This window comes from Gordionus sp. m RMFG-2023, chromosome 2, assembly GCF_954871325.1.
Source record: "Gordionus sp. m RMFG-2023 chromosome 2, tfGorSpeb1-WG-v2, whole genome shotgun sequence".
Taxonomy (NCBI): Eukaryota; Metazoa; Nematomorpha; class Gordioida; order Chordodea; family Parachordodidae; genus Gordionus; species Gordionus sp. m RMFG-2023.
The window spans coordinates 355,881-407,547 of NC_088776.1; the positions used below are offsets into that span (position 1 = coordinate 355,881).

Consider the following 51,667-nt stretch of genomic DNA (forward strand, 5'->3'; position numbering starts at 1 on the left):
TTCGCGAAAGAAATTTTTTCATAAAATATAGTCCATAGGAAACTAAGATATGAAAGATTTTTGGAAATTTTTTAAATTCATATTTATATATACTTTAATTTCTATAGATATCTCTGGAATTTTGTGACATTATTTTTAAAATATAATACAAATAAAAAATTTATTCATATTCGTAATAAAAAAAATTTAATTTTATATAAATTTATTTAAAAATCCTCCCCCTCCTCCTCCGCCAAATTTTTAAGCAATATACCATTGTTCTAGAGGACCTAGCGCTTAAATCAAGCATCATATAAATACTTACTACCTTATTAGCCTAAATGTTAAATTATCTATGTCACTTTTCTTTAAGAGACCGTTCTATCTAACGTCGCAAAGTATATTTTTATATTTTCTAGGAGACATATAAATCATTCAAAACGGTGACACGCTTTTTTACAAATATATTTTTTGAGAATCATATGGGAGCCTCTCAAAGTTTGGAAATACCAGGTGGTGGTATTGAGGGATATCATGTTTTAAAAGTATTTTATACACTTATATACAAATAAACTCGTATCTTAGACTGGCTTAATTTTTGTTATTAATTTTAGTATTTAAAAAAAAACAACTTGTGCACCCTTTTGGTTTATGATTTTGAGGTGGATAATTTTAAATACACTTAAAAGTGTACTTATTTTTATATTTTAAAAATTACTATTTAGAATTTTAAAAAGAAGTAAGATACTTGAATGCAGCCACTATTTTATTTAGCATAGAAGCTAGTTCATTTAATTTAGGGTAATTTTTTATTTAATGCATTATTAAACTAAGTAATTTTATATGCTCTATTTTATAATAAGTATATTATAATGGATATTTGTATCAAATTATAGGTTCAACAAAACTCCCCAGGATATTATGCTGGTTTGGATGCCTTTTTTGATTTTATTGTTGCAGTTGAGAATACCAGACTTGTAAATTAGTAATATTATGTATCTTATAATTTGTATCAGAATAAAGATGATGACACATTCAAAGAAATATTAAAGGCAAACTTAGAAAAACCAATTGAATTAATAGTTTACAATAGCAAGATGAAAAAGGTGAGAAATATTGAGATAACTCCCAGTACAATGTGGGGTGGGCAAGGTCTTTTGGGTGTCAGCATCAGATTTTGCTCTTTTGAAGGTGCAAATGAAAATGTTTGGCATGTTATGGTAAAAACTTATTTAGTTTATCTATATTTTAAAATTTTTATTAAGGATGTAGAACCAAATTCTCCTGCTCAAAGAGCTGGATTGATTTCTGATTCAGATTATATCATAGGTGCAGATACCATGTTATACGAGGTAACCATTATTAACCTTTTAAAGCACAATAATTTATTAAATTATAGGCAGATGATTTTTATAATGTGATTGAGTCCCATGAAGGGAGACCTCTGAAACTGTTTGTCTACAATGTAAAATGTGATGAATGTAGGGAGGTCATGATAACACCCGATAAAAATTGGGGTGGCAAAGGAAGGTAACTTCGAATATTCTCTTTCTCTAAATTTTTGGAATTATTATTTTTAAAGAGAATTTTGTTAACTTTTTAAAATATGTTGTAGTGTATAGAGGTCTTTAAAATTTAATCAGTTATAGTACACACTTTATGGTTCAATCTAGTTACAATTATATTCCATCTCAATCAATTTTGGCATATAATTATTGGTTAACTTATTAGTTCACTCTTAAATCTTTCAATAACAGAACTCATCCACAAGATTATTAACAAACTGAATATCTAACTTATGTATTCTTCCAGATAAATGTCTATATTCTTCCCTTAAGCTCTGGGATGCCAGTATTGAATCACCCTCTCCCCCTCTTCATGTTTGTCAAAAGATTTGGATTTTCTGTTTAATAGATGTTGCATTGTATTTTATTATTGACAACCATAAAGATTAATTCACTTTCGTTTGCTAATTTTAAAATTGTATGAATAAATTGAAGCTATTCTCAGCAAAAATATCGGTCTTCACCTATCTTCCTACCAATTAAAAATATTAATCAATATTCATACTGGTTTCGATATCGTTATCATTACACTTGTTCTCTTTACAACATCAGAGTTGATGAAATTGGATATCATCCATTACACTGATGATTCTCTTCACCAATGGCATAACACAGTTAGCAATATAATATTCCACTCTAAGGAGAGACAGCATACCATGCTTTCGGTGGGGGAAATAAAAAAATAACGAATAAATATTCAGAGCTAAACACTATTAAATACTTTTGTTTTGTCACATCAATTCCTGGAAATTTGGTCACGAGGCACTTTCTTACCTGAGTAAGATAGGAAGAAAGATTGCCCATCTCACTTGCAATCCTAAAGAATATTCCTTTCTATATTCGCCAAAAAATTGTTAGGTACACAATTTCGACCAAAATTTGTAGGCGCGTTATATATGTTTTAGTATCACATGGGTAAAGCTTATTATCAATAATATTTCCTGGAATAATAAGGATTTTAGGTTATAAAAATCGGTTTTTTTTTAAAATCTTTTACTGAAGCTTAATTATTTCTAATATTTAATCAATCAATAATTTCGTGGCTGGATAATATAAAAATTAGAATAGCGCGAAATTGATAAAAAAAGATATAGTGGTGTTTATATATTTAAGTTAAATATTCGAATTAATTCAATTTTTTTTAAAAAAAAATCCGAATTTTTGTGCCTTTTAATTCGCATTGTCTCGGGTAATTTAATTACTAAAAAGAGCTAAAATTTCGTTTCAGATATTACTAGAACACACATATACATAACATGTAAGGTGCCTACAATTTTTTATCGAAATTGGAATATGGATCTGTTTGATTCCAAATAGAATGACTCTGGCTTAGGAATTTGCCATTCAAATCTCTTATATTTGTGGCTCCTTATAACCTATGATCCTTCGTTTATAATAGTATCGTTATTATTTAACCTTTTCAGTTTCGTTTTGCTTTAACATATATCTAACGCGTATATAACGTATTGAGCGCAAATTTAATACAAAGTTTAAAATTGTCGGAATATATAGTATATAGAGATGAACATAGCCGGAACCATTCTGTATTGTGGTGACCTGGCTCATTATAAAATTGTGTAAGGTTGCCAGACCCTTGAGTTAATAAAACATTGCACTTGGTTTGACCGAACCCTAAAAACGTTTTACGCTAGATTTTTGGGTCCTAACAGATCTATGAGTGGCAAACACCATGCTGGAATAAAAAAATTTGGTTAAAGTCAAGTCTTTTTAAAAAAATTTTTGAAATGTGTGCTATAAATGATTTTAAATATTCATCCACCTCTTGTGATGAATACTGTATTGCACTAAATATACAAAATGATAATAATGCGTTAATTAATTAATTTATTTTTTAATCCTCGAAAAAAGTTTGGGCTGTGGAATCGGTTACGGTTATTTGCATCGCATTCCGTACCAAGAAATCAAGAGGCACCCCATCGACCCCGCCTTGAGGGAGAAGGCGCAAATTAGGAATAATGAAGTCAGTTATATTTTCATTCGTGACGTTACAATTTTTAATGCAAGAATTGTCGTAAATTTATATTTTACTTCCCTTATATGATACCCAAGTTTTGACGTCCCTTCTGTGTTGGGGAGTTAATCTATTTGTTAATTGATAAGATCAAAATCATATTTTTCTTTAAAAGAGAGGCAGTCTTATCCATGTCACTTTTACCCTTAATTACGACATTACAGATGTCCTCCAAATATAAAAATCAATATTATTTATTATATATATATATATGATAACTTGCATTGTTAAAATAAAATATTATCATTATTAAATTCGAAGGTATTCGAAGGAAACCTAGACCTCTCTTTGAATGGTAATGGGTTAGTACTAATAGCGCCTGAATCCGTTACCCCGACCCCTACATTCGATCAGCAGGCCACACCGTCTCCTTCCAATCTCCTCAACAATGCCAATTCAGCAGTTACTTTTTCCAATGTTTTTGACAAAATGAATACTACTCATCTTTCTGCCAACCCGTCTCACATGCCACATTCTTCGGAGGAGATGTCAAACATGTCGCACTCGTCTAACAGTCTCCCCTCTTCGAATTCGAACGTTGGGTCCATCCATCCTCCCCACATTTATACGAAAGATGGCGTAGATAACAAAGGAACTGTCTACGTAGCATCGGGTAGTATTTATCGCAAATTTTAATTTTTTTTTTTTTGAAATCGATAGAAAATTCTCATTGTTTGGGACAGGCACCAGCCACCTCTAATAGGGAATTTATCGATGGAGTTCTGGACAGGGTTTTACAAAAATCTTCAAATAAAAATTTGAAGATTTTTTTCGCCCAAAATTTTGAGGAAAAAATCTTTGAAGATCAATTTTTTGCGAAGATTTTTTCGCTAAAAAAATTTTGAGCTTGCTCAAAGAAGATTTTTGAGCAAAATAAAAAATATTTTTTGTAAAAAAATCTTCTATAATTTGAGAAAATATTTTGAGAATTTTATAATAAATAAAATCTTTTGTAAGGAAATCTTTATTAAAATATTTTTGAAATTTTGATCTTAAAATTTTTTGGTAAATTATTTAAAAATAAAATTTTTGATATATATTTTTTTTTATTTTATTATGTTAATGAAAATATTTTTTTTGAATAGGTTGTAAATGTGAGAATTGGTCATAATACCGACTGCATTTTTTTTAATATTTGGAATAAGTAATAATGATTATTTTAAAAATGTAATGTCATAATTTTAATGTTTTATATTTAATGTAAACTATAAAAGTGACAATTGTCATAATACTCATCTCAGAACCTTTAAAAATAATTATAATTTAAAAAGGCTAGTTGAGCATGTTTTGAGATGGTTTCAGTGATTGTAAAGCATATAAAGGTGACAATTGTCATAATACTTATTTCACATATGTTTTAATTGGAAATAGAGAAAAATGATTATTTCAACATGAATTAATATAATGTGTAAACTATAAAAGTGACAATTGTCATAATATTCATAACAGAACCTATAAAAATAATTTTATTTTTAGGTATTAAATAGGCGAGAAAAAATTTTTTGAGCATGTTTCGAGATGGTTTTAATGATTGTAAAAATTTTCACAATCGTTATTTTTGAACTTTTTTAAAGCAAGTAGATAAAAATTTATTAAATATAAAATTAAATGTGGATGTACCATAGAGCAGTGACAATTGTCATAATCGTTATTTTTGAACTTTTTTGAATTTTTTTGAAGCAACAGAGTAAAATAATAAATTGTAAACATGTTAAATTGAAATTTAAATGTGGATGTACCATAGAAAAGTGACAATTGTCATAATCGTTATTTTTAATCTTTTTTGAATTTTTTTGAAGCAAAAGGGTAAAATTATATATTGTAAACATGTTAAATAAAAATTTCAGTGAAGATGTACCATAGAAATGTGACAATTATCATAATTGTTATCTTTGAACTTTTTTGAATTTTTTTAAAGCAAATAGGTAAAAATATATATTGTAAACCTGTTAAATTAAAATATCAGTGAATATGTACCATAGAAAAGTGACAATTGTCATAATCGTTATTTTTAATCTTTTTTGATTTTTTTTGAAGAAATTATATATTGTAAACTTATTAAATTAAAATTTCATTGAAGATCTACCATAGAAAAGTGAAAATTGTCTTAATTTCATTTTTAATCCCTTTTAAATTTTTTTGAACTTACAGGGTAAAATAATAAATTGTAAACTTTTTAAATTTAAATGTGGATGTACTATAGATAAGTGACAATTGTCATAATGGCCATTTTTAATCTTTTTTGAATTTTTTTGAAGCAAAAGGGTAAAATAATAAATTATAAACATCATTAATTAAAATTTAAATGAGGATGTACCATAGAAATGTGACAATTGTCATAAACGTTTATTTTAATCTTTTTTGAATTTTTTTTAAGCAAAAGGGTAAAATTATATATTGTAAACATGTTAAATTAAAATTTCAGTGGAGATCTACCATAGAAAAGTGACAATTATCATTTTTAATTTTTTTGAACTTAAAGGGTAAAATAATAAATTGTACACATGTTAAATTAAAATTTCAGTGAATATGTACCATAGATAAGTGACATATCTAATTCTCAACTCCCTTTTGAAATTATTTTAATATATATATTTTGAAATTATCACATTACTCATAGTCATATCCATTATTTTTAAATTAGGTTAATATGATCTTGTTGGGAAACACTTAAACCTCTGGGCAGATGATAATAGTATCATATATGTTAAATTTTTAGAGCCAACCAGAACGGAGTTGAACTAGAAAGATGCATCAATATAAACACGATATTTTTGGGAACAACAAATTTAAAAATATTTTTTCTTTAATCTTTTAAATCAATTTTAGATCTTAGAAACTACTATTTGGATATATCTAGTAAAATACGCCCCCCTCTGATTATACTATTCATACAAAAAATCTAAATCAGTTATATATATGAATTTTTATTTATTAAAATTTCAATGTAAACAATAACTTTATAATGAAATAGGTTATATAAATAATTATTTAAAATATCACATTATTTAACAATGTACGATTAAGCTATATAATTAAAATATCATCAAGTATATCTTTGTCTAATCTTGTCCTTAGAGAGGTTACAGTTAGTGCCAATGCACTAAATGCTCTCTCAACTGAGATTTGGGTGCAAGGAGCAGCAAGAATTATTTGAGATAATTTAAATAATTCTGCATCTTGGTGTTTTCTTGAAACCCAATATTGCAAAATATCTTGTGAGGATGGCAATCTTTTGTTGTATAATAACGATTTTATTTTTAGCTTGATATCGCTATTACATAATTCATAAAATATAGGTCCCTTCTTGCAATCACGCTCAATGTAAAGGTCAAGTTTTGTTTTTTTATAATCACTAGTGGAAGGCATAACTAGAGTTGTATTTTCTTCATGAGGGTCAATAGCTTGCAATTGTTTCCAAGTTGCAAATATATGTTCCTAAAATAAAAAGATGTATATTATAAATTTATTAATTTACCCTGGCCAATATTTTATCTTCTTCCAAAGGATATTTTCCATTTTCATAATGGAATCTATGATCCATATATATCGCACTACGAAATGCGTCATTTTGAAAAAGATAGCTTTCTCTAATGTTTAAACATTCCAACATACTTTTAGATAAATTATTATCCATTTCCTCCAGCTCCATTTTGCATTCTAGCCATGAAGCAAAAAAATCACCTATTACAATATTACTTTTTTGTAATTTCATTGTGAATTTGTATAATGGGAAAAGGACTGATGTACCTAATAGGATAAGATAGAAGAATCGATTAAAAAATGCTCCTTTAGAATATCTTTGAGATTTTTTTTATTTTGCATTATATATAAAAAAAAATTTTGTAATTTTTAATTTTAACTTTCTTGTTTTTTCCTTTTATTTTTATTTTCACTTGTTTATTATATTTTGAAATAAAAAATCAGGAATTAATGTTATATAAAATAAAAAAAATGAATAAAATAATTGTTTTATTGAGGCCAAATAAAACCCCCATTTATAAATTTGGATGGGATACATTTATTTAATGTTTTTTTTTTATATTTATAAAAAATCAAATGTTAAATGAAGATATAAAAAATGCATTTTCTTTTCGTTTTTCCCATTGTCTCTCTCTCTCCCTCCTTTATTTATTTTTATTTAATGTTTTGCCTTATGAATTAAAGAAAATAAAAATCTCAAAAAAATGAAATTCTGGTGCCAGCGAGGCGGCACCAGATTGAAAAAAAAGTATTATATAATTTTTTTTTTAATTGAATTCAAATTTTTTTTTAATTTTCATTGCTGTAATGGTACCCAAAACCGATACGTTTTCCCCCTTGAAGGAGGGAGTTTGACGGATGGCCTCTTATTCTGTTTATGGCTATTTATATTTTTTCCTGACTCCAATTGCTATATTTCTTTTGTGATTTATGATAGGTATCAGAGTTTATTGTAGAAAAATTTATTTGATTGGGTTAAGAATTATTTGTTATACCAAATAAAACTGAATTTGAAATATTTTGAGAATAAGATGGTTCTTCCTGTGAGGAAAAATCTAAAAGATTATATATAATAAACAATATAATGTTAATTGGTACCAACATGTAGATGTAGAAAGATTTAAGAGACCTGGAGATAGTGACTATTTTACTAATTTTGTAATTTTTAATATCTTAAAAAATGGGAATTTTATTTCCTGGGAATTATATTCATAGATTCTTTTTAATGTTTACCTAATAGATTTTAAATAATAAACTAAAGTTAAAATTTTTTAGCCCGCTAATTGTTAAAATTTTGTAACCGATTCGCTCGCACTTTTTAAAATTATTAAGCTAGGCCGCCCATGGATGGGCTTCAGCTAAAAACCTGCTCGTTTCACCAAATAAATTCTAAAATGATCATAATGATTATGACAATTGTCATTTTTCTATGGTACATCCTCATTTAAATTTTAATTTAACATGTTTACAATATATAATTTTATACTTTTGCTTCAAAATAATTCAAAAAAGATTAAAAATAACGATTATGACAATTGTCACTTTTCTATGGTAGATCTCCACTGAAATTTTAATTTAACATGTTTACAATATATAATTTTACCCTTTTGCTTAAAAAAAATTCAAAAAAGATTAAAATAAACGTTTATGACAATTGTCACATTTCTATGGTACATCCTCATTTAAATTTTAATTAATGATGTTTATAATTTATTATTTTACCCTTTTGCTTCAAAAAAATTCCAAAAAGATTAAAAATGGCCATTATGACAATTGTCACTTATCTATGGTACATCCACATTTAAATTTAACAAGTTTACAATTTATTATTTTACCCTGTAAGTTCAAAAAAATTTAAAAAAGATTAAAAATGACGATTAAGACAATTTTATGTTTCTATGGTAGATCTTCAGTGAAATTTTAATTTAATAAGTTTACAATATATAATTTCTTCAAAAAAAATCAAAAAAGATTAAAAATAACGATTATGACAATTGTCACTTTTCTATGGTACATATTCACTGAAATTTAAATTTAACAGGTTTACAATATATATTTTTACCTATTTGCTTATAAAAAAATTCAAAAAAGTTCAAAGATAACAATTATGATAATTGTCACATTTCTATGGTACATCTTCACTGAAATTTTTATTTAACATGTTTACAATATATAATTTTACCCTTTTGCTTCAAAAAAATTCAAAAAAGATTAAAATAAACGTTTATGACAATTGTCACATTTCTATGGTACATCCTCATTTAAATTTTAATTAATGATGTTTATAATTTATTATTTTACCCTTTTGCTTCAAAAAAATTCAAAAAAGATTAAAAATGGCCATTATGACAATTGTCACTTATCTATAGTACATCCACATTTAAATTTAAAAAGTTTACAATTTATTATTTTACCCTGTAAGTTCAAAAAAATTTAAAAGGGATTAAAAATGAAATTAAGACAATTTTCACTTTTCTATGGTAGATCTTCAATGAAATTTTAATTTAATAAGTTTACAATATATAATTTCTTCAAAAAAAATCAAAAAAGATTAAAAATAACGATTATGACAATTGTCACTTTTCTATGGTACATATTCACTGATATTTTAATTTAACAGGTTTACAATATATATTTTTACCTATTTGCTTTAAAAAAATTCAAAAAAGTTCAAAGATAACAATTATGATAATTGTCACATTTCTATGGTACATCTTCACTGAAATTTTTATTTAACATGTTTACAATATATAATTTTACCCTTTTGTTTCAAAAAAATTCAAAAAAGATTAAAAATAACGATTATGACAATTGTCACTTTTCTATGGTACATCCACATTTAAATTTCAATTTAACATGTTTACAATTTATTATTTTACTCTGTTGCTTCAAAAAAATTCAAAAAAGTTCAAAAATAACGATTATGACAATTGTCACTGCTCTATGGTACATCCACATTTAATTTTATATTTAATAAATTTTTATCTACTTGCTTTAAAAAAGTTCAAAAATAACGATTGTGACAATTTTTACAATCATTAAAACCATCTCGAAACATGCTCAAAAAATTTTTTCTCGCCTATTTAATACCTAAAAATAAAATTATTTTTATAGGTTCTGTTATGAATATTATGACAATTGTCACTTTTATAGTTTACACATTATATTAATTCATGTTGAAATAATCATTTTTCTCTATTTCCAATTAAAACATATGTTATTATGACAATTGTCACCTTTATATGCTTTACAATCACTGAAACCATCTCAAAACATGCTCAACTAGCCTTTTTTAATTATAATTATTTTTAAAGGTTCTGAGATGAGTATCATGACAATTGTCACTTTTATAGTTTACATTAAATATAAAACATTAAAATTATGACATTACATTTTTAAAATAATCACTATTACTTATTCCAAATATTAAAAAAAATGCAGTCGGTATAATGACCAATTCTCACTATTCAAAAAAAATATTTTCATTAACATAATAAAATAAAAAAAAATATATATCAAAAATTTTATTTTTAAATAATTTACCAAAAAATTTTAAGATCAAAATTTCAAAAATATTTTAATAAAGATTTCCTTACAAAAGATTTTATTTTATTATAAAATTCTCAAAATATTTTCTCAAAATTATAGAAGATTTTTTTACAAAAAATATTTTTTATTTTGCTCAAAAATCTTCTTTGAGCAAGCTCAAAATTTTTTTTAGCGAAAAAATCTTCGCATATTTTGATCTTCAAAAGAGCAACGATCTGTGAAGATTTTTGAATTTTGAGCAAATGTTAAACCCTGGTTCTGGATACCTTATTTTAAACAAGATTATAAAGAAAGACAGGTTTTGACTTGTCCTTTAATGGTAGAACACGACTTTCAATTCGCATTTATTTTTCAATTCAAAATACACATTTTTGTAAAAAAAATACAATTAATATATTTACTTTTTTATGAAAAAAATTTAACATTCAGTTGCCACTCCTTTAAATCCCTATGCTCAGAATATTTACGCTCGTTCCCTCGCTCAATCTTTCAATAAATCTGAACCCTCTGGAGCCACACCTCTGAACGTTCCGGCCGGTTTCCCTCCGTTGACCATAAACGCACCGCCAATGTTCCCCGTTTCGACCGCGCTTTATCAACAACCACAGCTTTTCCAACCCAGACCTTTTTTCGATAATAACGGTAATGTTAAATTTATTTTTTACTTGAAAGGGAATATTTAAAAATTTGAGCCCTTTTTATGTATTTTATACCTTGTCTTAACTTGAATAAATTGGTTACGAATTTCATATTAATATTATTAAGCTTAAGTGTCCAAGTTGCATGTTAGTAACTAAATTTCGGAATCATATGTTATTCTTTTAAATGAACACATTTTGAATTATATGAATTCCGGTTTAAATGGTTGGACATACGAATCAATTTATTCATTAAATTCGTAGCTAAATTAGTCAATTCATGACGAGATATTAGAAAGCACTCTATTAAAATCGAATTGCGACAAATAAGTTAATTATAACCTATCTCTTTTAAGTGTCGTGATAGTAACGCGAAGTTGTAAATTTTATTATTGCCACTTAATTTTGAACCAGGGTTCAATAATATTTACTACTCTAACACGTTATAATATTCTCCCTTTAAACGCTTGAAAAATTTATAATTCCTTGAAACAAAGTTCTTAATTAATTCATTGGTTCTTAGTAAAAAAAAATTTTTTTCCCTTTTTTTTAAAAAAATACTTCTAGCTCATTACCCACAATACCAAGTTCCTCCTACGTATTATAACGGTCCTGCCACATCGAACCCCCAGATTCCGGGAGGTTATAACCCTATTACCTCTCATGCTACTGGTCCCTCTTTCGTTCAAGGTACTAATTATCCATATGCTGGAATCAACTTCCAACCGGATCCGAATATTCCTCAGCATCGCCCTTCCATGCCTCCGCCCACATCCCAATACACCTCCTATTGAGCGTCTACGCTTATAATGTTAATCTCCGTGGTTTTATATGAAAATTTTTTTTTTTAGGTATTATGACACTGAACATGGCTGACTTTTTTTTTACGATGTATTTTTTATTATTATTATATTTATTATATAACCAAATTCCCAAAATCAAAAAATTTTTTTTTTTTTAAATTTATTTCAACCTTCATATCTTTTAGAGAAAATGTCTATCATAAAAATTTGGATTTGTCTATTTTTTTTATTATTAAGGATTGAAAATCTTTTTGTTTTTTATACCCAAAATATTTATCGTTTTATTAAATCATTTTATCTATTCATTCATATATATGGCCTAGCGTTGTCGAAAACCTCGATTTACGCAATTTTTTTTAAAAATTGGGCGGATCCAAGATTTTAGCTAAAAAGTCTTGGAGATCTGGTCGGCTGAGAAGAACGAAAACTTTTTTTTACCCACATGAAATCTCGGAGCTTAGTTAATATTTCTTTGGCTCTTGTTTTTGACGTTTTGGATCGAAGTTTTCGACTACTATTACGCAAAGTGTCATTTCAAAAGATATAATTGTAATTTGGATAAAATACGTTTACCTTAAATGTTATAAAATCGATATTATAAATTACTTGGTTATCTATATTTATTATCTATAATTAATTTCCTATTATTTTTAACGAGATATTTAAAAAAATAAAATAAATGAGTCTTATCTGAGGAGTTTTTTGTGTGCTTACCGAAATCAGTACTAATGGCTCTCTTGAGCTGCCTTTGGCAAAGGGAACGCTTTGTTTTTTTTCCCTTCAGAATTCGAAAAATATATCACTTTCAAATTTCACTAATATCAATGAAAAGACATTAGACGATTTCTACGCAAATTTGATTGGCAAGAGAACGCCTTATTGAATTGAGAGATGTCATTTAAAATTAAATTTTTTATTTATAAATAATATTTCTTTAATTATAGATAGTGATGATATCGCTGAAATAAATATCAAAATCTTGACTTGTTTCCTAATTTTTTATAGGTCTGCACGGATTTGAATCCTTCGAATAAAAATGGGATAGGGTTGGGAGATGAAGATTAAAATAAAGGGTTAAGGGTTCGGCCAGCACAAAGTGACCCAATAATTAATCAAATACAATTTTTTTTATATTCGAATCCATAGATAATTTAACTAGCAAGTTTAAAATTAATTTTATGAGTTTTAAACCACTTTTGCGCGGGAACAAACTATTAACACTTCCGGGATTTGCACAACTAAACTATTAAGAATATAATGAATTACGCATCTATTTTCTTTAATTTTTTTATTCTCAAAAATTATCCACATTAAAATCTGTTTTAAAACACAAGCCATTATTATGAACAAGAATTAAAGATGACAAATTAATTTATTAAAATAATATACTATAGTTAATCAAAATAATTTCTAAAATAACATAAATAAAACTGAATCGTAAAAATATAGAGTGAAAAAAATTATTAAACTTTACTTTATCTTGTATTATTACATTTTCGATCTGGCTATGTTATACTACTAAAAATTTACATACCATCTATAATTTCATATTAGTGTTTTACAAAGGTTTGGATGTTAAACGGCTCGTTTTGAGCCGATTTTTAAAAATGGCTAACTCACTACTTCATCCAGAAAAATATGTTTGAATATTCCGCTTATAGAAAGAACAAAGGTTTATACATATATTATCGAAATCTGGAGGCTTAACGCAATATTTTTCTGGCTAAAAGATTGAGTTAGCCGTTTTTAAAAATCGGCTCAAAACGAGCCGTTTAACAACACTACGAAACCTCAAGGCTTAGGCAACGTTTTTCCGGCTAAAATATTGAGTTAGCCGGTTTTAAAAACCGGCTCAAATCGAACCGTTAACATGATATTTTATTTCCCCTAAATCAATTATTTTTATATAATTCTAATTTAATCGAACAAACATAAACTTGTTACGATGAATACCCTCTTTAAAATTTCCGCGCATAATCTGACCACATGTATTTCGAGGAATATGATTGCTCGTAAATTTAAATTTGAATATCTAGAAAAATTGTTCTTTGACTTTATTAAATTATATGTTACTGTTTTGTTTTAGCATTTTTATTTTCTAAAATTGATATAAAAAAAAATAAACTAAGCAATAATTATCATTTTATAATAAAATTTTACATGTAAAAACGAAGGCAGAAAAAAAAACTAAAATCAATGAAAAATCATTTCCACGGAAAAAATCTTTATATTTATTTTTCACGAATTTATTTATAAAATTTGTTATTTAAATTTGATATCTTGAATCCCTCAACTTTTATAAATGGTTGGGTTTCAGCAAAAACAAGAGAGTTTGTGTTGACATCCGAGGTCCCGGTTTTTGAAAAATCGATAAACAATAGAGCAATATAATATTTTAACTAGTGTTGTTAAACCGTTCGTTTTGAGCCGATTTAAAAACGGCTAACTCAATATTCCATCCAGAAATATAATACGCGAGCATGAAGATTTTGCTCATAGAAGGAATAAAGGTCTAGACATATATTATCGAAATATCGAGGCTTAGGTTATATTTTTTCTGTAAGCTCAAAAGCGAGTCATTTAACAACACTAATTTTAACTTAAAAGGTAATCTTCTTCAAAATTCCTTAGATTAGGTTTATGACTGTATCTTGTTGAACCAACGTTTTATCGTCGGAAGTTGAATTTCTAAAGCAAGCCTATATATCTTTCATTCCAAAGTGGTTGCATGATAAAATGTTTAAGGAATAATAGTGGGTTAAAATTATGAGATTTTGACGATGCTTTGAATGATAAAACGATGAATGTCAAATTATATTGTTCAGATTTTGCCAATTGCATATATAATACTTCATTTATCCAGTAAAATACAGTTTTAAACATGTATGCAAAATCAGCTGAGGACGCTAGCAACGACATGTTGATCCCCCCGATATTTAAAGTAAGATACTAAATTTAAGTATCTGTTAAAAATAGTCCATTTTCTTCACTAGGAGTTAATATAAATATTACTTTATCCGATTCTCTGAGAAACTTTCATGAATATTTAGAGGAATGTTCAAACTTGAATGTGCAGTACGGCCAATTTCATCAACTTTATTAATGGAAAAATATGCAGTAGTTCTGTCGTGGCTTTTATAACAATTCTTACTACCTTTTTATGGTTGAGTTAACATTGTCGTTCATGATTCTATCTTAGAGGGGGATACCAATGCTGACATTGACAGAAATATCATTTTGCATTCTTCTTTTACCAGTATTCCAAGGCATAGGCATATGCATCATCTTTATCAGGACGTAATGTGTTTTGTACACTGCTTTCGTAATCCGTCATTACTTTCATCTACAACCCTAAATGATATAAAATTATACATAAATTATTTCCTCTCCAGACGACCGCCCAATTTATTTTGTCGCTTTTTCCATGAAAAATTAAAATACCAACAAGGATTTGCTCTTTATTTTATCAAATACACAAAATAATAATTATTCCTCATTATTTTTAAAAAAAATTAGCATAAATTTATACGTCAATAAAAAATATTTTCTTAAAAAATATATAAATAATTTGCTTATAAGTTTCATTAGTGTTTAAAGGCATTTTTGTAATTTAAATAGATAGCATTTTTTTTTTTACTTAACATAAAAATATAGACAAATAATTTCGGAAATGAAAGACATACATTAAATTTATCTGAAAAGCAACAATAACCCTATAATAATAAACAACAATTTATTTTTTTAGATATAATTTTAATTGATCATATTACCAAAAAGTATAAGAGTCGGTTATTTTTATTTTATTTGTCATGATTCTCTAATAAGTGGTTTGCCCAGGTCTTCCCACTTTCCCTTAATACGGAATTCACATGTTTTTTTTTACATCAGACTAATTGGTATGATATCGATATTTTTTAAAATATACATTCACTTTTATATATATATTCTTTTTTTTTATTTTTATATTTTGTTTACATGTTTTAAAGATAAATGAATAATAATTATATATTTATAAAAAATTAAAAATTTAACTATCGTGGTGAAAAAAATTTTCAAAATTATATTGGATATGATTGGGCTTGGAAAACCTCAAAATTAATATTAAGAATATCTTTTAACAAATTTTTAAGGGTTGCGCTGGGCTTGATAAACTTTTTTTATAATTATAAGATTTTGGATGTTTCCCAATATTGCGAGCTTGAAAACTTTCTATTCATTTAATGAAAGACAAAGACAAAACTTGTCTTTTCCATCACCACAATATACAAACATGTTTTTATTACTTTGAAAACCAAACTTTATTTAATACAAGACAACATTAACACAAATCTTCAAATGACAAAAAAACAAAAAACGAGGAAACAAGAGGGGTTCAATGTTAATTATATCAGAAAAATTACTAAAACGAAATTCTAATATAAGAACCAACTCAGAATGAAAACTATCAATTAATGAACTAAATTAAAACTTATAAATTAAATGCCACGCGAACTAATTTTTGGATTTATATCTTTATTAAATAAAAATATTCATCAATTTACAAGGGTCAAAAATTAAAATCGCAAAAATATTATTATAATTTCAAAAGGTTTTATTCAATAAAAAAAAAGGTTATCAAAAATTGAAAAGTCACAAAAATCAAAAATTAATAAATTTTAAAAGTGATAAAAATTAAAAGTGATTTTCTTTTTTCACAAAAATATGATATCTATTAATTTTTAATATTTGAAAAATGACTGACATTTTTCTAACTAAATACAAAACATAGATAAAAATATGATTGACATTATCCGATAAATGTATTATTTATGACATTTGTCGTCTATTATCTGTTTTTACAGTCAGATGACTGTTTTAAAGAATAAGAAGATTTTTATGATATTGGTAAGGTTGGTGGATATTTTTGTTTAAAAGAAAATTTGTTTTGTCTGGCCAGTTGCCAGGGTAAGTGACAGTTTGGTTTTAAAAAAAAAAAAATAAGAAAAGTTTATGAATAAACATGTGTGTGCCTCATCTAGTTTACATCCTATAAGTAGGAGTGAGGATAAATTATTTTGAAATTGTCGTTTTTGTTTTTGGTTATTAATTATTTTTGTTTATGGGCAACAATGTACACACTATATATATGCCTTTATTTTGGTATATCCTCATTAAATTTTGTTTTAAAATAAAATATTTTTACAAAAAAAAAAAAGTAAATTAATTTATATTAAAAATTTAAAATTTTTTTAAATTAATTTTATATTAAAAATAAAAATTTTTTAAAAAAAAAAAATAAGTTAAAGCGAATTAATTTTATATTAAAAATTAAAATTTTTAAAAGAAAATTTAAAATAAATCTCCCGTTGCAGCTGATCTCCACATATTCCAGACGATAAGAGCCATGGAAACTACCAGTCGATTAGTCGATCTAGGGTCCTGCTACATTCAAATTACCTTGATCCCCAAGAATACCGGTATGACGATACCAGCCACGATGGTACTAGATAATTCGATGATGTCTGGAGGTCCCCGTATCAAGAAATGTTTCCATTGTCGAAGCAATGACCCTATTCGAAGCCAGTGCCCAAGCTTAGGAAGAGACGGGCGAGCGCCTCTAGCCCCTATCAATGACAACACCATTGGGCGATCAACCAGGCAATATCGAAGGAGAGGGGAGGACTCCACGCGGGGAACAGCTCCATGCGCTCCCATACGACAAGCGCCGTCAGCCAACAGGGGTGCCCTGAATGGTACCTCCAGCGGAAGTTCCAGCAGCACGTCAAACCCCCCCATCGACAACATTCTTCAGCGAGCGGTCGATAGCATTCAAGGGCCTACGCCGACGACGTCAGCTTTTTCTGCGGAAGCTCCACGTATAGATGACATGGACTTGTGGGAGAATCAACTACTCTCATGAGGGCTCCACAAAATATCCGCTGCACCCAGACACCTGTTAAATTTATATTATTTTTTTTTCGTTGTTTGGCGTGCCACAGCCCATAAAGGGGTGGCATGTCATAAATAATACATTTATCGGATAATGTCAATCATATTTTTATCTATGTTTTGTATTTAGTTAGAAAAATGTCAGTCATTTTTCAAATATTAAAAATTAATAGATATCATATTTTTGTGAAAAAAGAAAATCACTTTTAATTTTTATCACTTTTAAAATTTATTAATTTTTGATTTTTGTGACTTTTCAATTTTTGATAACCTTTTTTTTTATTGAATAAAACCTTTTGAAATTATAATAATATTTTTGCGATTTTAATTTTTGACCCTTGTAAATTGATGAATATTTTTATTTAATAAAGATATAAATCCAAAAATTAGTTCGCGTGGCATTTAATTTATAAGTTTTAATTTAGTTCATTAATTGATAGTTTTCATTCTGAGTTGGTTCTTATATTAGAATTTCGTTTTAGTAATTTTTCTGATATAATTAACATTGAACCCCTCTTGTTTCCTCGTTTTTTGTTTTTTTGTCATTGGTGACCGAGACCACCAGGATTGTTTCGATTCCAGGGTTATTCGGTATTTCAAGGTAAAAGAAAATATTTTATTTTATATTTTGTATCTTGCCTCAGAACACAACGCAATCACCTTTTTGTGTAAATTTTCAGAAATTTAACACGGCCGTTTTAAGGTAATATAAATTTTTCATATAATGAAATGGGCTTTATATTTAATTTTGATATTGAGCCTAGCGTATTTGATAAAATTTCGGAGTATCCGAGTATTACTTATCAAAGTTTGTATCAAATGGTTGATAAATTTGATGTAAATAATGCCGTAGTGACAATTAGATTGTTGGTTCTACTGTACGTGTTATATATTATAATAAAATTTTTGTTTGGAAAATGTACTCTGGTTGCGACTAGAGTATATGGTAATTGGAAAATAGACACTCCGGTGTCGGCTGATTGTTGGAAAAAGATTTCGGTCTTGGAAAGTAGTTTAAATGGAATTTTAAATGAAATCAAGAACGGCAGACCTGAAAAGGTGGAAATGATGAAAGATAATAACGATGATCGTTTGGATAGTGTGGAGAGATCTATAGTTATCCTCCAGGAATTGAAAGAATTAAAAGACATGATTAAGATTATATATCAGGATATGAATACGTTGGTTATGGCTAATAGTAATGGTAATAAAGGCCAAGTGCGTGGTCCGACATGGACAGATGGAAAAAATATTTCCATTGAAAAAAATGGCTTTTCAGGTCATAAGAAAATTTTTGAAGATTTGAAATGTACCCGTTGTGGGTATGGGGGTCACAAGGTAGAGACCTGCGTAGTCAAAGAACAAAATTTTCGTGAAGGTTTTCCGTTAAAGAGATTGGCATTAGAAAATTTTAATGTTAGAAAAATTTCTGGTACTAACACGAATAAATTTGATGTTTTACGACCGATTTATGGCAAATCCCGTTTGTGTTTTAAATGTAACAAACCGGGACATGTAGCCATAAACTGTATCAAAAATTGACTATATGATTGCAAATGTAATCATATAGTAGGTAGGAGATCGGGATGGAAAAATGATAATAAAGTAAATAACCATGATAATAACCGAAATTTTTTAATTTATGATGATAAAAATAATAAAGATTCTAATGATTTTAAATGGGAGAAATATCCTAAGGGTATTGTTAAATATTCCGATGAAAGGAATATGAATATTTTCAGATGGGAAAAATATCCCAGTTATATGGCAAAAAAAAATATGAATATTGTTAAGGAACCACTAAATTCCGAGTTGAATTTATGTTCAAATGAGAATTCTCATGAAACTGATGTTTCAAATGAGATTAATATTGATCCGTCAATTAAAACATATGATATTTTAATGACTGAGAGATTAGTCGAACCTCGTCCTTGTCCAAGAGTTATCGTAAGAGTTGACTCTAGAGATATTGACATGTTGTTCGACACAGGGGCTAGCATTTCTATAATGTCTCGAAGAAATTATTTTAAGTATTGGCCTAAAGGTAAGCTTGAGAAAGAATCTATGTGCGTCAGACAATTTGATGGGTCTGAGATAATAGTTTTGGGAAAAACTAAATTGGGCGTAATTCTTCATGATACCACATTTTTCCTAGATTTATGGGTAGTAAAGAAAGATGTGGAAACCATCATGGGGTGGGATTGGATTGTTCAGTTAGGTCCTTTCAGTAATTATTGGAATATTTTTGCCCTACATAATGGTTCGGTCATAATTAACCCGAAGGACCAAAATATTGCTTATAACGCTCGAAAAAATATCCGTGAAATAGAAGGGAAGGATTTAACCATAAAACAAAATGATTCAACCCGTAATTCTGATAGGTATGTAAAGTCCACGGAATTAATGGTTGAAAACAACATTAGCATTGATAAAACCCCAGTGGTGGCTATTGGTATTTCTGAATTAAATAAGATGAGTGAAAATATATCTCGTTTAGTGAAGAAGTATGAAATAATTTTCGAAGACAACTTAGGTTGTCTTAATGATTATCAAGTAGATATAAAATTAAGGGAAGGATTTGCACCTATTTTCCTAGCTTGTCGTCGAGTCCCTTTTGAATGGGAAAAGGAGATTGACGAAGAATTGGATCAATGGGTTAAAGATGGTATCATTGTTCCAGTGGAATATAGTGTATGGGCAACCCCGTTGGTACCGGTTAAGAAATCAAATGGTAAATTGAGACTCTGTGCTGATTTCAGAGTAACTGTTAATCGATGGGTAGTAGAGGTTAAATATCCTTTACCCCGAATTGAGGAAATTTTGGCCCAGTTGAAGGGAGCGAAATATTTTTCAAAGGTTGATTTTTCGTCAGCCTATTTACAATTACCTTTGAGGGAGGAGATTCGTAAATTATTGACGATCACGACTCCCAAAGGGTTGTTCGCTTTTTGTAGATTACCATTTGGGTTGAGTGTGTCAGCGCCTATTTTTCAGCGCACCATGGCGTCCGTTTTTCAAGGATTAGAGGGTGTATTTTATTACATGGATGATGTGCTAATTACAGGGGTAACGCCTGAGCAGCATAACCATCGTCTGGAGGAAGTTTTTAAAAGAATTCATGGTAAAGGCTTGAGAGCCAGCAAAGAAAAAAACATTTTGGGTGTAATGGAGGTCGAATATTTAGGCCATCAAATAAATGGGATTGAGGTGAAGCCATTGCAAAAAAATTTAAAAAATATATTAAATTTGAAGCAGCCCAATAATAAGGCTGAAGTGCAGTCCTTTTTGGGTATGGTAAATTACTATCATCGTTTTATAGAGGATTTTGCGAAGGTAGCTGCCCCGTTATATGATTTATTAAAAAAGGGTGTTCATTTCGATTGGAAAGTAGAGCAACAAGAAGCATTTGAAATTTTAAAGGGCAAAATTGGGGAAGAGCCAATTTTAGTCTGTTTCAACAATGATTTAGAAATTATTTTAGCGGTTGATGCCTCCAACAAGGGTGTTGGAGGAGCCCTATTACATGTAATTGATGGTGTGGAAAGACCTATCCTTTTTTTTTCCCGAGTTTTTAGGGATGTTGAAACGAGATATTCGGTGATTGAACAGGAGGCCTTGGCCGTGATTTTCGGTTTGACAAAATGCCGTGAATATTTGATTGGTAAAAAATTTGAAATTTTTACTGACCACAAGCCATTAATCCACCTATTCCGAAAGGATAATAGGGAGTTAATGCTATCTCCCCGGTTACAACGTTGGTTGTTATTAGTGGGAAGTTTTAACGTGGAAGTTAGATATCGTCGGGGCAAAGAGAATCATTTGCCGGATATTTTGTCCAGGTTGGGTTCTGACTGTGCAGACCCGGAAATAAATATTAGTATAAGTGATAGAGAGAAGGCCTTAGTGCGTTCTCTGTCGTATATTTTAAAAGGAGGTCCTACCAATTGGGAGGATTTGAAAGCCAATACTGTGAATGACAAAGTGCTAGGTCAGGTAAAATTAAGTCTAACAGGAGATAAACCTTGGAAAAACAAATATGATGCATATAAAAAAATACAGAAAGAATTATCAATTGTTGATGATTGTATTATGAGGGGAAACAGGGCCGTAATTCCTTATAAATTACGGAGTAAAATTATGAAATTATTGCACGCCGGTCATCAAGGTCGAGACAAGATGAAGTCTTGGGCTCGAGAATATGTATGGTGGCCTGGTATGGGCAAGGATATTGAACGGATTACCAGGAAATGCGTTCCTTGTAATGCATGTGCTCCTATGAGAGGTAGGGCAAGTTTGGCCTAAATCAAAGAAACCTTGGGAACGTATCCACATCGATTTCTTTGATCTTAATAAAAGGACATATTTTTTAGTGGTTGACTCGTATTCTAAATGGATAGAATATGCATTAGTACATGGATACACCACAAAAATTGTTGTGAAAAAATTAAGAGAATTATATGCTCGGTTCGGTTTTCCGGACAAGATAGTGTCTGACGGGGGTCCCGCCTTTGTCAGCGAAGATTTTAAACAGTTTTGTGTTGAGTCACAGACAAAACACATTCTAGCTCCACCATATCATCCTAGCTCGAATGGACAGGCTGAGAGGATGGTAGCCATTGTTAAAAATTGGATCAAAAAGGCTGGAGCCCATAAAGAGGAGGCTTACATGTCTCAATTATATTACCTCAATTCTCGTAATCGAGAGGGAGTTACGCCTGTCGAGTTATTTTTAGGTAGGCGAACACGGGGTCCTTTGGATTTCTTAAAACCAAAGAAGAAGACTATTACCTCAATGGAAGTAAAATTAGGGGTACGGTTTGCCGTGGGACAAAAGGTTTGGGCCCGATTGTTCGACAATCGGGCAACCAAATGGGAAAAGGGTCGGGTCATATTGAACCGGGGTTCGAAATTAAGTGAAATTTTGTTAATAACAGGGGTGACCGTGGTTCGGCATCACGATCATATGAGATTGGGATAAATAAGAAGCGTCTTATTTGTTTGGGGTTCATATGGGTTCGGTTTCCGAATATATTTAGTCATATTGAAAATAGTTCAATATAGACAGGTTGTTGGTCATTTGCAGTTATAAGCATAGTTCTATTAGACGAGTTAATAAAATCGGTTTCTGAATATATGGGTCATATTAAAAATAGGTCAATATAGACAGGTTTAATAAATTTGTCAACATGGTAAAGATATATATATTTGGTCATAGTAAAGATAGGTCAATGTAGACGGGTTTAATAAATTTGTCAACATGGTAAAGATATATATATTGGATCATATTAAAAATAGGTCAATATAGACGGGTTTAATAAATTTATCAACATGGTAAAGACATGGAAAGTTTTCTTCGGTTTGGTTCGTTAAGGAATGTCTTTGTCTGTTTTGTCAAATGAAGATTTGTGTTAATGTTGTCTTGTATTAAATAAAGTTTGGTTTTCAAAGTAATAAAAACATGTTTGTATATTGTGGTGATGGAAAAGACAAGTTTTGTCTTTGTCTTTCATTAAATGAATAGAAAGTTTTTTTTTTAAAAAAAAATGTTATAGAAAAGAAATGGTTTGTCGTCTATTATCTGTTTTTACAGTCAGATGACTGTTTTAAAGAATAAGAAGATTTTTATGATATTGGTAAGGTTGGTGGATATTTTTGTTTAAAAGAAAATTTGTTTTGTCTGGCCAGTTGCCAGGGTAAGTGACAGTTTGGTTTTAAAAAAAAAAAAATAAGAAAAGTTTATGAATAAACATGTGTGTGCCTCATCTAGTTTACATCCTATAAGTAGGAGTGAGGATAAATTATTTTGAAATTGTCGTTTTTGTTTTTGGTTATTAATTATTTTTGTTTATGGGCAACAATGTACACACTATATATATGCCTTTATTTTGGTATATCCTCATTAAATTTTGTTTTAAAATAAAATATCATATTAAAAATGAATAAAAATCTCATTCCCCGTCATTTTTTGACGAGCTTTCTGCTAGTTTAATTAAATTAAAAATAATTACAATTACATTTTAAATTTCGTTAATATTAAATCCGCTAGTTGGCGTATTATTATTTCATGAAAATAAAATTAAAAAATAAGAAGCCAACTTGGCGGATTTTATATTATTGTAATTTAAAATGTTATTGTAATCCTTTTTTTAAAGATAATCATATTAATATAACTATTAATGTCTATTCATTTATTATTGATTATATCTAATAATATTATTTTTATAAGTTATTCATATCATAAGAAAAAGAATCTCAATCAATTAATACCTAAAGCATTTGCAATTTACCTTGGCATTTGCAGTTCAGTCAAACACGTCAAACACCTTTTTAAATAATAATATAATATGATTTTTATAAAATATTAATACGCCAACTTGCGGATTTAATATTAACGAAATTTAAAATGTAATTATAATTATTTTCTAACTTATCTAATAACTAAATTAATATACGTGACCAACATATACTCAAATAAATTTCCTTATTTCAACATAAACTCAAATACTTCCAAAAAAAATTCAAACCTCCATATTTACCTAATTATTAAATAAACTAATATACACAAAAAATAAATACAAATATTTATGTTCGAAACCATTTATTTCCAAAAGAAAGAAAAATATCATGGATATAATTATGATTATGTGAAATTTTAACATTTTTTAAAAAAATTTAATTGTTAAGTTTATATCTTAATTTTTTTTTACTTTGTACTTATGAAATAAAATAATACATATTGTAATATTAATATAAAAAAATGGATTAAAAAATTGGTCCTCCCTTATCTGTTCAAGCCCACAGACGTTTAAATATAGTTCATGAACTATTATGTGTACAAGTACTTACGGCTTGCCCACAAACGTGTGAAGGGCTCCTCATATTCAATTAGATAAAATGGGGAAAACCTAGCATAGCTCTGTTGTAACTACAACGTAGAGAAGGGCGTATGCGCTTTATTCCATATTCCGTAAAAAATATATATGAATTATTAAAATCAAATCACATAAATTAAAATTATAAAATCAAATATATATGTATATATATATATATACAATAAAAAAAATATAATAACAAACAACGAATATATGAAAGTATAAAATAAAGTCTAAATTAAAATGCGAAAAAAAAGGAATATGAAATAAAAAAAATTTAAAAATACTAATGAAGAACGGGGATGGTATAATGCACAGAAATAAAAAGGATTTAGGATAGCTGTATGGTCAGTAGACTACCATCGAAGCTGAAGTACATATTATGTAACCCACTCACTATTAAACTTTATTTCAAATGTAGTTCAATTTATGAAACTACCTTACTCACCATATTAATAATATATAAACCTTTATTTCAAATGTAGTTCAATTTATGAAACTACCTTACTGACATATAAACCTTTATTTCAAATGTAGTTCAATTTATGAAACTACCTTACTCACCATATTAATAATATATAAACCTTTATTTCAAATGTAGTTCAATTTATGAAACTACCTTACTGACCATATTAATAATATAAAACCTTTATTTCAAATGTAGTTCAATTTATGAAACTACCTTACTGACCATATTAATAATATATAAACATTAATAGAAATGAACTATTCATCATAACAGATCTTATTCCTAAACCTAGCCTAAAAATATACAAACATAGCTATCATTTTTATAAATTAATTTATATCTTTAACATTGTCGTGATTGACGGAGTCAATCGCGAGAAACGAGGAAAAATAGACGAAAGCAAATATGAAAAAAATTATTTCGTCGATTCATTATGATAACAAACATTTTTTTTGGTGTGTATTTTTATATTATATGATTTTATTTTTGCGTGAAATTAGGATTATAAGCGTGATTATGGAGTTTTCAAATTATAAAATAATATATTTTTAGATTATAATTTTTGTCTTGAAGGCTAGAGGCTTCCCTATAAAAGGGAAGCCGAAATCTTCAAATTTTCATTATGTTTTTTTTTGGTTTTGGTTTCTTTTAATTGTGAAATTATATATTTTGTTGTTGTAAAATTATATTTTGTTGTTGTAAAATTATATTTTGTTGTTGTAAAATTATATTTTGTTGTTGTAAAATTATATTTTATTAATTTGGTTTGCAAAATAAAATAGTCCTTATATTATTCGTTCTAATATTAATACAAGCGGTACAAGCGGCACAACGTAATAAACATGAAATATTTACTGGTCTTACCTTTCTTATCCTTTACATTGCATTGTGTTCCGCATTAATCCCTAAGTAAATCCTGAGGTCATCGGCAACATTAACGAAAATCCATATTTATTCATAATTATATTTATCAGAAGATTTCATATTTATAAAAATAGTTGAATCTTCTCCATTCTTTGTTCTTCCCAGCTGGCATCTTCTCCATTTAATCTAATATCTTCAAAAAATTATGAATATAGATATAGAAAAATCTTCCTATATTTAGTGGGTATATGTATGAAAAAAAATTATTATTTAAAAAAAAAACTTATGGTTTAGTGTATACTAGTTGCGGCGCATATATTTAAAAAAACAAACTTATGGTATAATATAAACTAGTTGAGGCACATATATTATAAGAAAAAAACTTATTTCTCACATGTGCTTCCATTATCTCTATGTTATTATCACCAATATCCCTTGGGGTGAGCGTCAAGTAAAACCAAACAACACAAAAGTATTTGTAAAAAAAATCTAACTCAATCAAGTGAATTCCCCAAGTCAGTATTATTCATTCCTAAATATTAATTACAAAATTAGAGGCAACTTCCAATAAAAATAAGTTAGGAGAAAAAAATACAAAAGAAGGGCTGGGAGAAACAAATATTTAACAAAACAACAATTTTTTACCAAACGTTTAAGATTCTCTTTTCAATATACATTATGCAGTACCATGATAAAAAGTCATTTACTAAATCGATATTGTATTTTATTTCCAACAAACGCCTATTAAAAAAATAAATTTTAATCAATTTGAATAATCAAACATAACACAACCAACAACAAAAAAAAACTTTTCGACTAATACTGAGAACAAAAGCTATTTTAATACCCTGAAAAAAAAAACTTTCTATTCATTCACTAAAAGATAAAAACAAAACTTTTCTATTCATTAAATGAAAGATGAAAATAACATTTTTCTATTCATTAAAAAAAATGACTTATTGTCCCTATCACCTGACAGACAAAGAACATTCCTTAACGAACACAAAAAAGAACCTGTCCAATATCATTAAAATGGTGAAAAACCTTTTAATGAACCCATCTGAATTGAACTATAATTTGAATCGAAACTGACCATAAAACTTGTATACATTGAGCAATATTAAAAATACGATTCAATATACGGAACCCGGACCCGATTGAACCGTTAAAAATTGAGTATATCTTCTCATATTATTTACCCCTCTTATTTATCCCAATTTTACATGATCGTGATGACGGATCACGGTAACCCGGGTTATTAACAAAATTTCACTTAATTTCGAACCCCGATTTGATATTATCCGACCTCTTTCCCATTTTTTTTTCTCGATTGTCGAACAATCTGGTCCAAACTTTCTGTCCCACTGAAAACTTTACCACTAATTTTACTTCCACTGAGGTAATAATCTTCCTCTTTGGTTTTAAGAAATCTAACAGACCCCGTGTTCGCCTACCTAAAAATAACTCTACCGTAACCCCCTCTCGATTGCGAGAATTGAGGTAATATAATTGAGACATGTAAGCCTCATCTTTATGGGTTCCAGCCTTTTTAAAACAATTTTTAACAATGGCTACCATCCTCTCAGCTTGTCCATTAGAGCTGGGATGATATGGTGGAGCAAGAATGTGTTTTGTGTGTGACTCAACACAAAATTGTTTAAAATTTTCACTGACAAAGGCGGGACCCCCGTCAGACACTATCGTGTCGGGAAAACCGAACCGGACATATAATTCTCTTAATTTTTTAACAACAATTTTTGTGGTGTACCCATGTACCTCTGCATATTTTATCCACTTAGAATAAGAGTCTACCACTAAAAAATATGTTTTTTTTTATCAAGATCAAAGAAATCAATGTGGATACGTTCCCAAGGTTTCTTTGATTTAGGCCTGCCCTACTTATTTACGGGGCATAGGGGTACAGGCATTACAAGGAACGCATTTCCTGGTAATCGGTTCAATATCATGGCCCATACCAGGCCACCAAACATATTCTCGAGCCCAAGATTTCATCTTGTCTCGACCTTGATGTCCGGCAGAGATATATTTTCACGCATTTTATGTAATTCATGAATACCAATAGCAACCATTGGGGTTTCGTCAATGCTACTATTGTTTTCAACCATTAGTTCCGTGGAATTTACATACCTATCAGAATTAAGGGTTGAATTATCTTGTCTTACGGTGAAATCCGTCCCTTCTATTTCATGAATCTTTTTTCGAGCATTATTACCAATATTTTTGGGTTTAGTCTCTTTTAGGGCCGAACCATTATGTATGGCAAAAATATTCCAATAATTATTGAAAGGACCTAACTGAACAATCCAATCCCACCACATGATGGTTTCCACATCTTTCTTTACTACCCATAAATCTAAGAAAAATGTGGTATCCTGAAGAATTACTCCCAACTTCGTTTTTCCCAAAACTATTATTTCAGACCCATCAAATTGTCTGACACACATAGATTCTTTTTCAAGTCTACCCCCAGGCCAATACTTATAATAATTACTTCGAGACATTATGGAAATGCTAGCCCCTGTGTCGAACAACATGTCGATGTCCCTCGAATCAACTCTTACAGTAACTCTTGGACAAGGACAAGGTTCGACTAATCTCTCAGTCATTAAAATCTCATATGTTTTAATTGACTGATCAAGATTAATTTCGTTTAAAACATCAGTTTCATGAGAATTCCCATTTAAACATAAATTCAACTCGGAATTTAGTGGTTCATTAACAATATTCTTATATTTTTTTGCAATATATCTGGGATATTTTTCCCATCGGAAAGTATTAACATTCCTTTCATCGGAATAACAATACCTTTAGGATATTTCTCCCATTTAAAATCATTAGAATCTACATTATTTTTATTGTTATCATCAGGATAAAAAAAATTTCGGTTAAAAACACTGCTTTTACGAGAATCATATCTCATTTCAGCCGGGTTATGTACTTTATTATTATTTTTCCCTCACGATCTCCTACTTACTATATGATTACACTTGCAATCATATAGTAAATTTTCAATACAATTTATGGCTACATGTCCCGGTTTGTTACATTTAAAACACAAACGGGATTTGCCATAATTCGATCGTAGAAACTCACCTTTATTCGTGTTGGTACCAGAAATTTTTCTAACATTAGAATTTTCTAATGTCAGTTTATTTAACGGAAAACCTTCACGGAAATTTTGTTCTTTGACCACACAGGTCTCTACCTTGTGGCCACTATACCCACAGCGGGTACATTTCAAATCTTCTAAGATTTTCTTATGACCAGAAGAACCATTTTTTTCAACGGAGATATTTTTTCCATTTGACCATGTCGGACCACATATTTGGCCTTTATTACTATTTACTATTCGCAATAGCCAATTTATTTATATCTTGATATTTACTCTTAATCACTTCTTTTATTTCTTTCAATTCTCGGAGGATAACTACAGATCTCTCTACAATATCCAAACAATCATCGTTATTACATTCCAAAGTTTCTACCCTTTCTGGTCTGCCGTTCTTGATTTTATTTAAAACCACATTTAAATTACTTTCCAAGACCGAAATTTTTTTCCAACAATCAGCCGACACCGGAGTGTCTATTTTCCAATTTCCATATACGTTGCAACCAGTGTACATTTTCCAAACAAAAATTTTATTATAATAGATAACCCATATATTATGACCAATAATAAAATTGTCACTAATGCATTATTTACATCAAATTTATCAACCATTTGATACAAATTTTGATAAGTTATACTCGGATACTCCGAAATTTTATTAAATAAGCTAGGCTCAATATCAAAATTAAACATAAAGCCCATCTCATTATATGGAAATTTTATATTACTTTAAATCGGTCGTAAATAAAAAATTTTAGAATATTTAAAAAAAATACGTACTTTTTTTGTTTTTTTTTTAAACTATTTTTTAAATTAATTAAATTTCTATAAAAAAAATTTATACCAAAATGTAATTGCGTTGTGTCCTGAGGAGAGATACAAAATATAAAATAAAAATATTGTTTTTACCTTATAATAACGAATACCTTGGAATCAAGACAATCCTATAGTCGCGGTCAACAACTGTCAAAAAATGAACGAAATTGCAAAAATAAAAAAACAGAAAAGAAATATAAATGATAAACTATAGAACCCAAAGGCCTAATCAATGCTCTAAATATAGAAATAAATTATCAAAATCACAAAAATAATTTCTTTATTAGTAATTTCAAACAAAAACAAATATAATATTCAAAATTTCATAAAAAATGAATCATCAAGCAAAATGGGTTTTTCAGTTTTCATATAAAAAAAATTAATGGAGAAAATTCAACTATTTTTATAAATATGAAATCTTCTGATTAATATAATTATGAATAAATATGGATTTCCGTTAATGGATAATAACTGACATTTGATGTATAAAATTAAATTTCTTCTTTTTTTCAACAGCTACAACAGAGACCTGGCATGACATCTATCGTATTAAAAATGAATAAAAATCTCATTCCCCCTCATTTTTTGACGGGCTTTCTGCTAGTATAATTAAATTAAAAATAATTACAATTAAATTTTAAGTTTTAAATTTCGTTAATATTAAATCCGCTAGGTGGCGTATTATTATATTATAAAAAAAATAATTAAAAAATAATAATAAGCCAAGCGGATTTTATATTGTAATTTAAAATGTAATTGTATTCCTTTTTTTTAAGCTAATCATATTAATACATTTAAACTATTTATTTGAGATAAAAGAAAATACAACTATTAATGTCTATTCATTTATCATCGATTATATCTAATAATATAATTTTTATAAGTAATTTATATCATAAGAAAATGAATCTCAATCAATTAATAGAGAGTATGTCAAAAAATTTTACCTAAAGCATTTGCAATTTACCTTGGCATTTGCAGTTCAGTAAACATGTCAAACACCTTTTTAAATTTAATTTTTTTTTTATAAAATAATAATACGCCAACTTGCGGATTTAATATTAATGAAATTTAAAATGTAATTGTAATTATTTTCTAACTTATCTAATAACTAAATTAATATACGTGACCAACATATACTCAAATAAATTCCCTTATTTCAACATAAACTCAAATACTTCCAAAAAAATTCAAACCTCCATATTTACCTAATTATTAAATAAACTAATATACACAAAAAATAAATACAAATATTTATCTTCGAAACCATTTATCTCCAAAATAATGAAAAATATCATGGATATGAGTTATGATGATGTGGAATTTTAACATTTTTTAAAAAAATTTAATTGTTAAGTTATATCTTAATTTTTTTTACTTTGTACTTATGAATTTATTTAATAAAATACATATTGGAATATTATATAAAAAACTAGATTAAAAAATTGGTCCTCCCTTATCTGTTCCAGCCCACAGACGTTTAAATAATAGTTCATGAACTATTATGAGTACAAGTACGTACGGCTTGCCCACAAACGTGTGAAGGGCTCCTCATATTTTACTTTAACACTTAACTTAAATCTTCCAATTAGATGGAAATGAGGTTGTAACTAGCTTTATTCCGTATTCCGTAAAAAATATATATGAATTATTAAAATCAAATCACATAAATTAAAATTATAAAATCAAATATATATATATATATATACAATAAAAAAATATAATAACAACAAACACCGAATATATGAAAGTATAAAATAAAGTCTATATTAAAATGCGAAAAAAAAAGAATGTGAAAATTTTTTTTTTTAAAAAATACCAATGAAGAACGGGGATGGTATAATGCACAGAAATAGAAAGGATTTAGGATAGCTCTATGGCTAGTAGACTACCATTGAAGCTGATGTAATTGGCTTTAAGGATTAATAAATAGCAATTTTTACCTCTTGCATTTTTATGAACTTGACTCGGATTCTTTGAAACAAAAAAAATCTTTTGTAATTCCAACTTTTCCTCCCTCCTCTTTTACACTTTTCCTTATGCAAACTCTCTAGTCATCTTTATTTAATTCAAATCTAATTTTAATTTAACTTTCTTATTTTCCCGCCCATTTACTTATTCAAATTGATTTATGACTCTTTTTAACTCTTCCTTTTTTTTCTTTCTTTCAAAACACAAATTTTCGACATTTCCCTTTTTTTCCATTCCTCACAATTTCATTTCTACTTTCGACTTTACTCTAACTTAACTTTCCCAATAAATTTTTTTTTCGATCAAGAAAGAAAGAAAGAAAGACCTTTTTCCATCCCCTTGTAGCTTATATCTTAATACTTTTTTAACTTAACCATACATTTTATCTTGTCAATTTTTTCTTTCAACCCTTTTTAATTAAATTTCCCTCCACCTATCGCCAACATCTCTCAACTTATTTAACTAAAAGTATCTTATTTAAATTCATCTACAAAACTCAAACTCTTTACTATTATAATTATTCAACAAACACATTTACGAATAATACTTTCCTTAAGATTATTAACGAATGAGATTGTCAACTATTACTATTTATCCCGTCAACTAACAATTTATCAAGAATTTTTTTAATTTCTGCCAAATACATAAGAATAGCCTTGGAATAATTGATTCGATTGCCTTAGTTTTACTTATTTATTATATTACAAATTTTACTAGGCAGGTAATCAACATTGGCGTTAATTGCATCTCCAGCTGATATGCATGATGCATACTTTTATGAATGAATCGTCAGTCTAGATAGGTATTATTATATGTCAATGGATTTGGCCACGATTCTATCGTTACCTCAAATATCGTATTAAAAAAATAGCAAGTTTGCGATTCATTTATCAATTTCAATCGCGTCTCTATTTAAACAAGGCTCTGTAAATTCTTTAAATAGTAATTGTACACTTATTAAAGTAATCATCAAGATCTTCGCCCCAATTACAAATATGGATGATAAAAATGATGAATCTAAAAAAAATCTATCATCTCAATAATAGCATTAGATTTGAGGGGACCTACTGTTCGAAAATTCGAAAGTTAGCAAAAGAGTAAAAAAAATTTACTTAAAAGAAAAATAAATTTTAAATTAAATAATATTAAATTTCAAAAAAAATGATTAAAACGTCCCATAGATGCAGCCGGAGAAGGAGGGGGGGGGTCCTCACATCTTCTAAAATTTGCCTGTTCTTGTAAGTATCATAAAGCTAATGAAAAATATCCCTAACCCTCCTTTACACCAAAAAGTACACAATATAACTAAGGAATAAGAAAAATGAACAAAAGTTAATAATTTATAAAAATCAAATAATAATAAATCAGCATTATTTTTTAATATTATCAATTTTCAAATATTTTATCTTTCAATCTTTGACGATTTGGTCTATTAACCATATTAGCAAAGCTAAATAATCGTTCAACGGGGGCAGAGGAGGGTAATATTGTGTTATTTATATTTAATAAATATTTCTTTTATAAATTTATAACTATTTAACATATTTATACTGCGCCTGTCATCTTTCATATAATTTAGGACCTCTAATTCAATATCATTTATTGAATTATTAGAATTGGATGTGGTATACTTTTAAAACAAAAGTAATCATCATCTTCATTTCAATATTATTTTTTAAAATAATTAAAGCTTCATGTATTAACAAATCCTGAAGGTATTTTTTTTTCTTTCACCATCAATCCAACGATTTTTAAAATAGGGATGAGAAATAATTGCCAAATATGCTCTTTTAAAGTTATTACCAAAATCATAATATATTTTTAAATCTTTTAATTAAAGAATTTTCTACGGCAATAGCTAATGGTTTGCAAAAATGTAGATCAGTTTGAATTAAATTTGTAATTTTTTTTAACGACATTTAATATTAGAGCTGATTCTCCACAGTTGATTTAACTTAGTATTTTGTCAATCGCTATAGCCAATGGGGACATTATATTGCAATATTCTTCTAAATATTGAATTTCAATATCTCTTAATTTTGGAAATTCTAATTTTTGACATAATTTAGGAAGTTCCCCTTTAAATTTTAATAAATTACTAAGACTATCAAACATACTATTCCATCTTGTGCAGCAAGGTGTAATTAATTGTTTTCCTAAAACTGCTTTAATAAGTTCTGCAGTTTTAATCTATTACTAGCATTTTATAGCTAAGTACATTTGGCTATTGCGGGATGATGAATTTTTGAAATGTTAGGAGAATCAATAGCTCTCTCGACATCTGTTGTGGCAATAAGACTTATCGTACACAGACAACGAAGGAATATGAAATGATAATGAATATGATTATAAATATGATTTATTATAAAATTATATATTATATTTTTAGATGCTTGACAAAATTTGATGACGAGTACGCAGAACCACTTATAGATTTGTGGTATTCTTTAAATTCTGCAGTAATTTTATTATGATCATGTTGAAGTATTTGAAAAAATTTCGTATCAGGTCAATTCAGCAAAACTTTTATCGAGAAACACTTTTTCGCGAAAAGTTTTTAGAGCGAAGGTAAAATCTCGAAACCAATTCTGCGAATTTATCTCCGCGAAACATTCATAGCGAAGACAATTTCGCGAAGCCATTGTGGCGAATTTATTTCCGCGAAACCTTAACCACGAATTTATTAGAGTGAATACATTTTAGCGAAACATTTTACGCGAACACTTTACAGCTAATTTTTTATCGCGAATATGTTTGCGCGAATTCATTATCGCGAAACAATAAATATATTGCGAATGCATTTATTTAAAAGAGTACAACCATATTATTTGTTATTTGATGTTTTTTAATAAAAAATGAAATGCTACTATTGTAATATTATTTTTGTTACAATTTATTAGTGGTTTTCACGCCCAAGATTTTTTGTAAAAAATATTTCCTGAAGTTCAAAAAGATTTTTGAACATATTATGATAAAAATTTTTAATCTTCTTTGTAAATGTATCTTTTTTGAGGAATTTTTTTGTGAAATTTATTATAAATAAATATACAATTTTTAGGTGAAATCTTATATATTTTTTTTTATCATTTTTGTAAAATTATCTATTTCTTAAAGTATATTAAAAGAGGTGGGTTTTCTAAATAATTTTTCTTATAATATTTATTTATGTTATTTTATGATCTTTTTAAGGATAGTATTTTAATGTGACAATTGCCATATTCGTTATTTTTAAGATTTTTGAAATTTTTTGACACAAAAGAGTAAAAATATCATTTAAATTGTAAAGATGTTAAATTATAAATTCAATGAAGATGTTCCTTGGAAATATGGCAATTATCATATAAACATAGATTTTTTTAACGCTAATGGGCAAAAATATGTATTTTTAACATGTTAAATCATAATTTCAATTAAGATGTACCATATAAAAGCGACAATAGTCATAATCATTATTTTTAAAGTTTTTTTTACATTTTTTTGACGTAAATGGGCAAAAATATAAGTTATTACATGTTAAAATAAAATTTCAGTGAAGATGTACCATAGATATAAGTTAAAATTGTCATAATCGTTGTTTATAAAGTTTTTTGAATTTTTTTTTTGTAAATGGGTAAAAATATAGATTGTAAACATGCATAATTAAAATTTCATGAAGATCTACCATTGAAAAGTGACAATTGTCATAATCGTTATTTTATAACTTTTTTGAATTTTTTTGAGGTAAATGGGCTAAAATAAGTATTGCTAACATGTTTAAATAAAATTTCAGTGAAAATGTACCATAGATAAGTTACAATTGTCATAATCGTTGTTTATTTTGAATTCTTTTGTTGTAAATGGGTAAAAGTATAGATTGTAAACATGCTTTAAAATTTCATGAAGACGTACCATTGAAAAGTGACAATTGTCATAATCGTTATTTTTAAAGTTTTTTGAATTTTTTTGACTAAAATGGTTTAAAATAAATATTGCTAGCATGTTTAAATAAATCTTCAGTGAAGATGTACCCTAGATAAGTGACAATTATCATAATCATTATTTTAAACTTTTTTTGACGTAAAATACAAAAATATTTGCTAACTGTGAATGCAAGGTTATACATTCTTATAATGTAGAATTAAAATTTATTAATTAAAGGAATAAGATTGTGAACCCATATCTTAAAAGTTTAGAAATTAACATAGGTTACAACTATCTTTAAAAATCACTTTGCATATTTTTATCTAATTTTAAGCAGGATAAAAGGAACAACGATTATGTGAATAAAAATATCGATTTGTTTTTTTGTTTGGACTGAAATTTTATTTTAACATGTTAACAATTTATATTTTTGTCCGATTGCGTCAAACAATTCTGTTATATATTCAAATTTTTACTGTTATTTCATTTTTGCTTTTTGACTTACAATTCAACCTTTTACGATTTAACCTTTTACAATTCAACTTTTTACAATTGAATTTTATATAATTGAATTTTTATCTACTATTACTTTTGTTTTTCGTTTTGATTATATGTATTCTAATTTATATTTTTAGATAATATATATATAGTATGAACATTTTTAATACAATAATCATAAATAAAATATATTTTTTGTTTTCGTTTTTCTCTACACATAAAATCTCTTCAAATTCAAAAACATTAAAAACAACGATTATGACAATTGTCACTTATCTAGGGTACATCTTCACTGAAGTTTTATTTAAATATGTTAGCCATTTATTTTTTGCCCATTTGCGTCATAAATATTAACTTTAAAAATGATTACGACAATTGTCACTTATCTTGGGTACATTTTCACTGAAGTTTTTATTAAACATGTTATCAATACTTATTTTGGCCCATATACGTCAAAAAAAGTTTAAAAATAACGATAAATTACTATTATAACTTTTCTGTGGTGCATCTTCATGAAATTTTAATTTAACAAGTTTAAAATCTATATTACCCATTTGCATCAAAAATTTTAAAAAACTTTTTTAAAATCTTTTATAGTTTTTTTTATCACTTTTCTAAAATTATCTATTTTTTAAGTATATTAAAAGAGGTGGGTTTTCTAAATAATAATTAAAATATTTTTATTTAACTTATTTATGTATATGATCTTTTTAAGGATAATAATTTAATCTGACAATTTTTATACGTGAAGATGTTCCTTGGAAAAATGACAATTATCATAATCGGATTTTTAAACATATTAGATTTTTTTTACGGTAAAATATGTATTTTTAATTAAAATTTTAATTAAGATGCACCATATAAAAGTGACAATTATCAATCGTTATTTTTAAAGTTTTTTAAATTTTTTTGATGTAAATCGGTTAAAATAAGTATTGTTAACATGTATTAATAAAACTTCAGTGAAGATGTACCCTAGATAAATGATAATTGTCATTATCCTTATAAAAGCATATATCATATAATATGTTTATTTGTTAATAAATAAAATATTAACATTAAATATAAATAAAATAAATTACTTTAATAGAAATAATAAAATAATAATATGCCGCGTTATATTTCGCGAAATAGTTTTCGCTATATTGTCTTCGCGATTTATGTTTCGCGATATTGACTTCGCTATAAAATTTTCGCGATTATTCATTCGCGATAAAAATTTCGCCCTAATGTATTAGCTTTAAAGGGTTAGCGATAAGAGTTTTGCTATAAAAAATTCGCGATATTTGTTTCGCTATATTGTTTTCGCGGAAAAATATTGGCTAATGTGGATTCGCGATAAAAGTTTCGCTATAAAATTCATTCGCTATAAAATTTTTGTTGAATTGACATGGAACCCTTGATTTGGCACCAATCATCTTCCGACAAAATGACTTCACATGCTCCTATAAAAATAATTACAGAAATCTTTCAAACTTATTAATCGTCCTAGCATCCTATAAATTGAGGACCAACATGTGCAATCTAATATTGTCATTGACCATTTCATTGATTTTAATATTCTTACAATTGATGGAGTTCTTAAATAATTGGTAACTTTTTTAGGCAAACATTAATAGCCAATTATTGAGTAAATATTATTACCTACACTAGAAAATAATTTATGATATCAATCTCTCTTGTAAATAAACTTTTTTTATTTATGTAATAAAATGGAAGCCCAGGAAAAAAAAGTGAAAGAAAAACGCGAAGATAAAATATATGATACCACGAAAAAAAATTGAATAAAATTTTAAAAATTTATAATATTTTTAACAGAGTTCTTAAAGTATCAAGTCAAAAGATCGCCGATCCTAGATTCGATACTAAATTTGTCTATTATGATCCTGACCTAAATCAAGTATCGTGATCGAGATCATTTTTTTAAATATTAGATCCCGATCCTTTTAGAAATTAATTTTTATAAAAAGCAATAAATAAAATATCTATCTACATCTTTTCTTAAACGACTCGTTTTGAACCTATTTTTAAAAAACGGCTTACTCAATATTTCACCTAGAAAAATTTTAGGCAAGCCTGAAGATTTTTCTCGTAGAAGGAATAAAGGTCTAGACATATATTATCGAAATCTCGAGGCGTCTGAAAAAGAGTTAGCCGTTCCAAGAAATGGACTCAAAAGGAGCCGTTTAACAACACTAATCATATTTTAACAACTTCCATTTTCACCATATTTAATATTTCAACAATTTCCTAAATTTTATCAAGAACGAAATTTAGAGCCTACAAGTTTTAATAAATTCTAGGTTTTAATAATGTCTTTAATTATAGATTTAGAAAGATAATACATCTACTATTGATGTATAATAAATTAATTATCATTTCTTATATAAATTTCCTTCACTGTATAATGACAGTAACATATTGGCAGCAAGAATTCACCCAAAATTTAAGCTAAATTGGCCTTATATTTATATGCCACAAAATCTGTTGATAAAATAGAGGTTAATTGCACATTTGGAAAATATGTTTGGTCAACCAAACGATGCCTCCAAATGAATCTATGGATGAAATAAATACCTTTTTTGAAAAAATCATCACAAAATGCTCGTTCCATTAATAAATTTTTTCATTCAAATGATGATTCAATGAATATTTTTAATACTTATGTTAATTTAAAAAAAATATTTACTGAATATAACACACCTTTGCCATCAAGCACTGTGGAGCGTTTGTTTAGTAAAGCTAAACATATGAAAGAAGTGGATGTTTAAATGATAATAACTTAGAGAAAATTTAATTATTAAAGGCAAGATTTAATTATAAATATATATATTTAATTTGTTATACTTATATTATATATAATTCATTTACAATAAATTTACACCATATTTAATTTATTTTTATATTAGTTAATTTTGCAGCGCTCAGTAATTTCCTTCAGAAATTTAAATAAGAAAAGGATCCTGATCCTTTTTTTCAAAAATAAGGTCGATACTGGATTTCGTTCCTCTTTTCTTGAAAAGATTGTGATCAGGATTCGATCTTTTTAAAAGGATCGATTAACAAGCCTGATTCCTAGAACCCTTGGACCCTACATTTTTAAAAAGGGTCCGGGTTCGTGTACAGACAAAATACTAGGGTTCAGGACACAGGTCAGGGTTTGGGTTCGCATCTCTCTTTTAAACCATCCGCATCTGTTTATATTTTTTTTTAAATAAGTTTTAAAAAATTTTCGCGTATCGAATACGAATAATAGTATTATTTGATCCGATTTATTTATTTTGTAGGCCTAGATATATATTATAGTGATCTGCATCAGGCCTAATTTTTTCAAGCCCGGCCCGACCTGAAATTTTTTTTTTATGAAGTTTAGCCCATTGCCGGTCCGGCCCAAATTTATTTAAATATAGAAATTAGTTTTTATAATTATTCAAAATAAACGATGTATGTTATACGGCGTCTACTTTCTATAAATAAAATCACATATTTTTATTTTTTACATTAAAAAAATTCAACATAAATTTGATAAATTAAGATATATTTTAAATAAATTTCTAAGGCTCGACCCGGCCCAAATTTTCTTAAAAGATATTGGGTCCGGTCCGGGTTCGGGCCGAGTTCGGGCCGGGTTCGGGCCGGGTACTGGCCCTACTTTTGCAGATCTCTAATATATTATATACTAATATAAAAAAATTAAAACAATTAATACTAATTTTTTTTTCAATTTTTAATAAAACACAGAGATTTTTCATATATTCAGAATCACCATTAAATTTGCAGTGTAATTATGTTTAAGTGTAAAAACCTTATAAAATACTTTTAGAAAAAAAAAATTAAAAAAGTAAATTAATAATTTTAATAAAATTTTTAAGAAATCATAGAAATTGATATATTTGTATAATCCCTATAGTGTTTTTAAAGGGCTCATTATAGCAGATTTTAAATTAAGATTTTAGTCAAAATAAATTAGGCACGCCTCGAGATTCCATTAATAGATATCCAAATCTTTCTACCACCTATTAGCAAAATCTCCAGGTTTGCATAATATTTTTTGGCTAAAATATTGGTTATCTGCTTTTAAAATTAGAGTTTATGTGTATATAGATAAAAAAAATATTTGCATTTTAAAAAATTTAAAAAGTTATTATAATATAAATTAATTTTTAAGAAAACTTAGAAAATTATATACATTTTAAATCATCATTAAATTTGCAGTTTATTGATATGTATATATATAATATTTACTCTTACACAAAAATTAAAAAAAATTATTTAATAATTAATTATTTTATTTTCCTGCTAAATTTTGGGCTCAATATTAGCAGCATGGATTACTGTACAATTATATCTTCGTTAAGCAAATGTTCAGACATAGTCAAAGGCTAAATACATAAAAAGTACATTTTAATTAGTCCGTGGGTTTCATGAAAAGAATCAAAATATATTTGAAACTTTCACTAAGGCCATTTCCAGACAGAACACGTCAAAAACTTTTTAATTTTTTACATTTTTACTTTAATAATTTTCTTAAAAAGTTACTCAGGCTAAATATCATTTCCAGAGTTGTTAAAAGATACTTTTTACATGGATCTAGATACAGATACAACATCTAAAATAATATCTAGATACAGATTATTTAATCAAAAATCTATCTAGATACAGATACCACATTTTTATATCTAGATACAGGATCTAGATATTTGTATCTAGATCCTTTAACAACTCTGATCATTTCTATATGATTGTATAAAAATATTGAGAATATTCATGGTAATTTAATATCTTGAGATTAAATTTTAATTAAATGTGAAGACCTGTGGCAAGTTTTGGCGAGGTGCCTATTAGCCATTTTTAATCTGGGATTTAATTTTGATAAAAAAATTCAATATATTTATAAGAACATCTACGAGTTTGTCTAGGGTCACGAATTACAATATTAAGATTGTTGACTTATTTTTTGTAAATTATATGATAGTTTTAAGTGACAACAAGTTCTTCTGGGTGATATATATATATTATTGAGGAACCTGTTACATTTAACATATTTGACAACGTATTTTAATTTATTTACTTAATATTAACATCTCTATATAAAATGTTTTTAAAAAATCAAAAAATATATAGATTCGCACCGCGAAAGGCCAAAAGGTACTCCAAGTGTTTTTCATATTTCTATTTTAATTTTTTTATATTAAAATAAAACACTAAAAGATTTTTTTTTACTACTGTAGAGACATATGTAAATAATAAAATTAATTTTAAATATTTTGAAACATTTTCTTCATTTGCTTTATTTATTTTTTATAGCATTTCAATTTTTTATGAACAATAATAACCACGGTCTCCTCTAAATTATTTATTTGACTTTTATATAATATTACAGAATGAAGTATTGAAAAGAGCACATCGGTTTGCGCTTTTTAAAATGATTTCTATGGTCAACCAATTATTATAATTTGACCAATTTGCACGTTACTATTTGAAATGCATTTTTTCGTTAGTAGCTCAGAGTTTAATCAGTTTGTGAGCACTATTATTCAAAAAAAAATATCCTTTGTTTAGAAATAATTTTTTTTTTTTTATGGAAACATGCTTAGGAAATCTCTTTGATAAAATTTTCTTCCTGGAAATGGTCTAACGTAAAATTAGTTGTAATTTAAGAGATATTAAAATTAAAAGAAAATGATAATAATTCAGTTGATCCACAAAAAAAAAATCTTAAAACATAGGAGCAGGATTTCTTGAAAGAATCAATCAAAATAATTATAATTCAATTCTATATTGTAAATAAAAACAGGTATCGGATTGTAACCGCTCAAACTATGAATATATTATATTTATAGAATTCATATGCCTATCCTGATCATGCTGGTAACATTTAAAAGATAATGAAGTTCTGAGAATAAAATATATTTTTAAATACTGGCAATTTCGAATAAAACACTGGAGAAATAAATAACTTTGTAAAATTGATATCTGCCCGAAAATGGTTTTTAAGCAATAAGTGGAATTTATGGAATCTTTAATTTAAACTATATATATTTAAATTTTGAATATTTATGAGTTTGAGACGGCTTAAAAATATTTAAACCTTTTTTTTTTAGATTTGAAAATAAATATATTTCCAATTAATTCTAATCTTTTAGAAATTTTTTTATATACGTGATCTTATTATCTATGTATGGCAAATTACTAAATGATTTTTAGGGTATGAATCATGAAATGGGCTAACAATTTTGTACCAAACTTAATTTGATCTTTTCTAAAAAAAAAAAATCCTTTTTTTGTCTAATTTTGTTCTTTCTTTTTTCTCTCTTTCTTTATAGATACAGAAACCCTTGGTCCTCCCGTCTCAATTCTCGACTGAAACTTCCTAGCTAAGTTGGTTTTTAAATTTTAATACGAGTAGGGGGGCATTTACGGTAAAGCTGACTATAGCAAGATATCAGGAGCTAAATATTATATTTATTTGATTATATATTGTTTTTGTGTGATTGAAAATTTAGAAAATAAATAATAACACAAAATTAAATATTTTTATACAAATGCATTTAAGACTGTAAATGGTAAACATGATAAAAAAAAGGTATACCTATATAATAAAAATTTTCTAAAAAAGGAATCATTAATAAAATAATTTTTTAAGATTATTTTTCACTCGAGACATATCATCTTGATGCTTTTTAATAGAAGCCCATAAAATAAATTATATATTGTTTAAAAGTTCTTTTACCGTTTTATTCATAATTTTTTCGTAAATTTTATCCATTTCTTGTTTCATTTCGTTCATAAGATTCGCCCTTTGGCTATTATGAGTATTTTCTAATTCATGAAAATCCTAACAAAATAATTAATTTAAAAATTCACAGAAAAGGCCATATATTTACTTTAAGAAATGCTTGACTAGTATCTTTTAGAACTTTTAAATTTTTAATTTGACAAGATCTTTGTTGATGAATTAACTGAATTTGTTGCAATAAATATTTCTACAAAAAATTTTCAATTTGTAATATAAAAAAATAATTAAGCGTGAGAATATATGAACTTCAGTCTTCTCTAAATGCTCTTTAAGATTGTTATTATCCTTTTCCCATCCCATAAAGGTATTGTCCATTCTTTCCTTAAAACCATCAAGTATTTTATTTCTGATATATAGGTCTGTTCATAAAACAAAATTTTGCAATTTATACCTTTCCTCGCTCTGAATTTTCGAATTTTGTTGAGCCTTGTGTTCAAAATTATTATATAATGTTTGAGTCCAATTTTCAATCCTTTTCTGTTTGGTGCCAATTTGTTTGGATATATTTTCTAGTATAATAAGATTAAATTTGAAGACTTTTTAAGAAATATCTAAAATTATACCTTTAAATATATCCAAAACTTCGGCTAAATCAGTTCTTAAATTTTAAACAATAATTTATATTAATATCATATTAATTTATATAACTTGTCTTCATCATTTTTATGAGATGATATTTTTCTCTTCCTAATTTTATTGTGATCCTCTTTTACAACTTTCTCCTTTTCTGGCAAACCATATAAAAATGAAAGATTTAAAAAATAAAAACCTGGAGAAATGCCTTCAAAACTAATTGATAGAGAGTCATCTAGACCTAGAGCATCATCATTCACTTTAGTAAAATTATTTTTCAAGTTTCTTATAGCGGACATTTTATAAAAATTTTCTTGAAATAAATAACAATTATAAGCAGACGATAATTTAACCCAAATTTAACTTTATTCTAAAAAAATTGATTAAATAAATAAATTATCATTTTTTAAAAATAATGAAATAAGAAATTTTTTTTTATTTATTTTATATTTTTATTTATTAAATTCCCTGGAAGCGAGGCCAATTCTTGGTCTGGGATTACTCTTGTATTGATCGATTGGCTCCTTACAATCAATCCCTTAACATTCTGGAGAACAAGGAGCTTCTAAAAATTGCAAAATATTCAGAAATATCCTAAGATCACTTATTCATTCCCATCATTTCCACTACCTTGACTACCTTTGAGAATCGTGCTCCTTCCTTCTTCAAGGAACTTGATTCGCTAATCCGCAAACTAACAGATGAACCTCGTGAAGGCTTCTTCTTAAGTCAGAGACTCGCAATAGCAATTCACAGGACTAATTACATCAGCTTCATTGGCAGCCTCATCTCACATGATGATTAGAATATATTTTATATAATTTTAATCGCGTTATATAAATTTTATAATATTTATCACTATATATTTTCTCCAATATAATGTATTACATTTTTGAAATTACTTAAATAAACAAAAAAATTTATTTTTTTTTTATTGTTTGGTCTGGTAGAATGAAGTCATATTTTAATTTTAACAAAATTGGCTATAAATTGTCTAATTTGGTATTTTAATAATTTAAGCGATACAATTTTATAAAATTATAATAACTGAAAACAATATTTATATATAAGAGTATCAATTAAATTATTTTTAATTTTATGGGTCATTCAATTTCAACGATTTTAAATCAAACCCAAATAAAACAAGTGCTTACTTTTAAATCTAAAAATAACTATTTCTTTTTTGAAATATTAACCTTTTTCCACAAAATTTTTTTTATTATAATAAGCTGATTAAATATTTAGAGACAATCCTAACTATTTTATTGTTTGTAATTTATGCGATACAATTTTGATAAAAATTATAATAACTGAAAACAATATTTATATTTATGAGTATCAATTAAATTATATTTAATTTTATGGGTCATTCAATTTCAAATATTTAAAACCCAACAATGCCCCAAATTAAACAAGTGCTTATTTAATTTACAAATCTAAAAATAACTATTTCTCTTCTCTGAAATATCAACCTTATTCACCAAAGTAAAATTTATTTTAAAAAATTCAATAAATAATTTAGTATTTGATTTAATAGTTCTAACTTGATAGCTTCATAGAACACGTCTTGTTTTTATATGTGTGGAATTAAAGAATTATGAAAATTTTCACAAGTTTTTTTTAAATACATCCGTTTTATTGTAAAATAATGAATTATGATAAAAAATTTCCACCAAAATTCAGGACTTTGTAAATCTGATTTTTCTTAAAATTTTAATAGGTTACCACTGGGCATTAAAATTTTAAAATATTGTTTTGAATTTCAAGCTAATATTTCAATTTTTTTTTTAAAATACTATTTGTAAAACGATTGTAATACGCTTATTTCTTTGTTATTTTAAGAGCTGTTTTAACTAAAAATAAAATGCCAAATCTATAAATGAGAAGTAAATTTACAAAAAAATTAGTTATTTCTGATATGATCCAATTACAAATACACAATATAGATACCAAGCACAATGGATTTATAAAACGGATATTGAAAAATAGATATAGAGGAGAGTTATAAGAGTATGTTTGTTGCTGAAAAATTAGACGATATATATTGAAGGGCCGAAAAAATCATAAAAATATTTAACTGGTTGGGCAATTCGTATTAAAAATTTCGGGCAATGCCGGGCAATTTGTACAAAAATTATGAACAGGTCGGGCTTTGTCTATCTCTAGGGGAGACCAGGGCTAGTCGGCGCAAGGGGTTTGTCGGTTCAAATATTTTAAAACCAGTAGCGTTTAAAAATTGATTATTTAGTTCTAAAATAAAATTCTATAATATCCATATTTGGGGATGAAAATAATTTATAATATTTTAAATTTTTATCTTGTTATGACTTGTTTTTTGACGTTGAAATTACGATATTTTCACTAAATATTATTAGGTTGTATTAAAAAAAATTAAAAGTTTAAACATGACAAAATGGACATTATATTTATATGAAAGTTAAATATCTATTTTAATGGAAAAGTTTCAGATTGATATATTAAATATATGTTAAGTTCAAATTAGTAATATTACCACCATTGAGGTTAGTAGAATAGTGGCTAATCGGCGCAATCAATCAATTTTTATTATATTATTATCAGGCTTGTTAATCGATCCTTTTAAAAAGATCGAATCCTGATCACAATCTTTTCAAGAAAAGAGGAACGAAATCCAGGATCGACCTTATTTTTTAAAAAAGCATCGTGATCTATTTAAATTTCTGAAGGAAATTACTGAGCGCTGCAAAATTAATTAATATAAAAATAAATTAAATAATAAATTTATTGTAAATGAATAATAATAATATAAGTAAGTATAACAATAGTTATTATCATTTAAACATCCACTTCTTTCGTATGTTTAGCTTTACTAAACAAATGCTTCACAGTGCTTGATGGCAAAGGTGTGTTATATTCAGTAAATATTTTATTTAAATTAACATAAGTATTAAAAATATTCATTGAATCATCATTTGAATGAAAAAATTTATTAATGGAACGAGCATTTTATGAAGATTTTTTCAAAAAAGGTATTTATTTCATCCATAGATTCATTTGGAGGCATCGTTTGGTTGACCAAACATATTTTCCAAATGTGCAATTAACCTCTATTTTATCAACAGATTTTGTGGCATATAAATATAGGGCCAATTTAGCTTAAATTTTGGGTGAATTTATTGCTGCCAATATGTTACTGTCATTATACAGTGATTGAAATTTATATAAGAAATGATAATTAATTTATTATACATCAATAGTAGATGTATTATCTTTCTAAATCTATAATTAAAGACATTATTAAAACCTAGAATTTATTAAAACTTGTAGGCTCTAAATTTCGTTCTTGATAAAATTTAGGAAATTGTTGAAATATTAAATATGGTGAAAATGGAAGTTGATAAAATATGATTAGTGTTGTTAAACGGCTCCTTTTGAGTCCATTTCTTGGAACGGCTAACTCTTTTTCAGACGCCTCGAGATTTCGATAATATATGTCTAGACCTTTATTCCTTCTACGAGAAAAATCTTCAGGCTTGCCTAAAATATATCTAGGTGAAATATTGAGTAAGCCGTTTTTTTAAAAATAGGTTCAAAACGAACCGTTTAAGAAAAGATGTAGATAGATATTTTATTTTATTTTTAAATTAATGTTATAATTTAATTTTCAAAAATTTTTATTTCATTTATTGCTTTTTATAAAAATTAATTTCTAAAAGGATCTGGATCGAATATTTAAAAAAATGATCTCGATTACGAGGATCATAAATCCTGGAAAATAGACAAATTTAGGATAGAATCCAGGATCGGCGATAATTTGACTCGATCCTTTAACACCCTGATTATTACCCAAATATATATGCAAAATTCAAAATAGGAAAAAATTTAACTAAAAAAAGATTATGAAGAAGTTATAAAACTGTATAAAAATGATATCTCATTAAGAAAAATGCCATTTATTACAGGTTAAAATATAATATTTTATAAATGTAATATATAAAATAATACATTTCAATTTTAATATAATTAACAGACCTAAATATTTTGCAAACTAAAATCTTCATATATATATTGTCACAGGTATAATATATGTTGCATATATAAATTTTAACCTGATAATAAGATCAATTATTTCAAAATGAATTATATCTAGCAAACAAATATTTATATATATATATATATATCTATTTTAATTGACAATATAATATGATTCAAATTAATACATTTTATTGGATATAAACATTTTAATTATCAGATTATAATTTTGGCCTCATAATAAAATAAAATCACGTTATATATTTAAATGTAGAATTGTATATATTTTGAGTAAATTTATTATTAATAAAAAATAAATAAAAACATAATAAAAACATAATAAAAAATTAATAAAAGATGTGTGTATTATATATATGTTAACAGAATTATAAAAATTTTAATAATTTAGAAGATTGATTTCAATGTAGAGTTATGTAAAGATTGGGCCTGCCAGTTATTTTATTTGTTATAATTGTAAATGGAATATTATAAAAATAAAGCATCATAGTTATATATTAAAATCTGAAAAATTTTATTTTTATCTCATAAGAAGCCTAGTTAACCACTTTATTCGACTAGCCCCATTGATGATACGACTAACCACGGGTTCGGGGATATTGGGTTCAAAAAATGACTTTTTACTAAAACTTTTTTAGAGAGAAAATTATTAAATATTTAAAAAATATAACAGTATATATTTATAAGTAGATATTTAAGGTATAGATTGTATAAGATCTTATACGATCATTAATCTCGGAGCTATGATAATTTTGACAAAAATTGCGCCGACTAGCCCTGGTCTCCCCTACTCAGAATGGCATTTGTTATGTTATTATATAAAAAACAGTTATATGTAATAATCAATTTAGGGCTTAGCGACATTTTATCACGAGACACTTTAACATGCGACACTTTAGCGACTCTTTATCATGCGACACTTTATCATACAGACACTTTGTCACGACGACACTTAATCACGACCACACTTTATCACGACCACACTCTATCACGACCACACTCTATCACGACCACACTCTATCACGACCACAATCTATCACGACGACACTATTACCCAGTCATTTGATAACGTGACTCTTTATCATGCGACACTTTATCATACAGACACTTTGTCACGACAACACTTTGTCACGACGACACTTAATCACGACCACACTCTATCACGACCACACTCTATCACGACCACACTCTATCACGACGACACTATTACCCAGTCATTTGATAACGTGACACTTTTTCATGCGACAGTTGAACACGCGACACTTTATCCTGCGACACTTTATTATGATATACTTAAAACTTAATTTAATATATTTTATAAGTTAAATTTTAATAATATCTGATTTTTTTGGCCTTTCCGTTTAAATTTAGATATTCAAAAAATTTCATTTAATTTTCATAAATCATAAGTATATTTTTTTTAACTTAATTATTACCTTATAGGAAACGGGAGACATAAGGAATAAAAGATTGATTTCAATTTATACTTTTTATTAGTAAGTAACTATAAATCAACACGTCACGAATATAAATTATTTATAAAAATATTTAATTGCATGAAATGGGCAATAGCTCTTTAAAAAAATGTTAAAGAATCCGATAGTGCATAATTCGAAACACATATCTGAAATCGTTTTTTTTATATCTTCATCTTTCTTTGAGAGTGCCGTGGTGTTTGATTATTTATGCCGTTGTAACGATTTATAAAGGGCTGACTTATTTGGCATAACCATCAACGTATTATTATCATTAATGCAGTAACGCCGATTAACGAAGGACTAGAATACCCACTTAATTTTGATTTCATCTCTGATATATCTTTCCTGTCATTGGAAATGTCTAAAATGTTGTCGTGATAAAGTGTCGCAAGATAAAATGAAGCGTGATAAAATGCCGTCGTGTCCTCGTGATATAGTGTCGCCATGATAAAATGTCGCCATGATAAAATGTCGCCATAATAAAATGTCGCCATGATAAATAGTTGCATGAGTGTCGCATAAAAGTGACGCGGATAGAGTGATTCCAAATCTAAATTTAGAGCTAAAAGGAATTTAAAATTTGAAGAGATTTTATTCCCATAGATAATCTTATTTTTAAGGCATAAAAGACATTTAGCCTGTTTAGTTTTTATAAATCAAAATTGATAATTAACAACTAAAGTTTTTATTCTATTCCTCTAATAAATATATATATAAATGAGATGTGGTATCGATTTCTGAATCGGAATAATTTTTCGCTGCAAAACAAATCGCCTGCCTTTCTAAATCAAATCATATTTTATTGTCTAATTTGTAAATTTTCATCCTCTTTTACTAATTTCATTCTTTATAGCTTAGAGAAATTATCAGATGTAATGCTAGATAAATGCTAAAAATTGACTTTTAGAAATCAAAATTATCTACGCGGAATTAGAGCCTTGCAAATCAACCCAAAGTCATTTTTGGACTTAAAAAAAATATTAAAAATCTTAAAATATTGGGGCAATCAGAAATATGCAATTTTTTTGTAGTCATTTTTTTTTTATAAAACATATGACAACAAATTTAACTTTTATAATTTATTACCGTTTTAGTATCAAATTCTTAAAAAATGAATAAATATAATTTTCTATACTCGTTGAATTTTTTGAAATTTCTCTCTATTTATTGTTACCAAGAATTTTATTAAGTTTTAAAGCTATTCAATCATATGCTTTTACTTATTTTATAACTCTAATTTCTTTTAAATTTAGGGGGAAACATTCAAAACCTAAAATGAATGTAAAATCTTTAAACACGTCCTTTATAATATTGAAGTGTGACCTTTATAATTTTTTCCTTTATAACATAATCAAAATATATTACGCTTTTGGGTTCTTAATTTTAATGAAAAAAATTCAGGCAATTGAATTTTATTAAGTGAAATATTCCCACCAAAGATATATAAATTGATTCATATAATTTCTGGTTTGAGTAAACTGCAAATGCATTTAAGGAAAGTTCCTGGTTAATAAAGACGTAGATTTCAATGGTTTCCATGGTGTAAATAATCGTGGAATCAAGAAGCCATCATTGTTCATGTAAAGAGTCTTAAAATCAAGAAGTAACCACTGCCCACGAACACCGTCCAACGTAAAAGAGGAACGACACAATGTTAGGTATGGCAACAAAAGTTTTCCTCTTTTTCATATAAAAATACAATATATCCTTGACATTATTGTAATAATAATCTACTAACATAATAATAAATATAATACTACAACATGCCCCTTAAACAAAAATCCTGGGCAAAAATATATGTATTTTAATATCCATTATATTATATATATTTTTTTATATCACTATGCAAAAAAAATTAATCAGCGTATAAACATTCAATAAATGATTCACATATTTTTTTAAACATTATTTTTATGTCTTTATTTCTTCTTTATCGCTTCATACACCCCATCAGATCTTCAATGATACTCATCTCAGTATTGTTTTAAAGGGTCGATTCTAACGTTGCCATCCTCCTTTCTTTTAAGCGACGTGTTGTCATCCTAACATTGTGTCGTTCCTCTTTTACGTTGGACGGTGTTCGTGGGCAGTGGTTACTTCTTGATTTTAAGACTGTTTACATGAACAATGATGGCTTCTTGATTACCACGATTATTTACACCATGGAAACCATTGAAATCTACGTCTTTATTAACCAGGAACTTCCCTTAAATATTTTCCCTTTTTACAATTTTCTCTTTCAACCATTTCTATGCACTCTCTTCCGCAATTGATCCCTGTGCCTGACACCT

The 51,667-nt window shown here is 27.1% G+C and overlaps 3 protein-coding genes across 3 annotated transcripts; 1 reads left to right on the forward strand and 2 right to left on the reverse strand.

Annotated features, from left to right (window-relative positions):
• Positions 1–387: 387 nt before the first annotated feature.
• Positions 388–12,657, forward strand: LOC135923283 (Golgi reassembly-stacking protein 2-like). The gene is made up of 9 exons (XM_065457947.1): positions 388–524; positions 876–956; positions 996–1,199; positions 1,245–1,331; positions 1,379–1,509; positions 3,414–3,525; positions 3,838–4,189; positions 11,038–11,250; positions 11,814–12,657. Exons 1-9 carry the CDS (start codon positions 462–464, stop codon positions 12,038–12,040), a joined length of 1,470 nt encoding a protein of 489 aa, XP_065314019.1. The 5' UTR covers positions 388–461; the 3' UTR covers positions 12,041–12,657.
• LOC135924865 (uncharacterized) lies at positions 6,572–7,327 on the reverse strand. Its single transcript, XM_065459990.1, has 2 exons — positions 7,055–7,327; positions 6,572–7,014 (listed from the first exon to the last, which is right to left on the reverse strand). The coding sequence occupies exons 1-2, from the start codon at positions 7,289–7,291 to the stop codon at positions 6,604–6,606; spliced, it is 648 nt and encodes a 215-aa protein (XP_065316062.1). The 5' UTR covers positions 7,292–7,327; the 3' UTR covers positions 6,572–6,603.
• Positions 12,658–43,203: 30,546 nt separating the features above from the next.
• LOC135925454 (uncharacterized) lies at positions 43,204–44,168 on the reverse strand. Its single transcript, XM_065460781.1, has 7 exons — positions 44,066–44,168; positions 43,945–44,023; positions 43,860–43,894; positions 43,688–43,805; positions 43,543–43,642; positions 43,385–43,483; positions 43,204–43,335 (listed from the first exon to the last, which is right to left on the reverse strand). Exons 1-7 carry the CDS (start codon positions 44,166–44,168, stop codon positions 43,204–43,206), a joined length of 666 nt encoding a protein of 221 aa, XP_065316853.1.
• Between the last annotated feature and the right edge of the window lie 7,499 nt (positions 44,169–51,667).

Excerpts from the sequence above, each read along its gene's own strand:
- LOC135923283 (XM_065457947.1), top strand. The coding sequence starts at position 462 with ATGGGAGCCTCTCAAAGTTTGGAAATACCAGGTGGTGGTATTGAGGGA. Across the intron at positions 1,510-3,413 it reads AATTGGGGTGGCAAAGGAAG|TTTGGGCTGTGGAATCGGTT; the intron begins GTAACTTCGAAT and ends CCTCGAAAAAAG. Across the intron at positions 4,190-11,037 it reads AACTGTCTACGTAGCATCGG|TTGCCACTCCTTTAAATCCC; the intron begins GTAGTATTTATC and ends TTTAACATTCAG.
- LOC135924865 (XM_065459990.1), bottom strand. The coding sequence starts at position 7,291 with ATGAAATTACAAAAAAGTAATATTGTAATAGGTGATTTTTTTGCTTCA. Across the intron at positions 7,015-7,054 it reads AAGATAAAATATTGGCCAGG|GAACATATATTTGCAACTTG; the intron begins GTAAATTAATAA and ends TTTTTATTTTAG.
- LOC135925454 (XM_065460781.1), bottom strand. The coding sequence starts at position 44,168 with ATGTCCGCTATAAGAAACTTGAAAAATAATTTTACTAAAGTGAATGAT. Across the intron at positions 44,024-44,065 it reads TTTTGAAGGCATTTCTCCAG|AAAAGGAGAAAGTTGTAAAA; the intron begins GTTTTTATTTTT and ends ATGGTTTGCCAG. Across the intron at positions 43,895-43,944 it reads CATAAAAATGATGAAGACAA|AACTGATTTAGCCGAAGTTT; the intron begins GTTATATAAATT and ends TTAAAATTTAAG.